This window comes from Spinacia oleracea, chromosome 5 (genome assembly GCF_020520425.1).
Source record: "Spinacia oleracea cultivar Varoflay chromosome 5, BTI_SOV_V1, whole genome shotgun sequence".
NCBI lineage: Eukaryota > Viridiplantae > Streptophyta > Magnoliopsida > Caryophyllales > Amaranthaceae > Spinacia > Spinacia oleracea.
In genome coordinates this window covers 33,826,840-33,898,928 of record NC_079491.1, presented here as the reverse complement: position 1 = coordinate 33,898,928, position 72,089 = coordinate 33,826,840, and the positions used below count along the sequence as shown (strand labels likewise).

Below are 72,089 nucleotides of genomic sequence, written 5' to 3'. Positions count from 1 at the left end.
AAGCATATTGGAGAATGGCTTTGATGTCTCTGTTTAATGTTTTAAAGTTTTAGAGTTTAAATCTTTGTAAAACATTATTGGTTAATCATTCACAATAAATGAAAAGAATTCATTTTTCCATTTAATTTGTGGTTTATTAAATGATGAGTCCCTTCAATTTGACGATATATTCAAGATAGACTGTCAGGACCAGTCCTGTGACTAAGAAATGTCTATCAAGTGAACTTGAATGTCAAAGGTTGAAAATGGTCCCTAATCGGAGTTTTCTATAAAATTGGACGCATAGAAAACGTTAGACGATTAGAATGCAAGATGACTAGTAGTTCTGTTTCTTGAACTATGTGGACATGGCAATGTCATAATCATTTGCATAGATACTTCCTTTGGGAAGACTAGTATCGGACGAGACCTATGAAACTTTACTGTAAGAGATGAAAGTCTGTCATAAGTAAATTTCATTAAATTATTAGACACTAAATCCTCAATACCTGAGTGATTTGAAGATTACTTGTTTGAGAACTGGTTGCTTTGACGTTGACCAACCGTCGCACCGTAAAAGGAGGCTATAAAGGCAACGCTCAGGTAATCACCTATCAAACGAAGTCTAATCTCAAGATCGCAAGATTGGGATTGTCCTCCCATAAATCGGGATGAGATGCTTAAAAGTTGTACAAGGCCACTCGGAGAGCTAGAAACTGTGAAATGCATGGCCGTGCTCGGATGAATCATAGGCTATGATTATCTGTTTATTTGATCAGTTGAACTCTGAAACCGAGGAACACCTCTGGACATAATAAGGATGACAACTCTTACCTTATGTTCAAGAGCAAGCATCGAGCGACAAAGGAATTAGGAAATGCACACTTGTCCCTAAGGACAAGTGGGAGACTGAAGGAAATAATGCCCTTGGTCCAAGTATGCATTCTATGTTAAGTCTAATAAATGCGGTTCAGTATTAATTAACAAGTTAATAATTCAGTGAGATCAAGTGAGCTGAATGCCTAGCTAGAGGCCGCTTTAGTTCAAGTGGAATTAATGATATTAATCCACAACTTACTCTTGACTGAACCCGTAGGGTCACACAAATAGTACGTAAACGGATCAAGTATTTAATAGCATTAAATACTCCATCTATGAATATTCGGAACCGACGGATCTTGGTTTCAGTGGGAGCTAAGATCGTCACAGGCAAGGAATGAATACTCCGGAAACGATGATATTGCCGGAAACGGAAATATGGATCGTATCGGAAATATAAATATTATCCAAGTCGTAGATGTTGCCGGAAACGGAAACATGGTACGTGTCGGAAAATATTATCGGAAATGGAAATATTGCCAGAATCGGAAATATTGCCGGAAACGGAAATATTGTCAGAATCGGAAATATTACCGGAATCGGAAAATAATTCCGGAAACGGAAATATTAAATATTTGTTCGAAACGGAAATTAATTCCGGAATCGGAAATATTAAATATTGTTCGTATCGGAAATGAATTCCGGAATCGGAAAATTTAATCGGAAGCGCATCGTACGAATAAGCATCGGACGAGGCCTGCCGGACGAGGCCCAGCACGAAGCCAGGCCATCGCCCAGCAAGCCAAGCGCGCCGCACAAACAGCCACGCCAGGCCCAGCGCAAGGCCAGGCCCAGCAGGCTGCGCGCAGCGCGCACAGCACGCGCAGCGCACAGCGCGCACAGCGCGCACAGCACGCGCAGCGCGCAGCGCGCGCGGGCGCTGAGTGGGCTGCTGCTCGCGCGCACGCATGGGGCCCATCGTGGCTGCCGTGCGTGTGTGTGCAAGTGTTTGTGTTCGTGCACGTTTCCTAAAACATGCAGAGTTCGGTTAATGATTAAATTCCTAATTCTATTTGATAAATTAATTAAATTAGAGTTCTTATAGGATTCTAGGTTTAATTAATTTGTATCTGAATAGGATTTCGATTCCCTTTCCATACCGCTATAAATATGAGGCTAGGGCTCACAATTTATAACACAAGTTTCAAAGTATTCAAAGTGAGTTTTTGAGAGAAAAATTCAGTCACACATTTGCCTATAAAGTGCCGAAAATAATAGTACCTTAAGGGCGATTCTAGTTGGTCAATCTTAAGGCGGATCCGGACGTGCTGTGGACTATCTACGGAGGGACGACACTTGGAGTCCTAAAGACTTGTTCTTGTTCGGTTCGGGCGCAGCTAGGGAAGGCAGGCAACAAAGAGTATGCATCTAATCTATGCTAAATGATTATGTGTAAATAATATGTTTTCCTGGGTTTATGGTTTTTCCGCATGATTTATGAATTGTCATATGTATCATAACCTAACAACAAGAACTCTTCCTGTTTCTGCCATCGAAGCTCATCCGGATAGAACCTTTCTTTCAGCTTAGTAGCAAACTCAGACCAACCAAACTCACCTTCAGCCAAGCAACTTTCCCTAACAGTACTCCACCAGTTGTCCGCTTCCATTTTCAGGTAATAGGAACCGATGGAAACCATCTCATGAGTGGGGCAGTTAGTTGCAGTGAACAACTTTTCCATCTCCCGGAGCCAACTTTCTAGTACTACGGGATCAGCAGTTCCCTCATAGGTAGGAGGTCTATGACGGTCAAAACGGTCAAAGACCGAGTTTCCTTGATTAAGAGGAGGTGCAGCCGTTCGGTTCGCCAGTGCAATGATGGAATTCTCAACAGCCTCGCGTCTGCGACGAGCGGCCATCTTCTTATGACTTATCCTATGATGCATTCTACAAAAATGAAACGGTCAAATAGGTTAGCTCATAGAAAGCAAGACTCAAACACATAAGAAAGAAGAATTATACCCCAAGGTTTTCTTCCTACCCAAGTAACTCTCACTGACTATTGCCTTGAAGTTTATGGTTCTAAAAATTCACAGATAACAGAAACTAAAGGTTTCACAGAAATTGTAGCAACTATGAGAGTTTTTGGAACGTTTGGCTCTGATACCAACTGTAACACCCGTCTAAAAACTAAAGAAGAGACGTTAGCGGAAATAACGTCGAGACGGTAAATGTTACTCTAAAGGTCACTATGGACTTAAATAGAAGGAAAAGAGAAATAAAGTAAATAATAATCTGATGACAAAACCCAAATCAAGTATCAAACCACTAAGGAGGCAAAACAACCTCAAACCAATAACTCCCAAAATACAAGGTTTAAAGTTTTAGAAGAAATAAACTATTAAAACAACAGTCTAAGCTCTCTGCTCTCAGCCCGGACCCCTACATGACCTATTCTTCACCTCCAAATAACATTTAGGGTTCCACAGTCAGTGGGAAGTAACTAGCAGTTCTCCCAGAACTATAGAATCACATAACTAAACATAGAGATAAAGCATAGATGACCACATGAGAAAACAATCTATAAGCATGATAAAACATAATACCATAAACATGATAAACATGATTTCAAGCAAAACAAGATCACAGCATGAGATGACAACACACAAAGGAAACTGTAAGCTTACTTAGTCATATCATACTTTCACAAAGGCTAAGTAAAATATTAAGAAAACTCCTAAACTCCAACTTAAGAAAGGCTTTTCCAGAAATACTAATTTCAAAATAATAAAGTTAACTTTCGAAAAGAAATAGATCGTGAGGAAGCATATAGAATATGAACGCCGGTGAATCCGCAGCCCACCTCCAAAGGTTTGTCAGGGCGAACCTCCAGACGATCCGTAGCCGCCTGTGTCTGAGAATGGCCAAATTCCCGGTCTTCCTACTTGAATCCGCAACCCAAGTAGTTCCGGACGACAACAATTAACCTAGGTAATTACTACTCGAATCCGCAGCCCAAGTAGTTGGCATGTTACAACCATCGAATCCGCAGCCCAATGATTGTCTTACACTCACAAATCAAAACATTGGAAAATACTTTATAAAAATCATAAAAAATGTATTTAGGGATCATCAACCCCAAAACTACTACAGAATCATATCAGGATCACTAACCCTTGATTCAAACTACCTCAAAATCTTACTTCAGAGATTTAACTTCAAAATTCCATGAAAAGGTTTACAAAACCTACTTTTGTATCTAGGTGTCATTCTTATTGTCTGGGTTCGGGTACGAGGCGATTATAACAAATGTTACTATACATTTCGTACACAACCCTTGGCGAAGCGGTGCTAAAGACAGTGTTATTCTCCCTAGAGCACAACTACGTCGACAAATTATTAAACAACCTTACAACCCACCTTTAAAACTTCAATTCTCCTGCCACTCTTATTAATTCGAATTTGGTTACTGACAAAAATTATTTATAAAACTTATCCCTTAACAATTCCTCAAAACTAATATTTACGTAAATAATATTTAACATCTATCTTTTTCTAAATTAGTTATATAATATAATAATTACTCACAATTGCTTAATAACAATTTCTTAAACCTTAAAATATTACACAATAATTATCTAATTAAAAAAACGATTGGGCGACAAATAACTTCCACATAGACAGAATTTATGAAACTTTTATTCTACCACATACATAAGACATGGCTGCAATTTAAGGACCTTTAGGCTTAAAACTCGAATCAAACAAGCTTAAACGAACATGTAGAACATGGTACCAAAGAGAATAATTTAACATGCCTTAAAGCTTCCTAATTAACTCATACCATAAAAAAAAACTAACATGTTAACTATTCTACTCTGACATACAACATGCAACCTGGAAATTACCCAAACCACACGGCCATCATTAGTATAAAGGTCAAACTGTACTCTTACTATTCTATTTACATTCCAATTTACTAAATACATACTACCTTAACTATTAGTATGACAAAAAAAAAAGGAACAACAGTAATAAACATGTTTCCAACTCTCATTTTATCCAATACCAAACATAAAATGAATGACATGATGATATTAGGCAATATAGAATTATAAGAACATGAAAAGAATTCTCCCACCTTAAACATATTTTCAAATAAAAAGGCTAATTAACACGATATTATTATTAAACCTAAATCTGTTAATCTAAGCAAACATGATACTAGTATTAGTTAAACATAACAAAATATAAAACAAAAAAAAAATGAATAGATGATAAGAACATGAAGATAGTCGTCTCTAAAGCTACGTACACCATCATATTAGTATGAAATTTTGGACAACATACAATCTTATCATAGCCTTCTAACCATCCCTACATATCTAGCCTTAACCCTAAACTTAGCCATGAATTCTAAGCATGGGATAGTACTAGTTACCTTGATAACGGAAAAAGTTTTTAGAATAACGATTCACGCCTCGGGACCGTCACGCTCTTCCCCTCCTAGCACAACCAATGGACGAGTCAAGCCTTGAAAAGAGAACGATCGAACATACAACTCCCACTAGACCACTACGAAAGTGTACGTGTAAAATTATGGTGGATAACTAGGTAATAGCTCTCTGATGTTGCCTTGTACTTGTAAGAAATCGAAACAAATAAATGAGAGGAAGGAGGATGGGGTGCTCAAGCACACGGTACAAACAGTGCATTTGCAATCATTTTAGTTTTTAATTAAAGTATCATTAAGTGGGTCTTTAATATGGAAGTTACAAATTGGAAGGTCAAAAATGGAGGTTATAAAGAGAAGAATCCTAAGATGAAAGGGCTTTAATATGCACGGTTAAACAAAAGATTAAGATGGAAAATAGAAGGTTTGATATTCATATGATAATTTTTGTCAAATCAATAAATTGGAAGGAAAAAAAATAAAAAAAATTGATCCAAAACAATTATAAAAATCAATAATAAATAAGTACCAAATAAAGTGTAACTAGATTGATTTAAATAAGAAAATATTTAGAAGAGAAATTTCAACGATATAATATATTTTTTTTTTAAAAGGCACCAAAAATATGGGGTGTTACAATCACCCCTCCTTAAAACAGTTTCGTCCTCGAAACTGTAAAAGTATGGCACAACAACTAGACACATAAACAAGCAAGGGAAAACAAGAAATCAAAGAATAAGGACAACTAATCACTACAACTTAAATACCTGAGTCAAACAACTCTGGATACTTGAGTCTCATCGACTCCTCGGTCTCCCAAGTAGCCTCTTCGTACTTTTGGCTTCTCCAAAGTACCTTGACTAACGGGATCACCTTCCTTCGAAGAGTTCGATTCTGCCGATCAAGAATTTCCACTGGCCGTTCCTCAAAAGTTAAGTTCGGTTCGACGGCAATCGACTCGACTGGAATCACATGTGAAGGATCGCTACGATACCTTCGCAATTGCGACACAGGGAAAACATTATGAACCTTCGACAAACTTGGTGGCATTGCTAAACGGTAAGCCACTTCACCAACCCTTTCTAGAATCTCATAGGGTCCCACATATTTCGGACTCAGCTTGCCCTTCTGTCCAAAACGCATCACTCCTTTCATCGGAGATACTTTCAATAGAACTTTGTCACCAACCTCATAAGAAATTGCCTTGCGACGCAGGTCCGCATAAGATTTTTGTCTATCTTGAGCAGCCTTCATTTTAGCACAGATCACTCTTACCTGCTCAGCAGTATACCGGATCAGATCCGGACCTAAAACTAGTGAATCGCTGATGTCGCTCCAACAAGTCGGACTACGACACTTCCTTCCATACAAGGCTTCATACGGAGCCATCTGAATACTTGCATGATAACTATTGTTGTAGGAGAATTCCACCAGACTCAACGATCTCACCCAAGATTGCTGAAACTCAAGGGCACAAGCGCGAAGCATATCTTCCAAAGTCTGAATAGTTCTCTCCGTTTGACCATCTGTAGCAGCATGAAAAGCAGTGCTCAACTTCAACTTTGTACCTAAGGCCTCTTGCAAAGCACCCCAAAAGTGCGATAAGAATCGTGGATCATGATCCGACACAATATCTCTCGGGACACCATGAAGACGGATAATCTCACTTGCATAGGCCTCCGCTAGCTTCTCCATTGACCAAGTGTTTCTCATTGGAATGAAATGAGCTACCTTAGTCAACCTATCAACAATGACCCAAACATCATTCTTTCCTCCAGAAGCTTCAGGAAGACCCATTACAAAGTCCATAGAGATAGAATCAAACTTCTAAGCGAGAATCGGCAAAGGTTCCAATAAACCCCCGGGCCTCTGATGTTCGATCTTTACCTTTTGACAAACTAGGCAACGAGCTACAAACTCAACTACTTCCTTCTTCATACCCGGCCACCAGAAACTTACCTTTAGATCTTTGTACAGCTTCCCACCACCTGGATGAACAGAATATGGAGTGTTATGAGCCTCTTCCAGAATCTTCCTTTTGAGATCGGCATCATTCGGAACACACCATCGACCCATGAATTTCAAACTACCATCTACACAAACCTCGAAACTCTCAGCTCGACCCTGAGCCTTAGCTTCACGTATCTTTTCTAACACTGAATCATTTCTCTGCTTAGCCCTCAATTCTTGGAACAATTCAGGCTCGACACTCATGGAACCCAAGAATGACGAAACAAACCCTTGAGGCACAACTTCGATATTCAGCCTCCGAAACTCTTCACACAACTCCTTAGGCACAACCACAACGGTGTTCAGATAATGTTTGTTCTTACGACTTAAAGCATCCGCCACCTTGTTGGCCTTTCCTTCACGGTAGTCTAGTGTCAATTCATAATCTTTGATTAGCTCTAACCACCTTCTTTGCCTCATGTTAAGGTCCCGTTGAGTAAAGATGTACTTCAAACTCTTATGATCAGTATACACCTTACACGAAACTCCATACAAGTAATGTCGCCACATTTTTAGTGCAAACACAACAGCAGCTAGCTCGAGATCATGAGTTGGATAATTCCTTTCGTGAACCTTTAATTGTCTCGGAGCATAGGCGACAACTTTACCTTCTTGCATTAGAACACAACCCAACCCATTCTTTGAAGCATCACTATACACCTCAAACTCCACCCCTTCAGTAGGTAAGGTAAGAACAGGTGCAGATGTCAAACTCTTCTTCAGCTCTTGGAACGCATTCTCACAATCATCGGTCCACAAGAACTTGCAGTCTTTTCTCATTAGCTTAGACAACGGTTGAGCAATTCTTAAAAAGTCCTGAACAAACCTTCGGTAGTAACCAGCAAGACCTAGAAAACTTCGAACCTTTGACACATTCTTCGGACTTTCCCACTCTACAACAGCCTTAATCTTAGAAGGGTCCACCTTAACCCCATCTTTGCTGATGACATGGCCGAGGAAAGCAACCTCTTTCAACCAGAACTCGCATTTTGACAGCTTGGCAAACCACTTCTGTTTCCGAAGCACATCCAGAATTTGCCTTAAATGCCTATCATGATCTTTCTCGTCTTTAGAGTAAACAAGTATATCGTCTATGAAGACAACAACACACGTATCAAGATACTCATGAAACGATCGATTCATTTGATCCATAAAGATCGCAGGGGCATTTATGAGACCAAAAGGCATCACTTCAAACTCATAATGACCATACCTCGTACGGAAAGCAGTTTTCGGTATATCTTCCTTTTTCACAGGAGTCTGATGGTAACCAGACCTCAAATCGATCTTTGAGAAAATTCCTGCACCTTTCAACTGGTCGAACAAGTCTTCAATTCTAGGCAAGGGATACTTGTTCTTGATAGTCACCTTGTTCAACTCACGGTAGTCGATGCACAACCTCATACTACCATCTTTCTTCTTGACGAACAAGACCGGAGCACCCCATGGAGAGACACTCGGCCTAATAAAACCCTTGTCAATCAACTCTTGTAACTGAGTTTTTAACTGTTGTAATTCAGGAGGCACCATTCTATATGGAGCCTTTGATATCGGAGCAGTACCAGGAACAAGATCGATACCGAACTCGGCATCTCTTTCTGGAGGGATACCTGGAAATTCTTCAGGAAATACATCTGGATATTCTCGAACAACAGGAATACTCTCGAGATGTTCTTCCAGAGATAGATCTTTCACCACACAAAGGAAGACCTCTTCACCCTTTTGACGCATCTTTCTCATTTTCAGAGCAGACACAACTTTCACGGACCTCTTCACCACAATACCAGAATAAGAGATCTGGTTCCCTTTAGGACCACGAAGAGTCACCTTTTGATCGCGGCAATGGATGGTCGCATGATACTTCGACAACCAGTCCACCCCGAGAATTACATCGAACTCTGACATCGGGAACTCTTTCAAATCAGCAAGCAACTCAGTCCCCAAAATGTTAACATGCACACCTTTGAACTCATTATGACACGCAATATTCTCTCCAGAAGGGAGAGATATCATAGACATTACAGGAGATCTACAGTCATATTAGCCTTTTAACAAAAATACTAGAAACAAATGAAACAGTAGCTCCAGTATCAAAAAGAACATAAGCAGGTACAAAATTTACAAAGAAAGTACCCGTGATTACGTCTGGATGAATGTTTGCCTCAGCTTGAGTCATAACATATATTCGGTTCTTAAACGGGGCAGAAGAACCAGCAGGTGTTGCAACAGGCGGAGTAGTAGCATTCGGATTCTTGGGACACTTGAAGGACTTATGTCCCACTTCCTTGCAATAGTAACAAACGATAGCGAAGCCATCACAGTTCTTGCCAGCATGGAAATCCTTCCCACATCCACGACAATTAGAGTCAAGTTTCGGCTTGAAACTCGCACCTGAGCCAAAACTAGAACCCTGCTGATTGTTGCTTCGGTTACCTGAATCATACCTTGGCTTCTTAGCTGGAACTTGAGGAAAGGTAGCAGTCGGCTTCTTCACACAGATTTAGTAGCTTCTTCTTCTAGGATGGAAGCATGGATGCTGAGTGCAATCTCATAAGCACCCTGGAAAGTCTTAGCACCAGAACTAAGCACATGGGTCCTAACTTTCGGATCCATCTTTTTGATATACCGTTTCACCCTCTCAGCCTCTGTAGGGACTACAGCAGTGGCAAAACGCGACAGAGCAGTGAACTTATTAGTATATTCTTGGATCGAGAGTGACCCTTGAGACAACGACAAGAACTCTTCCTGTTTCTGCCATCGAAGCTCATAAGGATAGAACCTTTCTTTCAGCTTAGTAGCAAACTCAGACCAACCAAACTCACCTTCAGCCAAGCAACTTTCCCTAACAGTACTCCACCAGTTGTCCGCTTCCATTTTCAGGTAATAGGAACCGATGGAAACCATCTCATGAGTGGGGCAGTTAGTTGCAGTGAACAACTTTTCCATCTCCCGGAGCCAACTTTCTAGTACTACGGGATCAACAGTTCCCTCATAGGTAGGAGGTCTATGACGGTAAAAACGGTCAAAGACCGAGTTTCCTTGATTAGGAGGAGGTGCAGCCGTTCGGTTCGCCAGTGCAATGATGGCATTCTCAACAGCTTCGCGTCTGCGACGAGCGGCCATCTTCTTATGACTTATCCTATGATGCATTCTACAAAAATGAAACGGTCAAATAGGTTAGCTCATAGAAAGCAAGACTCAAACACATAAGAAAGAAGAATTATACCCCAAGGTTTTCTTCCTACCCAAGTAACTCTCACTGACTATTGCCTTGAAGTTTATGGTTCTAAAAATTCACAGATAACAGAAACTAAAGGTTTCACAGAAATTGTAGCAACTATGAGAGTTTTTGGAACGTTTGGCTCTGATACCAACTGTAACACCCGTCTAAAAACTAAAGAAGAGACGTTAGCGGAAATAACGTCGAGACGGTAAATGTTACTCTAAAGGTCACTATGGACTTAAATAGAAGGAAAAGAGAAATAAAGTAAATAATAATCTGATGACAAAACCCAAATCAAGTATCAAACCACTAAGGAGGCAAAACAACCTCAAACCAATAACTCCCAAAATACAAGGTTTAAAGTTTTAGAAGAAATAAACTATTAAAACAACAGTCTAAGCTCTCTGCTCTCTGCCCGGACCCCTACATGACCTATTCTTCACCTCCAAATAACATTTAGGGTTCCACAGTCAGTGGGGAGTAACTAGCAGTTCTCCCAGAACTATAGAATCACATAACTAAGCATAGAGATAAAGCATTGATGACCACATGAGCAAACAATCTATAAGCATGATAAAACATAATACCATAAACATGATTTCAAGCAAAACAAGATCACAGCATGAGATGACAACACACAAAGGAAACTGTAAGCTTACTTAGTCATGTCATACTTTCACAAAGGCTAAGTAAAATATTAAGAAAACTCCTAAACTCCAACTTAAGAAAGGCTTTTCCAGAAATACTAATTTCAAAATAATAAAATTAACTTTCGAAAAGAAATAGATCGTGAGGAAGCATATAGAATATGAACGCCGGTGAATCCGCAGCCCACCTCCAAAGGTTTGTCAGGGCGAACCTCCAGACGATCCGCAGCCGCCTGTGTCTGAGAATGGCCAAATTCCCGGTCTTCCTACTTGAATCCGCAGCCCAAGTAGTTCCGGACGACATCAATTAATCTAGGTAATTACTACTCGAATCCGCAGCCCAAGTAGTTGGCATGTTACAACCATCGAATCCGCAGCCCAATGATTGTCTTACACTCACAAATCAAAACGTTGGAAAATACTTTATAAAAATCATAAAAAATGTATTTAGGGATCATCAACCCTAAAACTACTACAGAATCATATCAGGATCACTAACCCTTGATTCAAACTACCTCAAAATCTTACTTCAGAGATTTAACTTCAAAATTCCTTGAAAAGGTTTACAAAACCTACTTTTGTATCTAGGTGTCATTCTTATTGTCTGGGTTCGGGTACGAGGCGATTATAACAAATGTTACTATACATTTCGTACACAACCCTTGGCGAAGCGGTGCTAAAGACAGTGTTATTCTCCCTAGAGCACAACTACGTCGACAAATTATTAAACAACCTTACAACCCACCTTTAAAACTTCGATTCTCCTGCCACTCTTATTAATTCGAATTTGGTTACTGATAAAAATTATTTATAAAACTTATCCCTTAACAATTCCTCAAAACTAATATTTACGTAAATAATATTTAACATCTATCTTTTTCTAAATTAGTTATATAATATAATAATTACTCACAATTGCTTAATAACAATTTCTTAAACCTCAAAATATTACACAATAATTATCTAATTAAAAAAAAACGATTGGGCGACAAATAACTTCCACATAGACAGAATTTATGAAACTTTTATTCTACCACATACATAAGACATGGCTGCAATTTAAGGACCTTTAAGCTTAAAACTCGAATCAAACAAGCTTAAAAGAACATGTAGAACATGGTACCAAAGAGAATAATTTAACATGCCTTAAAGCTTCCTAATTAACTCATACCATAAAAAAAAACTAACATGTTAACTATTCTACTCTGACATACAACATGCAAACTGGAAATTACCCAAACCACACGGCCATCATGAGTATATAGGTCAAACTTTACTCTTACTATTCTATTTACATTCCAATTTACTAAATACATACTACCTTAACTATTAGTATGACAAAAAAAAAAGGAACAATAGTAATAAACATGTTTCCAACTCTCATTTTATCCAATACCAAACATAAAATGAATGACATGATGATATTAGGCAATATAGAATTATAAGAACATGAAAAGAATTCTCCCACCTTAAACATATTTTCAAATAAAAAGGCTAATTAACACGATATTATTATTAAACCTAAATCTGGTAATCTAAGCAAACATGATACTAGTATTAGTTAAGCATAACAAAATATATATAAAATAAAAGAATAGATGATAAGAACATGAAGATAGTCGTCTCTAAAGCTACGTACACCATCATATTAGTATGAAATTTTGGACAACATACAATCTTATCATAGCCTTCTAACCATCCCTACATATCTAGCCTTAACCCTAAACTTAGCCATGAATTCTAAGTATGGGATAGTACTAGTTACCTTGATAACGGAAAAAGTTTTTAGAATAACGAGTCACGCCTCGGGACCGTCACGCTCTTCTCCTCCTAGCACAACCAATGGACGAGTCAAGCCTTGAAAAGAGAACGACCGAACATACAACTCTCACTAGACCACTACGAAAGTGTAGGTGTAAAATTATGGTGGATAACTAGGTAATAGCTCTTTGATGTTGCCTTATACTTGTAAGAAACCGAAACAAATAAATGAGAGGAAGGAGGGTGGGGTGCTCAAGCACACGGTACAAAGAGTGCATTTGCAATCATTTTTACCCACTCAAAAGTTTTTAATTAAAGTATCATTAAGTGGGTCTTTAATATGGAAGTTACAAATTGGAAGGTCAAAAATGGAGGTTATAAAGAGAAGAATCCTAAGATGAAAGGGCTTCAATATGCACGGTTAAACAAAAGATTAAGATGGAAAATAGAAGGTTTGATATTCATATGATAATTTTTGTCAAATCAATAAATTGGAAGGAAAAAAAAAAAAAAACTTGATCCAAAACAATTATAAAAATCAATAATAAATAAGTACCAAATAAAGTGTAACTAGATTGATTTAAATAAGAAAATATTTAGAAGAGAAATTTCAACGATATAATTTTTTTTTTTAAAAGGCACCAAAAATATGGGGTGTTACAACGGATCTTGGTTTCAGTGGGAGCTGAGATCGTCAAAGGCAAGAAATGAATACTCCGGAAACGATGATATTGCCAGAAACGGAAATATGGATCGTATCGGAAATATAAATATTATCCAAGTCGTAGATGTTGCCGGAAACGGAAACATGGTACGTATCGGAAAATATTATCGAAAATGGAAATATTGTCGGAATCGGAAATATTACCGGAAACGGAAATATTGTCAGGATCGGAAAATAATTCCGGAAACGGAAATATTAAATATTTGTTCGAAACGAAACTTAATTCCGGAGTCGAAAATATTAAATATTGTTCGTATCGAAAATGAATTCCGGAATCGGGAATTTAATCGGAAGCACGTCGTACGAATTAGCATCGGACGAGACTTGCTAGACGAAGGCCCAGCACGAAGCCATGTTTACGCCCAGCAAGCCGAGCGCCTAAACACACGCTACCAAACCGCGCCAGGCCCAGCAAGGCATGGTGTGCGCGCGCGGGGGCTGATGCTCGTGGGCTGCGAGCAGCGCTAGCTCGTGTGGGCCGCAAGGCTTGCGCGGGTTTGTGCGATGCTCGTGCTCGTGCAACGTTTGTGTTTCAATACAAATCCTAAAGCTAATGGAATTTGTTCTATGATTAAATCCTAATCCTAATAAAGATAGAATTTGTTTAATAGAGTTTTAATAAGATTCTAATTAAATAAACTAGTATCCTAATAGGATTCCAAGTCCTTTTCCATAACTCTATAAATAGGTGCCTAGGGTCACATATTTACATCGAGAATTGAAGTATTCAAAGTTAAGATTTTCAAGCAAAAATCAGCCACAAACACTTGCCCTATTAGCCGAAATTTATAGTACCTTAAGGGCGATTCTAGTTGGTCAAGCTTAAGGCGGATCCGGACGTGCTGTGGATTATCTACGGAGGGACGACACTTGGAGTCCTAAAGACTTGTTCTTGTTCGGTTCGGGCGCAGCTAGGGAGGGCACGCTACAAAGTGTATGCATCTGAATTATGCTAAATGATTATGTGTAAATAATATGTTTACTGGCTTTATGGTTTTTCCGCATGATTTATGTTTATTCATATGTATCATAACCTAACAGAAAAAAAGAAGTTAATGCACGAATTTCAAAATATTAATGCAAAAAATATTAAAAGATAGAAACATTATATAAGGACATGTGGTGTACAAAAAGTTTCGGTTATTAAACTAGTGTCATTGGCCCGGGAGATGCCCCGGATATTACATGATTTTTAAATTATTTATAAAACAATTTCACTGACATATACTATAAATTTCATTGTACGAGCACTACATATTTAGTATATTTTTTAACAACTTAAACTGGTTAACAAATTTTTTGAGTAATTTACTTGATTTGTATAAACTTTGATTTTTTGTACTTCACTTATACGTAGTACCTTATAAGAAAATTCTTAAATTACAAATTGTACATTGAGTTACGAACCTTTTAGGGGGAGAACATATTGAAACAACTAAAAAATGCAATGTTTTTTTCCCTATTTCTATTACATATTTTAACAATTCCATGTATGATTTTTCCTATTTCTATTACATATTTTAACAATTTCATATATATGTTTAGGCTCACGTGAGAAGGGCTTCTTACGTGAGAAGCGTGAGAAGCATCCTACACCGTTAGATTTTAGATCTGATAGCTACAAATACACGCGCCTCAACAGGGTAAATATAAATACATTTTTTTTTAAATAGCTCAATGAACATGTCGTGTTATTACCTATAGTTATCTCCAAAAAGGCATTTTTCTCTTTCCTCTCTCTCTCTTTCACTCTCTCTCCTCTAAAACCAGAAAACTAAATAAAGGGTAATACAGACCCACCAATCCACCATAGTTGTTGTTGGGTCATTCTTGTGAGTTTTAGTGGATTTTGGGACGAAATGGAAACTGAATTTGCAGTTCTGAATCAATTTAAGGTGCAACGTCGCTTAAGATTTCCAATAAATTTGCCCAATTGATTATATGGATTTTCCAGTTTCATGTTCTAAAGGAGAAGAATTTATGTATCCCGAAATTAATTTCGATGTACTTATATTGTACTCCTGATGTATCTCCCCCTTCCAGCTAAAAACAAGGACTTTTCTCTCTCCTCCCAAATTTTTTTCTATTCTTTCGATCTGAAATCTCTCAGCTTTCTTTTCTTTTGAGATCCTCATTAATTTGAATATTATACAATCAAGTGAATCATCATACTTACATAACCCAATAAAAGTTGAAAGAGGAAAGATGGGTTCAATGATAATTTTGTCGTAATAATCTGCAGCAAATATACCTCGTTGATGTCGGAAGTTAAAGCTTGAGAAATCTATCGTAAATACAACTAAAACTTGATGTATCTATGGCTTTTGTTTAATAGAAATTGCACAATTAGTTTGTGGATTACACAGTGGAATGCGCAAGTGATTTTGGATGTATTCGTAGGGTAACATCAATGTATCTAAAGTTTAGAGTTGATGTATCTGTAACTTGAAGTTGATGTATCTCAATATCTGATGTATCTCCAATTGGTATTGATGTATCTTCAATGCATTTTCAGATGTATCTCGACGGTATTTGGAGTAAATTTGTGTTTTTCATAGTAAAGATGAGGATGATGATGATGATGATGGAGGAGAGAGATGGTTGAGGGTTGGAAGGACGTTGGAGAAGGGAGGTGTCCCCTGGTTTTGAAATGCAGAGGAAGGAAGAAAGAAGTTGGGATAAAAGAGACAAATTTTTTGAAGGGTGACTCACGTGGGAAACTTGCCTCGTGGCCCCTGTTATTTGTCTTTGCAAGAGTAAGCATTAATCTAATCGCGGGTAATAACTCAAGCCGTACGATGGGTTTAATCCAAGGGCTGCTATAACTTCTCACGGTTCTCACGTTAACTATGCTTCTCACCGGATCTCAACCCTATATATATATATATATATATATATATATATATATATATATATATATATATATATATATATATATATATATATATATATATATATATATATATATATATATATATACACACACTTATAGTTCGTATATGATTTGAGTATATAAAAAAAAAAAATTAAACATATTTTTGTTATCATAAAGGGTTACTCAAACACTGAGCATTAAAGTGTTAACATTGATAGCACATATTCTTTATTGATTGATTTAAAGTCATAAGTTGATGAATTGGAGTGACAAGTAAAACTTTACATCGATGAAAGCAATATTATGAGTTCGAACACCGATACCAACGTCTTTTTGTGAGGTAACAATATGTATATTGTGTGTGCATGACATGGCACCATGTCATTCTCCAAGTAATGTGGACATGTGGAGAGATAATACGCATTGCCTTGGAGATTTAATAATATATAATAATATATATAGATATAGATACTACAGAGAAGTACATAGATTTTTTTTATTGATAAGAAGAATTATAAAACTTAAGAAACCCTCCGCTCGAGGGTGATCCCTAAGTTATCGTCATTTACAAAAGAACTAGTGTGTAGCCCTGGCGATGCCCCGCTTTCTACTTTGAATAATATAATTTGTTTTTAGCATGAATAATTGTTCCTTTGAACTATTTTGTTCAAAAGAAATGCAATAAAATATACTTTTGTTTAAACTATTTATAACAAATGCAAGAAAATAAATAACATGCATTTTAGGATACGTAAATCGTTTATAAGAAATGCAAGAAAATAAATAAATAAATAAATAAATAAGATACGTAGTATATTTTAGGAATATGTTTTTGGCGGGAAAACATTACACCAGAAAATGACATGTGTCATTTCTGGTGTCTGTTTTAGTATATAGTAATAAATTTGTTTATAAGGGGCATTTAGTGGGCCCATGAACTGACATTTAGTTCCTTTATGTCTATTTAACAGTTGACCCTATTTTAGCAAGGATCCATTTTAGCGTCACATTATAACAAATAAGCTCAGTAGTTGATGGTCTATCAAAGAAGTGTAAATAGTGTAATATCAACTCCTACTGGACTGATGCATTGTACACCTTAATACAAGACTTTTTGAGAATCTTTACCCACTACTAACACTACAACGCGTTACCTTCGTCTTCCCATCCAAGACTATTGCGGGATAACAATATATCGTCATTGGGAACACCCGATAAACTCGGGCTATTTTGCGAAGTTCCAAGCATGTCTGTGGATTTTTGTTTGAGCTTTCTTATCACCTGGTCCAATGAATGATAACACTTTTACGAACATGAACAAAAGAATACTACTTAAATTACAGTGAGAGAACACGAATAAGATGGTCCGATATACCTGTAACTTTCCAACCCATTCTATCCCAACAGTTGACAGTCCTTTAACGACCTCATCATCCGATTCCGATGACTCCTCACTAACCTAATATTTGTTCAACAATTAGAAATACACATATAAATCCAAGTCTCTGCATTACATTTTAAACTCTGCAAATTACAAAAACATAGAATACTAACCAAATTTGTGGACCACACATACCATACTCTAAATACATAAAGACATATATTCATTCAATTCATAATATTGGGGCTCCATATATTATATAATTATTCATATATTGGGGTTGACATATATTAAATAAATATATTGGGGCTGTGTCATACATTATATAAATAAATAAAGTAGGCAAGTGTCATATGTTAGACAAATATATAAAATAAGTAATGATATAGGGTTGTCATATAATAAATACATATATAAGCTTAAAACATTAATCTTATTTAGGTAAATATAATATACGAACCTTCTTTTTTGCCTTTGACTTTTGCGGCCAAGAATATTCTCAGTTTCTCACCCACGGCCTTGTTTCTTATGGTCACGGGCTTCCCCCTTTTCTTCTTACTCCTGCTAATAGGATTCTTAATCTTTCTCTGTGCAGTACAACTTTGGTTTGAGGCCTCGTCGAAAGACCGGGATTCTAAGGGAAAAAATTGTTGTTTTTCTTTGGCTAACCAAACCCTTTCCCTTACGGCTATTTTAAGACATTGCAATTCTTTGACTACAAACTGGAGAGTCTCATCGTTGATAGTTGCTTCCTCGCAAATAGGCTCAAATAAGTTCATCATCTTATCAAGCCTTTTTAGCACTTGTGTCTTTGTAGGATCATATGAAGCAACGATGACATGCATGTGCTTCCTGTACACATCTTTCCGCCATCTACGAATGATGTATTTCTCAGGAACATCAACTACAAAGTTTTGATCCAGTATGCGAATACAATGCCGGCATAGAATACCCTTCGTTTCAAGCATCTTACATATACATGTGACTTCCATTTACTACATAGAACTTCCGTTGATTTGTCAATTTCTCTTCACTCTCACATTTTTTAATGATCCAAACTCTGTCCTCCAACACATATTCAAACTCCGTCTTTCTTTAGTCTCCTTCACAACACAATATAAAAGCCTCTCACATTGTGTTTGCACTTCTCTAAACTTGTTACGTTGTCTGTGTAGTGCTTTTGGAATTCCCTCTCAATGTTGAACCCAATTACCAATTTGCGAATATATTTCGCACTACTAGCATCAGCATCTTTCTCATCACTGCATCTTTTATTCATAGTTGCACAATATTTTTTAGGAAACTCAAACAACTTTGTGTTTCACTCCAAAAATCCATCACAAAATGAATTAATTGACTCGACACGCTGCGTGGTCTTCATGCCAGCCTAGAAAATATGATTCATAAACGTAGGTACCCACATTTCTCTATCCTTGTACAAGTCGTCGAGCCAAACATGGCAGGCATGGTTTGCAACATCAAAATCAACATTCATGCTACACCACTTGTTCTCAAACTCTCATAAACAACTTGTTTAATCACCTTTTTCAACTCCTTATACCGAAACTAAACAACATTTGATAGTTTTTTTTTTTTTTTTATAATCGGGGACATATTGAGTAGATATTTCTTTAAGGCTAAATCACGTTTTAATACTTATATATAAACAGAGGTAACTGAAATATTCTAAAATATTATTATTGTTACACTAAAACTTGAATAAAAAAATAATAATTTATCGTACTATCTTGAATAAAAATCACTGTCTGATTTTTAAAACACGCAATCTACCATATAATTATCAACAAAGTGTACGTATGCAATATTCATTTTCCTTCATACAGTCTAATCTTACAAATTAATCGTCTTACATTTGAAGTGACTTAAATAAAAATATAATTCACATTACTATCTTTAATACATCAAACCTAGTCTAGTATTTACGGAATAGAATCTGGACATTAATATTGGTTTTCCGTCATGCAACTTCATTATAGAGATATTAGTTTTATCAGTAATCATTTACTTACATTAAGTACCATTACTCAATATATATTCGTTATAAAAATAATTGTTGAATCTCCAATTTTATAACTCCAATGTAGATACCACTATTATGTGACAAACACCAAGACATGCAATGGAAAAATAATCTAACTAAAGTAGAAAAAGTAATATTGACAGCAGTTACTAAACATACTTGGGATGATTACCGAGTTTGGTAGGAATTTTTTTCATTATGTGCCATAGGCACCAACGATGTCGAGCCTCCGACATCTCATCTTTCAAGGGTCATATCATAGCCGCTGCTTGGTCTGTTAAAATGGCATACGGACATCTCCCACCCATGCATGTGCGCAATTGCCTAAACAACCACCTGAAACTATCAACATCTTCATGGGACAACAACGCACAACCCAACAAAAGTGACTGTCCGTGATGATTTATCCCCACAAAATTGCAAAAGGGGAGCTCATACTCGTTAATGAGGTACGTAGCATCAAAACATACGACCTCGCCAAAATCGTAAAAGGCCACACGACTCCTAGCATCAACCCACGTAATGTCCTTCAGAGCACCTTCCTCATCAAGTATGTGGGTATGGAAGAATTTGTCGTTACCCTTTTGCATTCCTTCAAACTAGTTCATCATCACATTAGCATCCCCACCTTCCATTTTCAGTCTCCTTCGTTCTTAAACTATGTGTACAATGTCTTTTTCCAGTAAGGACAACGTTTTCAAGCCCACCAAATCGTTCCGCAAGATTAGCCCTCACTTGTGACACCGGTGCCCCGGATTCGTAGCTTGTGCTTAAACCTTCCTTAAAGTAGTCACTTACATTAGCCATTCGAAACTCTTTCACGCCCCTCCACTTGCTAGGTGTTGGATGGTGGTTCATGTGTTCTAACACAACTTTCCTAACTTCCTTCACTATCCCCGTTAATACGAGTGTACAACATTGCAGGACAATGACACTTCTTTGACTTCCTTTTCATTTTACACGGTGGCTCAGGTACTGAGCTACCACCCAATTGCATACTCTTAGCTCTTTTCTTTTCCTCCCTTTTCTCTCTCATGTCAGGGTCACCATAACACTCACACCTCCATGTCGTACCCCTCTTTTGCTTCACTTTATTTAATGCACCTTGCAGCCTATATACACCAAATCCCTGCTATTTAGCATATCTCTTGTAATACTCCTCAACCTCCAAATATAAGACCTACGGTTGGGGGGCAACTACTTCCTCGTTTGTGGCAGTACATGAGGTACCTCCTTCCTCGTTCGTGGTATCACCATTTAGGACATGTTCAAGAGTGAAAACAAACTCCATTTCCTCTGAAATAGTCCTACTATTCTTAATCCTCCGCACAGGGGTTACATTAGAAGATTGGATTGAAGTACCCCCTTTCACCAATGCAGAACTACGGGGAGTGATACCAAATAAGTTGTCGTCTACGCTGCTAAAATTTGTAGTGCGGCTTGGGGTAACAAATGATATATCATAAAAAAACAACACCGGACTCAACTGTAGATTGGAGTTCTACAATATCAATTAATCCATTTCCACAACTATCCCCATGATTTACTCTAACACCACAAGGGATTTGGTGTAGGGTTACACGTGCATCTTGTCCTTCACCAAATCCGAGGGAACATTCTCGAGGTTCAACATTAACACCACCACCCCTGTATATATATGGCCTACATTTTATAATCAATTAATTATTAATACAGTCAACTACCACAAAGACTATTGTCTTTATTGCATCATAACAATCTCATTATAACAACTTTGTATTCAAACACTGAAATACTTTGTCCAAACCCACCCATTCGAAGAATGTACCCCATAAGAAAATTTCAACTACCAACCTTCTACATTGAGAAATTAATGTTCCCATTTATTTAAAAATTCCCGTTTATTTATTCAACTAGGTCAAAAATTCCCATTTATTTAAAACATACCAACTTTCTAAATTGAGAAATTAATGTTCCCGACAATAAACTATTAATTACACTACCATTTGTTTGAAGTCCATGAATCTCGAAAAAATTAAATAATTTAACAAATTTATTTACTGTTCATCATCTTCCCAATTACACGCGGGTTTCCACAACCACGAACCCAAAAAACCCCAATTCCATACAAGGAGACAAACACATAGCAACACCCATTGTAATCCAACACAATAATTCTTCAGCAATTTTTTGAATCGGAAAAACTAAAAATGTAACACCCCGACAATTCTCCTTTTTCTAAAACAACCCTTTTTATAAATATAGCTATAGAGAATTATCAAGGTATTATCACCCGTGTGAAAACCTAACGGCTTATTCAGAATTTTGCAGCGGGAAACACAAAACTAACTTTTAGGTTTATAAATAAACGATTACAAATTAAATCCAAAAACCAATCAAAAAACTTTAGGAAATATAAATAATACGACAAGTTTAAAGTCCAAATTAACAAACCCAAGTTACTTAGCAAAACAAAATAAATACAAGCTCTCTAATCCCGATCCCAATGATGCATCATCTTCAAACCTATAGATGGCAACACTTATTGATCCTTAAAGACTGCTCACCAAAAATGGGTCATCGCAGGATCAATAAGGCATAGCCATGATCAACACACACAAACAAAGCACGTAATCAGCAAAGCTGAGTACTACATACCAACACAATAATAATCCTAATATGATACTATTAAACGAACAACCCTAACATGATACTAATAAAACATACGCAAGGATAACCAAAACATAATGACTTGAAGACTATACTTGACTGAACTAGACCTTTGTATCATTAACCTTATTTTAATTGAAATAGTCAATGGACTGAGTTGTCTACTAGAAACTTCTTCACTAAGGAAGACGAGGTACGGGCGCGACTCCGTAAACCCCAATGACCTGCGATATCGAGGGACTTTTGAATAAAATAGAACCGGTGATCAATCCGGCCCAGAGAAAGCCATAGGCGACCCATGACCCCAACTCCTGATTGTCCGTCACTTTAGACGTGCACAGTCCAAAACTATTGCTGCTCAGTTTCACTTTACATGATTTACAAATTAATACTCTGTTATGACTCAACAATCACATAAGTCATACAATCAACAATTATTCTCCACTGTTTTTATCTTGGAATTAAGTAAGTGATCACAGAGATGTCAATCAAGACTTATTCCAATTAATCCAACCTTTCCTTTAATACTGATCAACCCCTCTATATGGGTATAAGGTTTCAACTTACTAAACAAGGTCCTCGGCCCTCATAAAGTAGTGAAAAACTAAAAGGGAACAACGATCAATCGATCTGAACTAATGTATATAAAATAATCTAGTGTTCCCAACCAACATGCTTGCATCAATCATCTATACTAACATGTTATCATTCTCATAACGAAATATATGTTCAACATGTTCATCCAATAATATTAAACATGTAAATCCCAACATAACCAAGTTCATCGACAAATTCAACATGGTTTCAATAATAACACACATCACCAAGCACACAGGTATGTACGTACCTTGTGTAAACAAACTGATAGGCCACTTTAACGAATTCAAAAATCGCCTATAGAGAAATCTCCGCCTAAAATAATCAAGAAACGTACCCAAATCAATTCCTAATAATTTACAGCAACACTAACGTACTCTAAAAACATCCTAAACATACTTAGAACATTCCCCAATATCCAAACTTAACTAATTGACTACCTATCATAAATGATTCTTCACTAATAGTCACAATTTATCACAAACTCCAATATAACATGTCCTTTGCAATTTCCAGCAACATAAACTAATTTAAACTACTCCAAAACGTAATTAACATGTTTGAAATCATAAAAACAATAACTTTAATAACTTATCATCATCCCAGGCCCGGTGGTGGCCCTGTGCATTCTGGTCAACAGCACAGGGTCACCCAAAAATAAAGGGCCCATTTCCGTAAAGCCCATCCTAATATTAAAAAAAAAAAGAGAAATTGAGAATGCTCCTCAGTTTCTGCCTCCTGGGAATCACCGAATCACCAACTTCCAACTTTGGTTTTCCTACTTTCCTTCTTCAAGAATCACACCATAACTCCATTCAATTACTCATGATTCATCTCCCCTAAATTACTTTTCTTTCCTATTCCAATTTTCATTTTTCAAATTCCCAATTCCCAAAATCTTATTTTCAAATTTCAACTGATTTTTCACATCAGATATTCCATTTGACACAAAGATTATTGTTTTGATTTTGATTTTTGTTATCAATGTAACTCATTTTTTCGCAAAATTACCATCTACTTTCATATCAAATGGCTAGATTTTTATCCTTTAAATACTTAAAAAATCAAATTGGGGATTTAGGGTTTTGTTGAAGATGAAGAACAAGAATCACAGAGGGTAAAGGTATTTTCGAATTATCAAATCAATTATTGTTTTCTTCTTAATTTCGTTATTTTACAATTGAATTTTGTTTTTTACAATTTCGTTATTTTAATTTCGTTATTTATCAAATCAATTGTTGTTTTCTTCTGAATTACAATTGTTATTTTATTCTTAATTTCGTAATTTTATGGGTTTGATGGGACTGTTAATTACAAAATTTATGCTTGTACATTACAAAATGTTTTTCAACTTTTGCCGTGAATTTGAACTGACGAGATGAATTTGAATTGTTCCTGTATTAATCGAGACTAAGAGATGAATTTGAATTTTATTATTGGAGATTGTTTATGAGAGAAAGCAATTATTATTTATAAAGTTAAGAATATGTAACAATAAAGTGAGAAAAGATACCTTCTTAGTTCTTTTTTGATGAAAATGAACTAGTTCATTAGAATTGGGAAACAAATAAGGACCTGCAATACCTTCTTAGTTCTTATATTCATATTTATACAAATTGAAGTTTGTAGAACAGTAGAAATATTACGAAGTATATCTTTTTCCTCTGGTACTACTGCAAACGGCAAATAAATATCATTAATGTTACTTTTTGGGCTTTTTTTTTCTGGAATGGAGATTGTAAACAATTGATGGCATTACTCACTTGTATTTATTTTCTTAAACATCATAATATTAGATTTCTACAGGATTATTGTTACGCTGGATTATTTCAAAACAATTGATTAGGAGGAGCCGAGAAGGCAGTGATTTTTACTTTGGAAAATATTGTTCAACGGGATAAAATTGTAATGCTCGTAAAGTAATATTTTGATTCTCGCACCTTTTTTTAATATTAGGGGCCCCATTTTTAAGATTTGGACAAGATAGAACAGGGCCTCCGAAATGTTAAGACGACCCTGCATCATCCTACCATGATTTCAAAACTATTAAAACCTTAAAATTCACGCTTTAATAATTAAAAATAATTATTTCAATGCAATTACATAATCTGAAAATTAAATTTATTATTTAAACATAATGTATAATCTGAAAATATAATTTAATCATAATAAATTATAATTTACATTCAATAAACATGAATTAAATCACTAAACTAATTAAAACCCTAACTTATATATTAATCAACCAAAACTGAAAATAATTAATTTATAACATTAACACCAAATCTGAAAATTATAATTTAACTATAAAGATTAATAATTTAATTCAAGAAACATAAATTCAAATTAATAAACTTAATTAAAACATTTAAATAACTTAGGGTTTAAGAAGTAACCAAAAGGAGAGGAGGAGTTGCTGGCCGGCGAAGCACAGGCGCAACAGCGGTGTAACGACGTCGGGATGGGCACGGCGGCGCACCGACGGTGGTGTTTGGCTGCCGCAACGACATGAACAGGTGAGAACTGAAAGAGGAGAGCGAAAAAGAACAAGGAAACGAAACCGAAAGACGAGAGGACTACCGTATCAAGGGTCGCGGTCAGGCGACGGCAAGGTGGCTGCTGGCGGCGGCAGCGAAGCTCGCGGTGGTTACTGGTTCGAACAGACACAACGAGTAAGGGGGTTTGCAAGAAACAAAACCGAAAAAAATATAAAAGGAGGAACGAAGGAGAAGGAGATCGAAGAAGAAGGAGAGCAAGGTTTACCGGCCGCGACTGGGCAACCGCAAGGCCGACGGTGAGGAGAGCAGGAGGAGGACGGCATCGAGAGGGAGGAGGGAGTTCTTGAGGGTTTGAAATCCACGTGAGTTTGCAAGGGAGAGGTTTTGAGTTTTACGTGAAATAGAAAAGGGGAGGTATGGGTTTTTATTTTGGGCTTTTCCCATGTAGGCTAGGATTAGGATTTGGGTTTTAGTGTTTGAGTCAAAATCGAATAGGATTGTTTTTCCGAAATCAACGAGTTTTCCTAATTCAAATACTTTTCAACATAAAATTCTAAAATTATTTTTGATTGCACAAACCGTTAAAATAAATAAATGTACGTTAATTATATATTTATTACTAAAATTCATAAATTCTATTCAAATATAAATAATATACGTTAAAATATATTAATAAAATTTATAAATTTACGGGGGATTACAAAAAATCACACAAATATATTCACGACACAAAATTAATTACCTCGTCAAGCACATATTATGCAACATTACTCATTGTCTTCGATATTTTTTGCTGACATTTTCTCTCAAGTAGTTCAGAGTAAATATCGGTGCCCAACAATTGGAAGGAGGCATGCTTAATTAGGATTTTTCAACAGTTTCATGAGAGAGAGGATACAATGCGAGTCAATGAGAAAGGAAAATTGAATTCACAAAAATTTGATTTGAAATTTTGAATTTCAAAATGTCAGTGGCCAAACGGAAGTTAACGCCAAGTCACGGCAGTTATCTAGAAACCGTCAATAAACGAAACTTCAACATCCATATTCCTTTCTCCTTTACTTTTTATTTTATTCCAACATGATTTTCTTTTTATTTTTAAGCTGAATCTATTTTCTACCTAGCGTTTTTGCCAAATCAGATCAAATCCGATATTTGTCAGGTCAAATCAGTGTTGGTTGGAGTTTAAGTCGGGTCAAATGGATATCGGTCGGGTCAAACCAAATCGGATCAAATCAGATATTATTAACCGGGTCAAATCGGTGCTCTAAATCGGCTCTGTTTCATCATGTATCACGACTCTCTCTCCTTTGCATTCAATTCGATTCTTCTTAGCTGCCGTTTCACTAAATTTGATTTTGTTTTGCTGTAGTATTCCATCGAAATTGAAACTACAGGGTTCCAAATCCAAATTTTCTGGACCTTCGGCGCATTCTAACGGCGGCTCTTCACCTTCAGTATTAGGTCAATTTCACCTTGCGTAAAGTGTGTTACTGTAGTTTGAGTTTAGTGTATCTGTTTAAGGTTTGCTGATATTGCTCGCTTTTGCAGGAAAAAGCAAGCAACGCAGTGATTCGGAACCCGATGATTTGCAACTAAATGTTCTTGCTCCTACTTTCTCTGATTTGCAGGTATCGCCATTCATTCCTACTTCCTCTGAATACTGTTGGTGGAGTTGTAAGTTTGTAACTTGCATGTGAAACCATTCAAATTTAAAGCAAACTTAACTTCTGGTTCGCATTAGTTCTATTAAATCATTTTTTTTCTTATATTTAGAGAATTATTATTGATTTTAGTAGACACTTTACAGTATATCAATGTTAATTTATAGTGATGTAGTTCAATCATGGTTTTCAGGCTATTATAGTTCAAGACAATTAATTAAATTAATTTTGAGAAGGGGTTGTATTGATCATAATAATGGCATGTTTTTGTAATCTCGTAAGCTCCATGTACCAACTGATGGTCGTACCTGCTTCCTCAAGCTAATGCAGATTGTAGACAGAAAATTTCTTTTGTTACTTTTTTCTTTTAAAATTTGGTTTGATTGTTGAGGTAGGGGACAATAAAAGGGAAAATTTTCCCGCTTAGATGATTGATAGAGTTTTTGTTATTTTCCAGTATATGTTGTATTAATTTTCTTTCTTTAGTTTGACAGATGAGGTAGCCATGGAAGCAATTGAAGGTGATTATCTGCAGCCATTAGATGGAGTTGATGTTTCAGATGAAAATAGAGACAGTGACAAAAAACAGAGAACATCACATCTAGGGAAAAGTAGTCAACCTCTAAGGGGAAGGAGATCTTTCAAGAGAGTGGCGATGTTATTGACCATACCTTCTTATACCCTCAGAGTGGGTTCGATGAATGTATACCGTGAAAATCGCATCAGGTTGCAGTACCTCCTCCGTAAGCTTGTGGTACAACAAAATTGGGTGGATACTAGATTGCTAGTGGAGTGCTAAGTACATATTAAAAGGGACTTGCAGAGAAACAACACCTCAGAACAACCGTATGAAGTATTGGGTATGCATTTACTCACTTTTGGTTTCCATTATCCTGTTCTCTTCGGTAGTCATATACTCGTATGGCTTGACTATCAATGCTATTTTGGACAATAAAGATATCCGAGACACTGAGAAATTTGATATTCAGCTCTTGTGACTTTTGTCACTTCTGAAAATTTTGATGTTTTGGCTTGAAATGTCTTTTTTTAATAAACAAATACCTGTATTGCTGCTGCTGCCTCAAGCATTTTAGATTGGGGCTCAAGATAGATCACATTTTTGAAAGAATCAATGAATGTGGTTGCTTTAGTGGCAGTTAGTCAGTTACTAGTGGTGGTATTGTTGGGTGATGTGTTTTGGATCAAGGCACTGAAATCTTTTATAATTTGACTTTTGAGTTTTGACAACCATGTAATTATTTTGAAAGGTAATGAACTACAAATTTAATCTTAAGATATAGAAAATGATACAAATCTAATGGAGAATCTATTCAATGGGGTGGACACAAATAACACAATGTACGATCAATGTTTTAAATGGGCTGGAAGTGTGTGAAAGATGATTGTTAACCTAAAAGGTAGTTTAGAATAATTGGACAGACTAAGATGAGCACTGATTTCTTTACTACTAAGTTTTTTAAACAAAATTTCCACACTCATATTAAGGATAGAGCTGCTACAGGCAGTGGACTAGTGGGAGTGAAAAAAATAAAGGGAGTAGTGAAAAAACAGTCCTGAAATACCCTCTATCTGTACTTAAGAAATGTGGGAAATTGCCTCTCTAATGAAAATGTATTGTACCATGACTTTAAGTCTTTAACCATATAATGTGACAAGTAGGTTCGGGAAAGTTTCGGTTTTTGCAGGATGAAATGGAACAATATAAGTAAGAACAAACAATCATATCCTAGAACTACTCATTAATTTCATAACAAACATCTCTTTTTCTCTTCTAGTTCCTCTTGCCCTTCCACCTTTCCTTCCTACCATTCCTGTTTGTTGGGGGGTCGTTCTGGTCTTTCTGTACTGTTATTACTGTAATAAACTGGAATTTGGGAAGAAAATTAGAGGAAGGAAAGATGAACTTTAATGAATAATTAATAAAGTATAGGAACAAAAGGATGTCCAATCTTTTGTGGCTTGATTCTCTCTCAACTATTAATAATGGTCGTACCCAGTGCACAAGACAAAACTCCTGCTATTTAGTGCAGGGTCTGCTCAAGGTCCAAATGTAAGCAATCTTACCCTTATTTTTCAATAAAGAGGATGTTTCCAAGAATCAAATCTAATGACCTAGCCGATAGCAAGTAGACACTTGTCCATTGCGACAAGGCACGGCCTTCGCTCTCTCAACTATTAATCTGAAGGCTAAATAAAAATTATAATTTTCTTCATAATTTCTCTCTATTTGAACTCCTTTATTCATAGGATATGATTCCCTCCTCATTATTTCCCTTCTTTTTTTCGCTCAAGAAATCTCTAACTGAAATATAACGACCATACCCCTTTTGCCAATCCTATATATCCAATGGACTATATCTTTAACTTGCTACCCCTAACCTCTATTAATCTCATTTGTTTGTACTTCATTTTTCCTTGTATTGATTTTAATCTTTTATTTTTATTTTTTGAAAAAATTAACAACTAAGGTCCCAACTATAGACAATCTTCTCTAAAAGGTCCAACCTTTCGAATAACTCAAGAAAGTCCCAACTATAATGCATTGTTTCTATAAACTGTCCTATGTGCCTTACAATCTACTAAAACGGTAAAAAGAATTGGAATTGTTTTTATCTCCCCTGTCCCCATTTTCCACCTTCAACTGTTAGGGCCGACAACACCACAACCAATACATATCTGACCTTTATCTGGTTATTAGTTTTGTAATTATGACGAGTGATGATAATGAATCATGATCAGATGCAATAATAGTACTTTTCACATAATAGGATTTTGAGGATTCTAAGCTGAAAGCATGATATGAGTATGAAATTAATTGTGCAATTGGAATGTAAGTTAGTGGTTGCTGCTATACCGACGCCTCCTTATTCCAATGTTTGCCAATAGTGCCCTCATTAACCTTCATCAATGGAGAAATCTGGACGAAGGAAGCGACAACGACACTGTAGGCCCCCTCTTCGATGGCGTTGGCGGTGCAACAAGATTCGTAGGAAGGCATCAATCTGTATTGCTTGGTGAGGACGGATGAAGATGATTGATTAAGGCATCTGTGATTTGCTATGTGGGGGCCAAATGTTGGCGCCTTGTTGAGGGTTAATCGAGAAAGAAGGAAAGGACTAGGTGGGGAAAAATGAAAAGAAAAAGGAAAATATAAGGATCAATAGAAACTTGCCACGTTGCGCTTTTACCTGTAGTAGTAGGTTCCTTGCCGGTAAGGGCCAGACATATAAAATTGGGCAAGTAGTTTGGATTGGCCTGAGTTATTTGAAAGGTTGGACCTTCTAGGGAAGGTTGTGACCATAGTTGGGACCTTTGTTGTTGAATTTTTCCTTAATTTTTTTGTTATATAAACTGTTTGTATTTTTTGATCTATGCTCCATATATGTTGTTGTATTGCTTTCATTTTATTTCAAAATATTTGCATTCTTCTTTTACTTTTCTTTTCATTACTTCTCTTAAAAATATTCATCCTCTGTGTTTCATACGACCACCGTTCAGCTAGTCTAAATCAACTACAGGGAGGTCTATATAGATTTGAATCTTCTTAGATGCCTTGTCATTGGCAGGATCTATATAGTACTACGTATTGTTTATCGTTTTAACCATAACTTCTGTTGCAAAGGGTGTTTTTCCTTGTGTTTAATACAAATGCAACTTCTTTGACAAGCATTCTATATCTTTGTTATGTCAGGTAGCAACGGAGCTTCTTCGACATATGAAATGTGATCCAGATCTCTACTCATCAAGGATTTAGCACTTGTACGATACATGGAAGGAAAAGATAAAGTCTTCCAAGAAGCGGGCATTAAAGGTATAGCTTATGATAAATCATGTCATGTAAAGTGTGAAGAGTGCAATCAGACAACTTTAAAAAATCAGTTCACCTATTATAATTTCTCTTAGAGCATCACCAATTGTGAGCCTCTAAGTGAGGCTCAAAATTCTTTCATAAGCGTTTCTATTTATCCAATAGTTAGTCATAATATCTATTTTATTTTTTTGGACTTACTTTGAGTCCCAAATGTTCATTGGTGAGACTCCAAAAACCACATTTTTCATTTATTATTTCCCAACCTTTATAAAGTACCAAAAACAAAACTTCCCTTGTTTAGAAAAAAACCTTTTGAGAAAAGTTATAGAAAATAACAACTGTTATAATTTTTGATAATTCATGAAATGGGAGATTCAATTTTAGCAACACTCTCTCTCCTTTTGAGTCCCTACTTGAACACCATTGGAGATGCTCTTATAAAATATGTATACAAAGTGCTAGTGGGTGAAGAACGAAGTAAGAATGGAAGAGGTCCTAACCTTGTAACACTTTCTGTTTTTCCTTTTCCTGGTGAAAAAAGTATCATAAATATAGTTGATGGATGCTAAACTAGGTGATGAATGTCCGAAAATTTATTGTTTAGACAATCAAATTGCGATATTATCAAAATTTTGGAAATTACAGCTCGTTAGAGCTCAAAATATAGGAGCTATTTATCTTTTTTCAAATTTGTGTTGGCAAGCGCACTTAAGGGTTAAGTTTTAAATTGTGTCAGGTTTATGTTAATTGGAAGTTTAAAATTTCCAGGTCCTAACAATAAGTGATTAGTTCCCTACTAGGTGTGAAGCTGATGTGTGTTACTTAGATCTGGAGGTACGTTTGGTACCAGTCTGTTGGAATTTTGTGAATACTATGGTCTATTAGAGAGAAACATATGACAAGTTTTACCAGGTCGAAAGAGAAATAAGTTCTGTTTACAAATTAGGTGACTGATCATTCCTCTAAATTTTGTGGGTTATAGGTTAAGGATCTGTTTGGATTGTGCTCTGTAGGTGTAGTATGGGTGGTGATTAATATGCTATTATAAATGGATTGCGAAAGAACTCAGAAGTGGCTCTTGCAAAGTTCGATTACATTAAGCAGAGGGTTTTGATGTCTATTTATGATTTATGATTAAGATTTGTCTGATTTCCCTCTTTTGGATGTTGAGTTCACTTGTATATTTGGAGGTTGGAAGGGAGCATAATGTGGCTTTAGAGATGCTAACATTTTCAATAGTAATAACTTGGTGGATACAGGAGTTTCCATAATTGGTTCACATGGTGAGAGAATTGCTTCTGGTCATTATCTTATGATTTCGAAGTATTCTTTTAGTTTTATGCTGCGCTGTTCTTTTTGGGATAAAAAAATTCATAGATCTCGCATCCGGGCTTCAAGGTGGCAAAGGCTTCAGAGCAATGAATGACATTTCAATGGAAGAGAGTGGAGTGGGTTTATCTTTATAAGGAAGGTTGGAATTATCAAGGATATAAAGGTCTGGAGGAAAGGGGAAATTGGCTATACTAGAATTAAATGTAAGAATTGAATACCACTCTTGGTATTCCTAAGTTAAGCTTGAAAGTGTAAGTGGTAACTGAGATGGTAGAGTTAGGCTAGTTGAGGACCAAGAGGGATGTTAGCCTATTTAAAATGGGGTTGTTAGTTTCTTATTTTTGACGTTGGCCTGAATCCTGTCCAGTTAGAAAGCATTTGTAGGAGATTGTATGGGTGGGACTAGTTCAAGCACTCGAAAACATAAACATTTTTTCCTGGTTGTTTAATATTCCTATTTATAGTATGTAGCTTGAATTGAAGTCGGAGAAAATCAGTGAACTTCTTAATCAAAGATTGAGGGTGTGGTGTATATTTGATTATCATAAAATATACAAATGAAGAACAAGAAGAAAATTGGGGAAGAATGCTAGTCAATTATAATTCGATGCTGTTAAATCATCAATTAGGGGGTACACTCCCAGCTTGAGTGGCTGGAAACTAACAAAAGCTAAGCAAAGAAAAGTAAAGGAAAAACTCACCAATTTTCATCACGCTTTCTTTCTCAGTAAACTCCTTTATCTATAGACTAGCTAATACTCCTCTTCTTGTTGCTCACTTGCTCAAGCAACCTCTAACTCTTAAAGGGCTCTGACTTAATTATAACACTAATTATGGATTGCCTAAAGTATCCTTCCCCTTGACTAGTTTATTACATAGTGCGGAGGGGATATTTCTGAGATAGCTTGGTATGAGAGACTGAGACATCAAAGTGTTGTGGGATTTTTTTTGTTGAAGTTTTGTAGTTAGGGACTTCTTGATGGGGGTGGGTATATATCATTGGGAAACAACATATACCCAAAATTGGAAAAGAGACCACACGGGGGAGGACTCGGGGGAGTATCTTGTTGGGAAATAAAGTTGGGGGAAATTAAGATATTGAAAATAGGGGAAGTGTTGAGAATCGTAGGAGCACGACATAATTATGAAGAATACTAGGACGAAAAAGAATTATGAAGTATTAGGTAAAATAACCTAGAATCTCAATGTGTATAACTATTACGATATTAGGTAAAAAAAACCTAGAATCTAAATGTGTATAACTATTACGAAGTATTAGGTAAAAAAACCTAGAATCTCAATGTGTATAACTATTAATTCTGTTCTAGATTGAATTTTTTGCTTTCTATGAATGTAAGTGTTCTATCCAAACTTTAAAACTGATTATCATGATGCCGTAAAAACCTTACTTTTATGTCTTGTAAAGCAAGCAAACAATTATGAACTCTTTTAGTTCTGACAGAAAACAAATACCGATCTATAATATCATTATGTTCTATATGTTGCACTATGTTCTGTGCTTATGTCCAGAAGTAGTGATGAATAATCACGGTAAATTGCAACTTTCTACTGCTATTCATTTTTATACGACGTATCATTTTTTCTTTATTCCGAGAATAAATGTTGCCAAAAATAAATGTAATAATTTATCTGAAAGGGAAGTAGCATTTTTTGCAATACTTATTTTTGGGCGTAAATGACTGCAAAGACTCTGACCCTTAATTGAACTCCGTTGAGCTTTGAATTATCCAGTTGGAGTAGACCGACTAGTATAACTCCATCACCATTTCACCCTTGATTTACAAACTGATGATCAATTGAAGATGTGAAGGCTAAATACTACTACTTTTCATTTTGAATTAAAACTTACAAGTACCGGTTATCAAGAACAGGTATCATAAGAGGTGGTCCGTTTACTCCTTCATGTTTGTTCAACTTGCTTTTTAGTGGTCATACTTTGGAAACTTTGATCATTAAAATGTTAAAATTATGCGGAGTAATGATTTATATCATAGGAAGTACTTCCTCCGTTTTTTTGACTTGCACCATTTTGGTTGCGCAGAAACATCAAGAAACGAAGTAAATATCAAGAATGCCATGTGATAACAGACAAATTAGATAGAAAAGGTTAGGAATTAATAGTGAATACTCCCTCCGTCCCAAATTAGTCGTTACACTTACCTTTGCACAAAGTTTTAGGTGATAAGTGTTCGTTTGGTTATCAATTGTTATTTTATTGAAAAAGTAGATGTGATAGGAGTTACTGACATAGTTTTAAAAAGCGCGCTTTTTTGCGCTTAAAGCCTCGGAAGCTCGAAAGCTCACATCAGAACGCTCCTGCAAGCTGAAGCCTAGCGACATACAGGAAGCGCGCGCTTCCTAGCTCTTTGGTGCTTCTGCGATTCCTAGCGCTTTTGCGCTTATTGTAGTTTGGGCACATCAGACCCTTCTTTTATATAAAAAATCAAGCCACGTGATTCTAATCTTCTTTTTTAAAGTACCCCCTCCGTCCCAATTTAGTCGTTACACTTACCTTTGCACAAAGTTTTAAGTGATAAGTGGTTGTTTGGTTATCAATTGTTATTTTATTGAAAAAATATCTATGCTTAAAATTTATTGCCGAAATTCAAATGGCATGATTAATGATACTTCTACTTGTTCATAATCTGTGTTTCTTATATCATTGCTCAACGGTGGTGTTCTGTACTTACACTACCTCCGTTTCACAATAAATGCGATGTTTTTATTTTCACGTTCAATACCCATCTTTGACCATTACTAAATATTTATTACGGATTTTTCATGAAATACCCCCGAGTTTTTAAGAAATTCACCAAATGGCCCTCGACTTTCAGAAATTCGTAAAATACTCCTATTTCAATACTTAATGTACCAAATACCTCTATGACGTCATTAACCCAATTAACCCACCCATTAAACCATTTTTCTCAATTAATCTACTAAACTCTTACTTAACCGATTTTTTTCTTTTTCTTTTTTCTCTCCCCCATTTCTTTTTCCAGTTTCTTCCATGGCTGTCTTGGTGGTTGATGGGGGAAGGGGGTAGGAGAGAGAAAACATGGGTTCAACAAGAAAGAAGAAGAGAAAGAAGGTGGTTAGGGTCGCCGGCGACTGTTCTTTGGTACCGGTATGCATAATAATACTCTTTACTTCGTATGAATGAGGGAATGATGATTTCAATTGTTCAAATTTAGTTGAACAATTTGGTCTATGGCAGCGATCGGTTGCGATTAAGCTTTGTTTGTGTTGTTAATTTAAGTTTTTATTTGATGCTGTTAATTAATGAGAGATGGGGAGCTAACCTTTATTCGATTGATAAGGTGGTTTTGATGAAGAGAGCTATTCATGAAGCTCAACTGCTCAAGTTACTTACAAATTGGGGATTTTCAAATCGAATAAAGATCTGATCTAATTTGTTTATTCAACCCTCACCAAAACCAAATTAGATAAAGATCTTTATTCGATTGAGATGTTGTCTGACTTCAAATCATCATCTTCAAATCCCTCAAACAAACTAGGGAATTTCCTTCCCAAGTGCTTTCAACCCGAGGAGAGAGAGAAAAACAGGAAAGGGGGAGAGGACAGAGATGGAGCAGCGACGTCAGGTGAAGGAAAGAAACTGTTTTTCTAAACAGGTGAAGAGGACGGGGTGGTGGAGGGCGGTGTTGGCAGGGGGCTCGCAGGGGTGGCGGTGGTAACTGGTAAGGGAGGGAGGGGAAGGAGTTAACGGAAGAAGGAAGGGGAGAGAAAAGAAAAAGAAATGGGTGGGTTAGTGGGTTAATTGATGGGTTAATAAGGTTTGTTAATGGGTGGGTTGATTAGGGATGTTAATTAGGGATTAAGTGGGTTAATTAGACGTTAATTAGTTGATTATAGGGTTGATGACGTCATTTAAGGATATTTGGTGTATTAAGTTTGAAATAGGGGTATTTGGTACATTAAGTATTGAAACAGGGGTATTTTATGAATTTCTGAAATTCGAGGGGCATTTGGTGAATTTCTTAAAAACTCGGGGTATTTCATGAAAAATCCGTATTTACTAGTAAACATTTATATTATGAAAATTTACAATAAAAACGAGGGATTTTTTCAATGGTATCCCTGAGTTTCTTAAATTTCTTAAGCGTGGCACTAATTATGATTTTTTGTTAAAAAATCTATCCATGGTTAATCTCTTCACTCCCCTCTTCATCCTCCCACCTCTCCTTTCCGAAATTCAACTTTTCCACCATTAACAAACCTTCACTTCTTTAATTTCTCCTCTGTACTGGAAACCCCACGCATCTCCTCCATTAACTAACCTTCAAAATAAAAATGAAAACTAAAAAATCAATCATAATTTCAGACAAAAAAAACCCCCTAATCGTTGACTTCTCACCAGCAAGTGAAGGTTTCAACAGAGGAAAGAGAAAGACGTGGGGGTCCCACCACGGTGCTGTACCCCTTCCCCTACCACCAGGGTGCCTGTGCGGTGGGCCGGCTGTGGCGGTACTGGCTTTGGGTCCAGCCGCTGAGGGTAGAGAGAATGCGAGAGGGGACAGATGAGAGGGAGAGTGTTGTGTGGGTGGATGGCGGCTGTAGCAGGGCTGTAGGGCGATGATGTCTTGGTAGTCGAGTGCAGGTGGGTGGCGGCTGCAGACGATTCAATGTGGTAGCGGTGGCGTTTTACAGTGGCCACTGGGTACGAAGAGGAGAGAGAAAGTGAGGGTTTGTTGACAGTGGATTAGTTGGATTTTGAGAAGGAGAGGTGGGTGATGAAGAGGAGAGTGAAGAGATTAGCCATGGTTAATAAAAGTTAGATTTAACAGATCTTTTTAACCAAAAATAATCATTAGTGTCACGTTTAATAAACTTATGAAACTCAGTCCTAACATTGAGAATAGAAATAACTTTAAGTTCCATAGAGAAAAAGGCAATAACACGGGTCTATCATTGAGAAAATCCCTAAAAACTCTTCTATCAATATTTAAATTTAAATATTTATTTTTAGTATATTAGTAAAAAATAGTGAATAGCACAAAAAGTAAAAAAGTGCATCTATTGTGAAACAGAAGAAGTATTAAATTGCATAACTAAAATCTGATGCAAGGGATTGGTGATAAGGAGTATTTCTTTTTGTAAAGTCGAAGTTTTATTATTTAATTTAAATAAGCAATGTTTACAAACTGCATACAAGCAAGAGCCTAACCTGATCAGCAGACCAGAGGCAACACCAAACACAACATAAAGGCAACAGCCACGAACATGGCACTAGACCACTAAGTTTCTTATGCTGCAGGAGTACTGGATTATTCATGGTCGCTCATTGAACTTTTATCAAACTTGGAACAACTTGAAGATTTTAGTCGAGCTATACTTAGTCCGTTCTTGGCTTCAAGAACTGCACTCTTATAACCGGTTCATTTTGAGATTTCTTTGCACTCTTCGCAGGCTTTAATTAATTTCTAAATGTATTTTCATCATACAGTTATTTGATAAGTAAGACTGTAAGAGAGTATGAAATACGAATTATGTTGAAAAAATTGTGTCATAATTTACATGTCCAAGATTGAAAATTTCTACTAGTTGAATTGCATGGAGAGCAGAAGACCCACCTGGAGGAAAAAACATAATAATTGTATGTAAATATTTTATGCATACTATATAGTAGATCCATGAACATAAACGTGTTGGACAGAATGGACACTATGATGTTTGAGCTCGAGGTTATTTTTTATTTGAGTTAAAAAGGTTAATTCGTTTTCTTTTGAATTCTTAACGACCGAAATTTGTTTAGTTTTGACCAAACTTGCTGGTTGTTCTCAAGTAAATTAGTTCATATTTAGTCACTTGGAGGAGAACATGATATTTATATGTAAAAAATGTTTTAGGCTTAATTATACATCTCTCCCCCTACTTGGTTTCTTGTTGATATTATGATCATAGAGTATTACCTACTCCCTCAGCCCCATTTTACTTCCAACACTTCAACCGGCACTGGGTTTTAGGCAATTTAACCGATTTCGTATTTTATTGTGATGGGTATTGGGGTATATTTTATCATTGTTAGTGGATTGTGGGCCATTATCTTTTGAAAGGGTGTGAGTGTGGTCCCATTTTACCCTCACTGATTCGGGCCAGTATATTGTCGAATACTCTAAACAGTTTGGATTCAGCTCCAGGTTCTTTTATTGGTATTGGAGTAGATGAATATTTCATCGATCATATGTGTTTGAGTATGGAGATAGGTTTGCTAGGATATTTCATCTTTGTGAGAAAGGATAGTATGCGAGAAGTGCAATTCTTGACACCAGCTTTCTTGTGAGTTGGACAGAGGTGCTGTTATTGGTCAGCTTACATTCCTCTGAATCTTCCAAATTAGTTTTGAGTGTTTCTACTAATAGGAGATTCATTCGATAATGGATTAAGGGGAAACAACTCATTTGACTAGTTGGGGATTTTGTTAAGAGTCCAACAGTTCTAATGGGCTTACTAAAGTTTCAACTTATTGATGTATTATGTTCTGTTGTATTGTGGCCTTGTGGGAACGGCTGATTCGGCTTGATTTGCTTCGTTTTCCAGCTTAATGTTTACAATCCCTAGCCTAACAATTAAAATCATGTTTTCTTTCCCTTTGTGTTTCCTTTTTGAGGTATACAATTGTATTAGTAGTGCTCGGATTTCAAATGCCAATCTAGGCAGGTAAACCAGATTTTAGTAATTGGACAGATGATGATTGATTACAAGCTGCTCATATTCTGATTGATTAGGAAATTACTATTTGGTTTTTATATGTGCTTTTCGTCTTTTTCGTCTTTTTCGTCTCTGTTTACTCTCACTGACCCTTATCTTCTTACGCCCGTTTAACACAAGTCCAGATGAAAGTTACTAAACTGGAAAATTCTAGTGACGCTTGGATAATTGAATGAAACTTAGATTTCTGTTGCAGCTGTTTTTGTATAATTTGAAATGTTTGACATTGTTTCATCTTTTAATTTTTTCAGGAGAATATGCTCCTGAACGTCTAGTGGAGATGATTGCTCTTCATTTGGAAGCGACATATGGAGATCACACTTCATGGAGGGAATTTGCATTGTGTTTGTTTGAACTTTCACATTGTGAAGAAGACAGAATGTCAATGTGTGTGGATGAGGAGCAAGTTGAGAGTGGGAATTTGCATACTATTCAGTTCTGTACGACACCTGCCTCAATGTTGCAAGGCGTGTCTGGGAAGGCTTGGAAATTCCGATGTAAATGGTGGTTGAACCGTCATTTCAGCAAGCATATACTGGCATCGGAAATGGAAGAAGGTATAGCCTATAATTGCCTAATATTTATGTTATTGACTAATATTTTGTAGAAGCAGAGTGATTACGTGGAAGGTGGAACTTTCTTAACCACCAATAGGAAGGGTTTTATCATTGTGCGGAATGGATAGTGAGAAACCGTCTTAATGAAATAATTTCGCCTATGCCTTTGATACTGTCTTTTGTTAATTGATTTATTCATACGCCCTCTGTTCCTTAATATTCGTACCGTTTTGACTTTTTGCACTATTCACATAATTCACTTTGACCCTATTTTATTTCTAGTATATGAAGATAAATGTTAGTGTATAATATATTGTTGGCTTCATCTTAATATATATTTTCAAAATATTAACATTTTATAAGTTTTTATAATATGTAGTTAAAGATATTGGTGGTCAAAGTTGTGCATTGGCATGCGTGTCCAGTCAAAATGGTGCGAGTATAAGGGACAGAGGGAGTAGTAAAGTTGGCAATTTCGTTGTATTTGTGTATTCGATGTTTTAGGCATGTTGGTTTCTGAGCAATGATCTTAAACTTGTGATTTCCCAGATGAGTTGCAGGTCATGACGTACAAGGCAGCTTGTGCATCCCATTTATACGGGTAAGAGATGGAATATGTTGGGAGGGTTCATACATACTTGAATGAGCAGAAACTGAAGCCTGATAAGACACTGTTGCCATTTTTATATAAGCACATGAAGAATTCTGTAGGTTTTTTCTCTAATTTTGTTAGGAAATGAATATAACTTGGCAGTTGCTAGGATAAAATGTTTCAACTTCCTCCAAGCTGTAAGATGAATATAACTTGGCAGTAGTTTGTTTGATTTGTTATTCTGTTGGAGTGTGTTCCCCTCTTGTGGTGGAACTGCTTAGTTTTGTTGGTGATAGGGTGTACTGCTTACCTTTGGTAATAATATAAGTTCTTATTATTTTCCAAAAAAAAATCATCTGATTTGAACTAAACTTATTTTTTCTAATCTGATATGATTTGAACTTATTTTTTCTTATCTGATCTGATTAAATTTGAAATAAGTAATAAGTTACTGAAATAAGGTGAATTAAACATGGCCTTAATAAAGAGGGAAGTGATAAATCCAAGGAAATTTTTACTTCTTCCAAGGATCCACAATTTTTCAAAGATGATTTCCTTGGAAGAAGTGAATTATTCCTTGGATTTATCATTTCCCTAATAAAGATTATAAAAATCGTTGGATAAATACAAGTGGATCTAATTAAATATGGTTGTGGGTCTGGCATGTCCGAGGCTCCACCCGCCTCGGCACGAAAAAAATCTCGGCTTGACATGGGTATGAAAAAAGCACGGCCCGACACGAGCACGAAGGTTTGGGCCGTGGGTCGCACATCTTTTTTATTGGAAAAAGCACTCGGCCCGATACGACAAAAATGCTAAATTTAGTAAAATTTGACTTTGACACTACGACCAACAGCTCGCGGGCATGTACTTTATTTTGAAATTTTTCAACCCAACCCGGCCCAATGCAGAGTGGCCTTTGTACAGGTCGGACCCGTTCAGGAGCCCGACCCAACCCACATCCATATTTAGATCTAATAGTTATTGATTTTCCCTAGCCACCTTAAGTTTGGCAGGTAGCTACGGTACTCAAACTCCTAATTGGAGCAACATGTCAATAATGTCATCTACCATGTTCCAAAGTTACGTCAATCATTATTGTTTCAAATTAACGCGCGCACGCAATAATATCACTATCTATAAATTAAATTAAAAAATGAATTGAATATAATATCATGCTTGATACTTCGTATTATATTACACCAATTCATAAACATGCATAATGTACGAAGTATGTTAGAAATTCAATAACAATAATTTTTTCTCCACTTCTTTAAAGCATCTACTTATATTTTATACTCAAGAACGTCAAGTAAATAGAACATGCAAATTCAACTTTATATTTTAATGATTAATTGCATTTGCTAGAATAACTATCTAATTAATTATAGTCAATGTGTTACAACCTTTATTCTCTTTTCGATCTTCATTTTTGTTGTTGTTGTACAGTCAACCTGTTACAGCATACGTTAAAAGTTTGTAAGACCAATTAATCACTTTGAGTGAACAAAGAATAACGAATTAATATAAAATACTCGTAATAGTTGTGACATTCGTTTTGTTAAACTATAGCATATCATATTATCATCCCGTTCATGATATGGGTCTATCACATTGTAGTTAGTTGTGCTTGTAACATAGCATTGAAATGCCATTCATTCACCATGTCATTTATCTACACACGACAATATACCAGCTTAATATAAAAGACATGTGTGTTCTAAGCCACCAGTTTCTTTGCATTCTATAAATTAATGTACATAATGCGAGAGTGAAATTTCGTACATCATAATCTTATAAGAAATTACAGCCTTACAAAAATTGCATTTTCTAATCGAGACCACAATCAAATTTTATACTCATCCTAACTTGGATATTATGAAAGATTATGTACCTATTACAATAGTGGTACGTACACCAAGAAACAGTGAAGTTGATTACGCAGCACGTAGAATTCGGCAATTCGGCAATTCGGCAATCATCTCCCGCCCGCCCGCCAGTTAATCGTAAATAATTACATACATTAACTGACCTTAATTTAGTCAACTATGCTCAGCTGCTTTAATAATTACCTGCATTAATTAATGTGGATTATAATTAATTTTATGTGTTTAATTATCTTCCTGGCTTCGTTGCATGTCCACGTGTACGTACTTCTGCTTCATCAACTCACGTCAAATTCATTATTTTGTCTGTGCTCATTACCTACTACGTACTCCCTCCGTTTCTTACTGTTTGTTACGTTTGGACTTTTGCACGTTTATTAACGTATAATAAATATTCTTTTTTTTATTAAAAAAATAAACCTAAGTAAAATCTCAATCCACTAATCATTATAGCAACCAATAAGATTGTTTTATTTATCAAAATTACTAATAATGAAAAAGCACAAAGATTTCTAACTTAACATACTTGGTAAATTGCAAAGATATTTAATGAGTTGTTAAAATTAGACCAATTAAAATTAAAAGATGACACAAAAATTGATAGTGTAATAAATTTATAAAAAGAAAGATTCTCCCACGTAACGTAACAAACATATATTGTAAAACAGCCTAAAAGAAATACGTAACAAACAAAAAGAAATGAAGGAAATAGTATATATATCTCTAACTCAATTATATCATTTAAGCTATAACTCTTGAAGGTTTGATATATTATTTACCTAAAATATCTAATCTTATCTTTTACGTAGTAGGTATTCATTGATTTGGATGTCTTACATGACAAATTGTACGTTTGGGGTAAATTCTTAGAATGCATTAATAGATGTGTGTAACTTTCTTGGTTTGTAAGACTAATAATTAACGGAAATGATAAAGGTCGCAACATGCGACCTTTAAGCCGTGTCACAATGGTGACATGGCACGCCTATGTGTCATAAATGTATTTGGAAACTAAAATATTTAGATTTTATAACTTATTATACATGTTACAAAAAAGGTAGGAAAATCTTAATTATATTCCAATTTACCTATTGAATAATATAATTTACAAATGCATTGGAAATAAAATATTAGGAAAAGTATTTCGCCATTATTGGTTTTGTAAATTTTGTTCATCCACCTTCGTCTTTTCCATGCACCCAAATTATAATCAGGCAAATCAATTTCAAATTCAAGCTAAAATACATTAAGGACTGCAAAAATTCGCAGAAATTCATCAACTTTAATAGACCCACATGAAATTTATAGACATAATTTCACACAAAAATAAACACTAATTTTTAAATCCAATTTCAAAATCAAGCGAAAAACACAAGAAATACAGAAATACAAAGCACCCAGATGAAATTAAGAGTCATAAATTCACAAAAAAAAGCTATAGAAAGAGTGAATTTCAATTTTTAAAATTGTTCTTCAATGGACGTATTGCTAAAGTGCCGTTCTTCCTATCTAGATGAACTTGAGAACTACTGGCTCGTGTGGCTGGAGAGACGAACGGCATTTTTACTATGAAAAAACCCCTAAAACTAACCTAATCATTAAAATTAAAATAATATTTTAAAGTAATGTATAATTATGAATTTTTATTTACATATATTATTAGATTATCATTTAGTGTATTTTTTAAGTTAATTCGATTTCTTTTTTTAATTACACAAAATATATATTATTAGATTATAATTTTTATTTTTTTAATTTGTAATTTATACGATAAAAAGAAATATATATTTATTATAAATATAATAAATATTTGTTTCCTGATTTGTATCGACTACCTTATTTATATATTTTCATAGTAAAAATATTCAATTGATAGTAAAAAAAATTGATGACACGTTGCCTATGTGGTGCATACATGTACCAATGAAACGCCGACACGTAAGATTGCGACAACATTTTGTTGTCGCAACTTGCGACCTATATCATCGTCCAATAATTAAAGCACAAAAACGATTAAAAACAACAATGCGATAAATAATCAAATAACTAGAGAATTAATTTTATACCGTCCAATGATACAACAAACAGTTGGATAATTTCTACCGTCTACATTAATTAGTGGCGCTGGGTAAAATCGGTAGGTAATGGTGCGTTTTCTTGTAGTGTAGTACATTGAGAAATCTTAAATGAAAGGGTGATGATAAAGGTCGCAAGTTGCGACAATATTTAATTGTCACAATCTTACGTGTCGGAGTTTAATTGGTACACATAAGCGCCACATGGGTTATGCATCATCAAAATATTTTTACTATCAATGCAATATTTTTACTATGAAAATATGTAAATAAGGTATTCGATATAAAGAAACAAACAAATTAGTATATTAAGATTTTCCTACCTTTTTCGAAACATGTATAATAGGTTATATACTTATATAAGTTAAACATTTTAGTTTCCAATTTAAATCATGACAGAAAAGAATGACATGTCATCATTGTGATACGTCTTAAAGGTTTCACGTTGCGACCTTTATCATTTTCGCAAATGAAATCACTTAACTTCTTCTTAATAAGTTGATATTTAATTTTGACAATTACTTTCAATTCGTTGAAATTTCAGTAGTAATTGGCAGTGTACGTACTTGGACTTTCGTAGTTTTCAACTATATAAGGGGAAGAGAAACAATTCTGGTCTATCTATCTATCTATATGTTATACTAAAAGAGAGAAAATTAATGTGGTGATGACAAATGTCACTCTATGATTCGCCTCTCTTTTAATTAAAAAAAATTAAAATATTCCAATTTGGTAAGGAATTAAATTTTAATCATGTGCATCCTAAAATAACATTGCAATTTGTTATTGGAAATTATATTATACTATTTGGGTTGGGACTACTATAGTAAATATAAGATAAGATAATTTTATTGCGTAAATATTTTGTTTAACCATCATCACGATTAAACAAGAACCATGCATTTTCAATAAAAGAAATCACAGTTCCTAATGCTATTTTTCACTTGAATAAGACATACCAAAATGTACTATACCACTAGAATATTTAAATAATAATATTGGTGAAATTAAAATATGACTATTATAAAATTATACTTATAATACAAACTATTTCATATTCTTTTTAAAAAAAATTAAAATAGTGTATCTGATCTAAAATATATTATTAATATATAAATATGGGTATGTGCATCCTCAAAATACCAAAGAAAATATGACCAAAATTCTACAATTAATCGATGGGTTATGGCTTATAGTCATGCATTAAATTTGTTGTTAGTTATATAAAAATAATCTTTACCATAATATAAAGAATAAGAATGAATATTTATCTCACTTCGTTCCATCTTAGCTACGTGGATAGCGGAGAAAGGAAAAAGATATACTCAATATGGTGATACTGAATGATTGATCGAGTTTGAGGTTCCAAATTCTACGAATGAAAAATTGATTACTTCATAAATATATTTGTATATATTAAGTATCAAGCGACTAAGTGCAAATATGAAGTACTTTTTAACTTTTGTTTTAGTATATAAACTAGTGTAATACCCGTGCGATGCACGGTTCACAATATAAATATCAAACTTTCATGAATTCTAAACTATATTTGTAGACAATCAACCAAAATAGAGCCTTTAGATAGTCTTCTAATCTATACCGAGTATTTAAAAAAGCAAAACCGTAGATGAATATATGACACGTGACATCTTCTCTTTTCCTCCATCAATTTGTTTTTTTTTCAATTGTTCCTTCAACTTTTTGCTATATTTTACAACACATGATAACGTCTGTTCCACTTCATCTTCCACATTCAAAATCAATTACCATTTAATTCATATATTCATTCAACATCTTTCACTCCACCCCCTCTTGGGCTCCTTAACACTCAATATTAAATCACTATTTAATATAATTTATATGTATTTTTCAACCTTCAATTTTTACCTCTGATTAAATTATGTATTCCCACTAAAATCACAAGCCCTATACAAAGTTAGGACTTTATAAGACATTTAAACAACTACAAATTGTCCGTTCTTTAAAATTAATGATGGATTTAATTCGTTATTGCCCCATTCCATATCTTATTTTACTGAAAGAATAAAAAAACAAAAAAAGGGTACGTAGATAAAATTATTTCCATTCCCTTTCATCATCCGTGTCAAACGTAAAGTTATTCTCGTATACCCTTTATTTCGATAGTCATACCCACCTAGTTGAAATTCTTATATTATACTCTACCCGTTCCATAATGATATTCCAATTTCTAGTTTTCATGGTTTTTAATGCACAATTTGAATTATTTAAATCCCTAATTATTCATTAGCATAAAAAAAATTACTACGCCCCTGTATGTATCCCGTAGTACGCATGCATATCCATTTGGAACAAACATACACTCTAGTATATTTATTTTGGTTATAACTTTACGTTAAGAAAAATTTAAAAAAATATACTTTTTGAGCAACTAAATAAACATACATTCTAGTATGGAGCATATGTATTTCATAAATTAATTTATTAATAAATTTTTGTTAAGTATCTTGTTCGTTACTGTATAAAGAAGTCAAATGTGTATATTATTCTGGTACTCTACATGTATTCTATCAATAAATATATTCCATAATATCTTTGTGATAAACAATAGAAGTCAGTAGTATATTTAAAATAAATAGTTTCTTTAATTTAGTAAATAGAGATTATTTTATACGGTACATTTAATAATATAGATTGTGTATTTAGTAAGTAGTACAAATGATATACATTTAGAAATTAAAAATATAAAGTAAAAAAAATGTCACGTGTTAGCACCACATTGAGGTACTCTCTCTTTTAATATAGTATATAGATAGATAATTGGATAGATAGATAGATATATAGATAGATAGATAGATAGAAATTGAATTTATATATACGAATATATTAAATGGAGGTATTGAGTATGTCAAGGCTCCATATCTTATTTTATTGAAAGAATAAAAAAACAAAAAAAGGGTACGTAGATAAAATTATTTCCATTCCCTTTCATCATCCGTGTCAAACGTAAAGTTATTCCCGTATACCCTTTATTTCGATAGTCATACCCACCTAGTTGAAATTCTTATATTATACTCTACCCGTTCCATAATGATATTCCAATTTATAGTTTTAATGGTTTTTAATGCACAATTTGAATTATTTAAATCCCTAATTATTCATTAGCATAAAAAAAATTACTACGCCCCTGTATGTATCCCGTAGTACGCATGCATATCCATTTAGAACAAACATACACTCTAGTATATTTATTTTGGTTATAACTTTACGTTAAGAAAAATTAAAAAAAATATACTTTTTGAGCAACTAAATAAACATACATTCTAGTATGGAGCATATGTATTTCATAAATTAATTTATTAATAAACTTTTGTTAAGTATCTTGTTCGTTACTGTATAAAGAAGTCAAATGAGTATATTATTCTGGTACTCTACATGTATTCTATCAATAAATATATTCCATAATATCTTTGTGATAAACAATAGAAGTCAATAGTATATTTAAAATAAATAGTTTCTTTAATTTAGTAAATAGAGATTATTTTATACGGTACATTCAATAATATAGATTGTGTATTTAGTAAGTAGTACAAATGATATACATTTAGAAATTAAAAATATAAAGTAAAAAAAATGTCACGTGTTAGCACCACATTGAGGTACTCTCTCTTTTAATATAGTATATAGATAGATAATTGGATAGATAGATAGATAGATAGATAGATAGATAGATAGATAGAAATTGAATTTATATATACGAATATATTAAATGGAGGTATTGAGTATGTCAAGGCTACATAAGATTTCTTACGGACATGCTTTGCCTAACAGTTAGCGTCCTGCCAAAAAGTATAGTACAAAATATACATGGATAGATAGAATAGACATAGATATATAGATTTATAGGATATTCATTTTACATATATAGGGGTTCTCCATATAAGTTAGGGCTTGTTTGGTATCACTATCACTTTTCAGTTTTTGATTTTCTGGTTATAAAAGTCACGTGGTTTAGATTCAATCATGAATTAAAAAATAGTCATAGTTATAGTAATCATATTTATTTTGAAAACTGACAACAAAAAACTGGAAACTACTTTTACTGGTTTTCATATTTTGGTTTTTAGTTTTGTAAAAACAGAAACTAAAAACTAAAAACAATATCGAACGGGGCCTTAGAAAAAATATTGATGAATCTATTATTCTTATAGATTTTTCCATGTCAGTTTTTGTTACCGTAGAATAAGCATACGTAGGGCTATTTTTGGGAGAATTTTATCACATCTAGTAATTAAAATATGTGATGTTTAATTATTTTTATATTAAATTTAATTATTTATATTAAAAGAGAGGCAAATCATAGAGTGACATTTGTCACCACCATATTAACGTCATTTATTTTATTATAGTATAGACATATATAAACAGTTTGTTAGATAGATAAGTGTAGAAAAATTAATCGACGACAATAAATATTTTTCCGTTCACATACATAGCTAAAGTTATCAATTTTTTATGTTTATCATCAAGGAAAATCATATGAATGGAAATCATTAACATTAGCTATGTGACTTAATAATTTCCGTTTGTATAATCATTTCCAATCACATAGCTAATGTTATCATTTTTTTAGTTTATCAACATGAGTTCACCGAGCTGGTGTAGATGAAATTTTTGGTAATTTATATTTTTTCGTAATATTATAAGGATGTTTATTATCCACGGAATCAAAAAAATTTGGTAATTTATATTTTTTCGTAATATTTTTAGGATGTTTATTATCCACATAATCTTTAAGATTTATAATGACAATCAATAATATTTTATTTGTGCATGTTTTCCTTAAATAAAGCAAAGTAATTTTGACCAATAATTTTAATTTATTTTTTAATTAAAAGAGAGGCGAATCAATGAGTGACATTTGTCATCACCACATTGATTTCCTCTCTTTTAGTATATTATATAGATTACCAAAATTCTAAATCCTACAATCTTAAAATATTGAGACAAACTTTGTGATTTTTTTTGTATTAGATTAGAAAACTATATCCCCTCAAATGTGGGTACCATCAACACATTAATTGAGAACTAATATGACATGCCATATGCTTGCACATATTAAAAAAATTATATCACTGAGAATACTATATATAAAATGAATATTATTACACAATTATAAAAATATAAAAATTTTCATAATTACCACCTTATAAAGTCCACTTTTTCAAATTTACCACCTTAAAATTTTAATTTAAAATTACTAACTTATGAAATCACAAACCTTCAAGTTACCATCTGTTAATGGATTTTGGTAATTTTTTCGTTAACAGGAACAGGATTTTGGCAATTTTTTCGTTAACAAGTGGTAACTTTGAAGTCTTGTGATTTTATAAGGTAGTAATTTTAAAACCAAAAGTGAAAATTTTGGAGAAAAAACATAAATAAACATTCAAAATTACCACTTGTTAACGGGAAAATTGATAGAAATCGGTTAACAGGTGGTAACTTTGAAGGTTTGTGATTTTATAAGGTGATAATTTTAAATTAAATTTTTTAAGGTGGTATGTTTGAAAAAGTGGACTTTATAAGGTGGTAATTTTGAAAAAATCCTAAAAATAATTACAATAAGGTAAATAAGTGGTGGGCCATGACACATTATATGGGTATTAAGTGAGTATGAGTATCCAATTAAATGATGAATGAGAACGATAGAGAATGATGTAGAATAATTTATATGTTTTTATTTTAAACGTGTAATAAAAATCAAAAGCTTATAATATGAAAAAGACATTATAAGGGTAAGAGATGAATGTATACATACATCTAGGAAAATTTATAATTTGAATTTTTAAATTTATATTATTTTTCCATTTAAAAGTTGATGAATAAGATTAAAAATTGAATGAGACAAATGGGTCGAGGGGGTGGGGGAATAAGTATTCATTTATTATGGCATATGATTTATCAATTATCTTGAAGAAAAAGAGGTATCTTTAATTATATTCACAAGGACCAATAGATTTATTTATCTCAATTTATTTCGAAGAAAAAGAAGTATGTTTATATATCATTTACATGGATGAATGTTTATATTAACTAATAAACAGAGATGGTAGGGTATAAGGATAACATATCTCTACATGGATGATGGTTAAACTTTGAAGAGTACAAGCCATCAGATTCGAACTCAAGATCTGAGAGTTGTATAAGCCTTAAGTTTAGGCAAGTCCGCTAACCATTGAGCTACAACAATTCATTATTGCTCTAAATAGATATTAATTACTAATATATAATTTTACAGTTTTATTTCAAGAAAATAGGGAGTCTTTTTGGTCCCCTCAAGGACCATATAGGTCCGCCCCGGCCTATCTTAAACCGTTATTTAATTCTAATATAAGGACACCAAAAGGAATTAATCAAATAGGCTAATTAAACCAACAATATTACACCTCATTATGGATCCAAGAAATCGACGAGTAGTTATAACTTCCTATGGTCATGAACAAGTTTGGATATGGGATGAAGTATATCACCAAGAACCAAGTACAATTTGCACCTATATATGAACCACTACTCAACTATGTTTATGCCATGTAAAATTAAATTCTGTAATCTCTATTATATAAAGTAACTCCTTAGGTTATTTAACAAATAATTTTTTGGTGTCCCCTATACAATAGACTATAATACCCTTATTAAGTTCATAAATTAATTATTTAATTAAAACATGAATTGTAATAATTCTAAAAACTTATTATTTAATGTCATATTGCAAAAAAGGAAATTTCAATGAATGTGACGTTCAAAAGTCAACACCAATTTAATTGAATTTCTCTAGCAAGCATGAAAGAAAGTAAAGCAGGTAAAAAAGAGGAATTTATCCCTTCAATCTCGCATTTTTTTACTACAAAATTAAACTTAGTCTTACTCATAATCACGCCCTAAATATATATGGTTATACAAGCACCTTGCTGCAAAAACGCAAAAAATAAACAAGTAAAAAAAAAATAATACTCCCTGCATTTTTATATATTAGTCCCCTTTTGACTTTTTCATCTGTTTCAACTCAATATTTAAATGTAAATATCTCCAAATACGTAATTTAAAGAAATATAAAATTTTGATATTGTTAAACTAAACATTGAGACGAACAAAACAAGATCCCACATGAATATATTTTGAAATACGTATTGGAAAGAAATTAGAAGATTCTCTTCAATTCTAAATAGTGACAAGATTTCAAAAGAGACTAATAATCAAGAATGGAGGGAGTACATTTTTAAGTCTATTTTAGTTAATTTGTTATTACATTAATTCTTAAATAGATTTTGTTACATATAAATTAATATGTTTAATTTTTCTTTAGATGTAAATAAATTTTTTTATATGTTTTAGAAATTATGCATACTTTTAAGCATGAGTATCGTGTATATAGGACTGTATTTTAATTAACAAATTAGAGAAGAAGATTATTGAAGTATTATTTTAGTTCATTATGATGAAATTTTAGTTTAGTAACTTAGCACTTAGGAGTCTATGTAAGATATTGATAATACCCTTACCAAAATTATTAAATTTTTTAATAAAATTTCGGAACATTACTTGCGTATATATCAAATCACATTTAATTTTGAAAATATCGGCTCCCATCGCGTGCATAATGTACTAGTTAATACATAGTATTATTAAAACTCCAAGGAAAAATATGCCATATGTGTCGTCCTTTTTACAACATAGCGTGTCACCATATAAGGAACTAGTCTTATATGCACAAGATGCGTTCGGCAGTATACATATTATAAAATTAAATATTGTGTTACTACAATATAATTAGGTTCTTGCAATATACTTGCCAAACCACATACACTCCTCCGCCCAATCCATTTGCAACACATAACTAACACTATATGAATGTTCTGGATTAAACTATTCAATTGTGTTAGGTAGCACCCACAAAAAAAACCTTTGTTTCCGAAGGTTGAGAATAATTTTTGCATTACCTGATTACATCATCTAGCTTAGGTTGCATTAACGTAAACAGTTGCCCTTTTAAATTTAAAAACAATGTAAGCTCATTAAAACCAGACGAGTATTTAGTTAACCAGTTGAAGTACTTTTTCATTTTAGTATTGTTACTGTCAAATTACCACTTTGATTGAATATGGTAAGTCGAAAAAATAACCTATAAACCAATCAAATATATTAATTTCTCCTTGAATTAAAAAAATCAGATATTAGTTTCGACCTTTGATCTTCCATTTCGACCTTCGATCGAAATGTGGTAGTATTACTTTTATCCTTCTTTTTCTAACTTCTATCTTGCATTATTTATTCGTTTTCGTCCAAAACAAAACTCTAAAACTACACGTACATGTTATTTACCCACATTATTAATCGACCTTATTAATATATTTTCTGGTTGTTCCTAGTGTATATTCAATACGGCGTATAATTTACTGTTTTTTAGTACTTTGTATTGAATATTAACTAGTTTGTGGCCCGGGCGTTGCTCTGGATTTTACTTTTAGTGGGTTTTTTTTTTTTTTTTTAAATATATGTGCGTAGGTGGTGCCATTATCGAATTTTCATGCATGATTAGTGGCCGGTCAACAAACTTCCTTCCCATATCCGAAAATCAAAACAAAGTCGAGTTCTCTTCGATCTTCATGATTAGTTGATTATTATACTCTTGTCAATATTTCCCTCTTCTGCACTCATAATTACACTCCATCACCCTAAGCTTTTTTGTTTTTTAAGCTTAAGTTGAGAAGAGAAGAATTATACATTTATAAGTTAAGTAATTAATTCCCTTTTGTTTTTGTTTTTCCGTTATTTTCTTTAATTCATTATTATTCATTTTAAAAAGGTCATATTTTATTATTTATTGAAAGATGTAACATCATTGTGGCTAGCTAAGATGGTAATAATTGTAACTTTTAATTCAAGAGGTCTAGTGTTCAATCCTTATTACATGCTTTTTGGTTGTCAATGACATGCCATGATACTTTGTAGTGGTGATGTGTCGCAATAAGGAGAGCTATACGCGACACATATACGTTCTCTTATAAACGCCTTTTAATATATTAGTATAGATTTTTTTACCTAGTAAACCGTATGTATTTTTCCTGCATCTCTAGTTATACATGTATTATTTTCTACTAATAATCTTGAAAGTGAATACTACATCTTTAGTGTATAATTTGATGTATTTTAAGTACTACGTATTTATTCCTAATCTTGAAAAGTGAATACTACATGTATTAATTAATTGCATATTTAACTGAAAAGTTATTGGGAAAATTGGTAAAAAGTAATCCAACATTTGCACATTCATCTAAATATAGTACCGCATTTTATTTATTCTGGAATAATCCAAGCTTTGGATGTATCTTCCCAAAATAGATCATAAGGTCCTATAAATATTATTCAATTCTCTTACTTTAATTTATTCATTTTTTTCTTACATCCGACCATATTTTTACACATTAATCTATCCATATATTTTTATATTCAACCACCTTTCTACCCACTCTTCATCTTTTGTCTTAACTTTTATGCAAATAGTAAATATAAAGATAATTTTATAATGGAGGTAGCATATAAGATCGGTGCATTTCTCCGCCTATCACCAATTGACAAATATTTATGGAATGAAAACTTATTAGGGTTTTATGTGGTCTGGCTATACTCGATATGGGCTCAACTTGGCCCAATGGAATTTATCATATATAAAAAAGGAAAAAAAAAAACCCTTATAAATTATAGTTTTATGGTTTATATATAGAGTCTTAAGGTAGAACCCCCATATTTGAAATGAACATTAAATTGTCTAAGGAAATCAGAAGTTTGTGTAGGGTTTTTGTATTCTGAATGGTTTTTCTGATGTTTGAGGTAAAAGATACCAAATAATTAGGCAAGACAAAAGCATCTTGAGATACTTTAAAATTTTTGTGATGAATATTTAGGTCAAAATATTTAAAGTATTCTTCTTTCTTACTCTTATTTCTTAGTAAAAAAATATGATATTTCAATTTTTATAGTCTTTGTATAGGAGGGAATTTCAATTTCTTACAATTGTTTCGTACGTACTTAATTTTTTTTTTAAAATTGTTTTGAAAGGAAAAATAGTAAAAAGGTAAACGACTCAATTCTAAGTATTCTTCAATGAAACTACTGAACTTCTTCTTAATGAATATGATATTTAATTTTGACAATTTCTCTTTGATTCAGTAATTGTAATTTTGACAACCTACTTGGACTTTCGTTTAAATAACGAATACAAAATCCTGGTCCACTGAATACTGCATTATACAAAATTATATAAGTTGACAATTTAAATGGGATACTAGAAAACTTAACGATTGGCCAAGAAAATATTTACTTTGTAACAAAATCAAACTCTGCAAATTTGATGGTTATTGGTTTCCATGCATACGTTTTTTTGTTATTAATCAAGCATATATATAGTTGAGTTGAATTTGACGAACCAAACATTTTTCTAATCAAATACCGAGTACTTTATTAAAATTGTTAATAGCGCACAATTTTTAGATTTGATAGGTTGCAACTTGCAAGTCTTTCAATTTAACCTTAGTGGATTAAATATACTCTCTCTGTTCCTAAATAATTTTTCCATTTTATTTAGCGTATATGTCAATGCATATTTTACATCGTTAATATATCTAGTTACGTGTTATTAAAAAATATAAAATTTTCATATTGTTAAAGTACTCATTGAGACGAATCAAACAAGACCCCATATGACTTTGTTTTTTCTTATATATTGAACTTCATTCATAAGATTCTCTTCCACTGTGAATAGTGTCAAGATTATAAATGGGAAAAAACATTTAGATTCAGAGAGAGTATATAGTCAGGGATTAAGAAAATTCAACTCATTTCAAGAACGCTCAAACAAAATCTATCATATAATTGATGTAATATTTAACAAGAGTAATGTTTTTTTTTTGTTTTTTTTCCCGATCTAGCCTATTTTATATTCTCCAATTAAACAAAATACACCATTCAATACACCTCACTAACAATGTTCTAGGAGTGACAACCCTTATCCAGTGGAGTGAATGGACTAAGCCCTTAAATGCATGCTATTATGTGGGATCATTTTGGATATATTACATGCAAAGCACCACAACTTCAATTCTACAGACCGATCAGTTGGTCCGGTGCATTTAATTCAAAATTTGTTTTTAAACATAAAAATTAAAAGAATTCTACTACTCTTAAGTTTCCACGATCACCAAAAAGGTAGTATCCACAGGATCTTTAACCCCACAAAAATGGCGTGGGCAATGGCCCCCTTCCTTTGTGGAGAAAAACTAGTCCAAATTTCCTAGTGATTAATCAGAAGTTCACCAAACTTAATTTCTTCATATTTTTCCCACCTACCCTAATCCATTTGGATAGACAAACTATAATGCTTTTATCTTCTTATTGTTTTTATTTTTCTTACTACTTAGTACTTGTTTACCTAAGATCATGCTTGGTTCTTCCTTTTTTAACATATTCTATTCTTACTTCAAACTAAATTAATTCATTTAAGTTTACACAAGTTAAGTTTAATTAAACAAAATAAAACTAAGTTTTTGGTCTAAGAAATTCAGATAACTTTATTTAAGTTACAATCAAATCTAATAAGTTTACCCTTTTTAAGTCTAATAAGATCCAATAATTTCCAATCAGTTTAATAAAGTTTAATAATTTTAGATAAGTTTAATATAGATGATTTCATATAAGTTTAAGAACTTTCAAATGAAAAGAACGCACCTTTAATTTGTTTTTTTCCCAGATAATTTCAATAAAATAACTTCTTTCAAACAACTCACAAAACAACAAGTCAATAGATAAAATACGTAGAGACAAAATATTAAGAGTAAAGAGCCATTCATCTTCCTCTTTAGTAAAGACGACACAAAAAATAAAATTGTCTTAGTTTGACTAAAACTTAAGGGTGGGCGGATTGCACACAGTCATACTTCAACAACCATTCTCTTTCTCTTGCACTTACCCCATCATTTCGTAGTAATATGGTCCACCTTTCATCTCGTACCGTTGGATAGAGTTAATCTAACTCACTAATTAACGGTGTAGATGTCTCCCAACCAACCCCCACTCTTCCTAAAAAAAAAAAAAAAAAAAAAAAATTTCATATAATTGTTGGACTATTTTAGGCCTTGTTGTATAATCGGCCCACCACTCTCCTTACCTACCACACCCAACACCTTCCCCATCTCCTCTGAATTCCATTATATATAGCCCAAACATCCTTTCTCTCTCCTAAAAACAAATCAATTCAATTCAATTAATTTTTACTTACATTTACATTTACATACCCATCACACCAAATAAACTGCTCTTTTTAATTTCATTTCATCTTCCTCTCTTAACTTAATTCTTCATTACATCGAATTTAATTGATTACACAAAATCGAAATGGAGAACCACCAGCAATCCCAGAACGGATCATCATCACCCAACATGGACCTGTGTATCGGTGGAGGGCCGAAATACCAAGACCCATTGTACTGGGGAAGGGCTGCCGAGGCTGTATCCGGTAGCCATCTTGATGAGGTGAAGAGGATGGTTGAGGATTATCGTAAGCCGGCTGTCCGCCTTGGTGGTGAGACACTTACTGTTGCTCAGGTGGCTGCCGTGGCGGCTGCCACCGATTCCAAGAGCGCATTGGTTGAACTCGCTGAGTCGTCTCGTGCCGGTGTCAAGGCTAGCAGTGATTGGGTGATGGATAGTATGAGCAAAGGTACTGATAGTTATGGTGTTACTACTGGCTTTGGTGCTACTTCTCATCGGAGAACTAAGCAAGGTGGTGCCCTTCAAAAGGAGCTTATTAGGTAACCAAACCCACTCATTAATCTCTTCCTATTTTATTTGGATCATTTTCTTTTCTTTTTCATGTTGGTCACCAATATTATCATTCTCGCTTTTTAACACTAGATTTCATTTCATACAATATTTTTACATTTACGTATCCATGATCAGTTTCGTACTTTAGATAAAAAGTTTGTGGGACCTATGGATCATGCAAAAATGGTGAAAATCTTTAATTTTTAGTTTTATTCTTCCTTACAAAAAAAATTATAACTTCTGACAGAGTATAAATTAGATTAAAAATTAGAGTGAAAATAAAAATGTGAATGGGACAAGGAGTTTTGTAGTTTTATTGCAGAACAACACAGTTTCCAAAAAGATGAAAAAAATAATTTCCAATAATTAATTTTCTGATCCTGTACAACCGACTACTCCTTAGTAATTATTTTTGGTGACTCGTCATTTTCATGAGTTAGGAGTAGATAAACCAGACAAATGATCGCGTAAATAATTATACAAAATCATTTACGACAATAAGAAGGTAATTTAAATGTGTTGACGTTTTTGTAATAGAATTGAATAGGATTTATTCACCTAATGATAATGAACCAGAAGTAAATTAAACCCCGAGCAGAACATGAACCTCAATTATAGGAGGAAGACGTGGGTAGCACACAAAAATCAAAATGTCACAAGAATGCATGTGTAAGTTACGATGTCCAACTCACGATTACATGATTTGGAATCAAATTATAAGATTAAGATAACAGATTTGTCTGATTAGTTGATGAAAATTCCTGACCAAATTAAACTGTTAGAAATCCATGTGCAAATTATTGTAGCGTTGACCACGAAATTACAAAATTAGTCATAACAAAGAGGTGATCAAACGGTGGGATGCCAGTTAGACGGGAGTTATATTTATCAATTATGGGACTATGGGAGGGTGGCACCCATTAATGGATATCCGAGGATTTAATATTATCTACATCATTCTTTTTTGTTATTTCTTCTTGACAAGTCAAATTTTAACAAATAGTTTGTTTTAAAATATATAAAACACATAAATGAATACTCGTTATAGGAACATATATATTTTTTTATCAAGTAATATATTTAAAGAAAATTTCTTCAATAATAAAAAGAATCAAAATCATATAAATTTTAAATGACATTTCATATTAAAACTTTTAAGAGTTGATAAACGGAGTAGTTGTTTATAGTATTTTAACAAAAGTAGGAATTGTTAAACTTAATTGACAAAAGTCCAACTTTTATGAAACACTTGTTCTTCCAAAAATATGCCAAACTTTAACACCAAACTGCTACATGGAAATCTAATAGGAGTAGATAAACATGTATCTTTTGCTCCTTAGTCCTTACACATGTTCCTTTTCATAAATCTTTGTGCTTGATTAGTTCACCAATACTTTTTGTTCCTTTTCCTAAACTTTTTGTTCCTTTTCCTAAACTTTTTGTTTTTTAATCGGGAAAAATATAAAACCAACTTTCATTTAAATTATCAACCATAGATTAGAGGTGGGTTGTTTTGACTGTTAGATGATGATTGCCCAATTCCAAATTGGTACGCCTCCGCGTTATATCATTCATTATCATGGAATGATGTAACATTAAAATACATTAGAATGATTACAGTATTACACAAACGACGGGGGCACGTTGTTATCGTTCAATGACTTTTCCACCCTTGGTTCGGAAAATCTGTACCGACAGTACGTATATGTAATATGTGGGTCGGTTGATCAAATTTGCACAAATCAAAAGATGTTATATTTTATAATCATAATAAGTGTGGGCAAATACATTTTGTAAGGTACAAAGTATTTAATTAGTTTTGTGATGATGGTAACAGATTTTTGAACGCTGGAGTATTTGGCAATGGAACAGAAACAAGCCACACACTGCCACATACAGCAACAAGGGCAGCTATGCTAGTGAGAATCAACACCCTTCTTCAAGGGTATTCTGGGATCCGATTTGAAATCTTAGAGGCTATTACCAGCCTCCTTAACAACAATGTTACCCCTTGTCTTCCACTTCGTGGAACTATCACTGCCTCTGGGGATCTTGTTCCGCTCTCTTACATTGCTGGTCTGTTAACAGGCAGACCTAACTCTAAGGCTGTTGGCCCTAATGGAGAGGTTCTCAACGCCGAACAAGCTTTCAAAACTGCTCAAATCAGCTCTGATTTCTTTGAGCTTCAGCCCAAGGAGGGTCTTGCACTCGTCAATGGTACTGCTGTTGGTTCAGGGATGGCATCTATGGTCTTGTTTGAGGCCAATATCCTTGCTGTCCTTGCAGAGGTTATATCAGCTATTTTCGCTGAAGTCATGAATGGGAAACCTGAGTTCACTGATCACTTGACTCACAAGTTGAAACATCACCCTGGACAAATTGAGGCTGCAGCTATTATGGAACACATTTTAGATGGTAGCTCATACATGAAGGCTGCTAAGGCTCTACATGAACAAGACCCATTGCAGAAGCCTAAGCAAGATAGATATGCTCTCAGGACATCACCCCAATGGCTTGGCCCTCAGATTGAGGTCATTCGTTGGGCTACAAAGTCTATTGAGAGGGAGATTAACTCTGTTAATGACAACCCACTTATTGATGTATCCCGTAACAAGGCCATTCACGGTGGAAACTTCCAGGGAACACCTATCGGTGTTTCCATGGATAATGCTAGGTTGGCTATTGCAGCCATTGGAAAGTTGTTGTTTGCTCAGTTCTCTGAACTAGTCAATGATTTCTACAACAACGGCCTTCCATCGAACCTCACAGCAAGCAGAGACCCTAGTTTGGACTACGGTTTTAAGGGGGCTGAGATTGCAATGGCTTCTTACTGTTCAGAACTCCAATTTTTGGGTAATCCAGTCACTAACCATGTCCAAAGTGCAGAACAACACAACCAGGATGTCAACTCCCTGGGTCTTATCTCTGCTCGCAAGACTTCTGAGGCAGTAGATATCTTGAAGCTCATGTCATCCACATTCCTGGTGGCACTATGTCAGGCTATTGATTTAAGGCATTTGGAAGAGAATGTAAGGCATGCAGTGAAGAATACTGTAAGCCAAGTGTGCAGAAGGGTCCTTATAACTGGTGCCAATGGAGAGCTCCACCCTGGAAGGTTCTGTGAGAAGGAGCTCATCAGAGTTGTAGAGAGAGAATACGTGTTTGCTTATGCTGATGATCCTTGTAGCTGTACTTACCCCTTGATGCAGAAGCTTCGTCAAGTCCTTGTTGATCAGGCTTTGGCTAATGGTGAAAGTGAGAAGAATGTGAGCACTTCAATTTTCCAGAAGATTGGTGCCTTTGAGGAGGAACTCAACGCAAGGCTACCAAAGGAAGTAGAAGCAGCAAGGGCTGCCCATGAGACTGGTAATGCTGCTATTCCAAACAGGATTAAGGAATGCCGATCTTACCCATTGTACAAGTTTGTTAGGGAAGAGCTTCAGACAAACTTGTTGACTGGAGAAAGAGTCAAGTCCCCAGGAGAGGAATTCGACAAAGTTTTCACTGCAATGTGTGAAGGAAAGATCATTGATCCTCTTCTCGATTGCCTTAAGGGCTGGAACGGATCTCCTCTCCCTATCTGTTAATAAACTAAGCTTATAAGGTGTTTTACAAACAAGTTAATTATGTACTATTCGTTTTTATTTTGTTATAACCTAATGTTCAGAAATTTATTTTGTAATGGCGATGGTTGTTTAGAGGACACCACAACTTTTGTTTTACATTTTTTTTCCTCCTCTTGTAATGTCAATGTAATGATCATATGTTAATTACCTGTATTAAACTTGCAAAGTGAGTTACCGAGTTTCAGGAAATAAAATTGCAACTCTTGATTTTTTTCACTCTTGTTTTTGCAGACTTGCAATATTTCTATGCAGCTGATTTATTCCTATGTTTTCTTTAAGCATTCACTTGGTTTTTTTTTTGTTAAGACTATACTAATTAGTAATTACAGTGCAGGCAATAACATTTCAATGGGTTTATGTTGTGTCCATGGCATGGCATAGTAGGATTATTAGGAAATATCAAATATATATGTACTAGTATTAGGTAATTAGAATTGCTTCACAATTCTAATACTAGTATTAGTTTTTGTGTTAGCTTAGTCTGGTAGATTAGGCGTTATACTTGTCTGCCTTGTTTCCTAGTCCTAGTGGAATTACCACACAAATACTTGTCTGTTCTAAAATCTTGTTTCTGAGTGTATTCCTAATTGTTCCTGCGGTTACCGGTTGCGTGCTATAAGGCTCTTTATCTTGTTTTGCCTCCTGTGGTGGATTCATGGACGTTTCCAACTTTGCTCACACAATTTAGGAGACTTGACGAATATTTGTTGCTCTGTTAGTTACTTCTCAAAAGTGTTACAGTCATTTAACTCTCTACTTTTTTGTTAGTTTCACAGAGTTCCTCAAGAGGGGGGGGGGGGGGTGAATTGATATTTTACGGTTTTACAAAAATTAAACTACTAGGAACAGAAACAGTAAAATATGCAAGCGAGATTTAGCGTGGAAAACTCTCTAGGCCCAATAGAGAGGAAAAAAACCACGGCCCCTTTGGGGACTTAAACACATTCACTAATTAGGCAAAACAACTCAGTTTCTTTACAAGCCTAATCTACTCGGGCCACAATCTGTTAGTCTCCTCTGACTACAGATGACCAGGAACAACCCCTCGTTGTTCCTTCCCTTACAGAAACAATCCCTCAACTGCTTCTCCTCACAGATCTCTTGTGAGATCTTCTCTCTTGCTCAAGTAAGCCTGACTCAGGCTTAACATACAATATCTCAACACTTTAAACTGAAAACAAAGTAATATTAAACTTAATGCTAAATGCTAGATATAAGACCACGTAACAAATACTGCTCTATATGGGAACAGGACAGACTCTTTAAAGATTAAGACTTTAAGGGTAATACCTGAAAGCTTCCGGTTAATGTAAATAAGTCTGATAAAAAACTTTTGCAGAGAACTTAAGGTGTATATATAGGAAACCAAGAGTTTACCCTAGATTCTAATTCAAACCACTTTAGGACTCTTTTCAAAAGATATATTTTCGCAAATAACATCTTTAAAACGCGTTTAGATAAACTCAATCCTTACGGATTTGAGAGTTGTGAATTAACTTAAAACGTTTAAGAGTTTAACCTTAAGTAAAATAGTAAAATCAGTTTTGTAAATCGACACTTATCTTTTATAAAATAAAACTGATTTAGGACTCTATGAAATATTCTGTTCCCATACTAAGTTGTATTTGTATCAACTGATCTTATACCTTTCTGGACTCTAATTGACTTGCTGGGCTTCATACTCCTTGGCCCATGATTCAATCTTAATCCTTGTTTTGAACTGCTTCTCTTCATGGTTTCTCAGCTGGTAGCGTTGTATACTTGTTGTTGCTAAGTGTGCTGATCGTTTCATATAAACCTGTGACATTCCTTAAATAACCAGTTGTGAGTATAGCTTAAGTTTGTCATCGTCAAAACTCAGGAATCAACAATTTCCCCCTTTTTGATGATGACAACCTTACAACTTGATAAGAGTAAAATATGCAGATAATGACTAAGGAATGAAACAAGGTGCTGCTGACAATCATACCTCAAACCTCAATTAGGAACAGATGGAACACTTTCTGAGGTTTCGAACTTATGTATAGATACAACTATTTGAAACACAAGTTGTCCCCCATTATCTTCCCCCTTTGGAATTATCAAAAAGGGTAGTTGAAAAACGATTTCACAAGACAGAGAAGAAAGAAATAGAGAATTATGTTACCCCAACAGACCGAGAAGCAGTTTGCAGCTCAAGTCGATCAACGAGTTTGACCGCACCCCTGCAAGCAAAACAAGATAATAGCAACATAGAGCACAACACAAGCAATAAGTCTATATGTCAGTGTGGGTCAACTATCAGAACGTAGGAAAAGCGCACTAATGATCATTAGTCATAAACTTGGCGCATCCAAAACATCCAAAAAAAAATTGTTCAAGGACCAAAAGAAAGTAATTGTTTATCAGAGAGCAAAATATATGGGGTGGGGTAAGGTAGCATAAGAAGCAGGGTCAGGCTTGGGGTGATCCAGGATCAGCATTATCATCATTTGCCACCTCCTCTATGATCATGTCAGCAAGACGTTCTGTCATGTCGTTGAAGAACTCTGCCTGGTCCTGCTGCATCTTGTGAATAAGCTCCTGCAAAGAAGTAACAGCTGACAACAGAACCACATTGTCCAGCTGCAGTTGATCCACTTTAGCCATCAGGAGCTGCACTGAACCGTCTGGTGAGGGAGCAGCAGATTGGGTTTCACCATCTTTGTCTGAATCTGAATCCTCGACCCTGTAGACCGGAGGCACTCCTTTGGAAGAGCTGGCTAGACGGCTACTGCGACGGATAGGCTGATAAGATGATGTGGCTGGAATGTTCTTGGGAGAGGAGGTGGCTTTGGTTGGACTTGTCTCCTTTGGGCATAGGTCAACAGGAACACCCTCTGTCTGACCCTCTGTCTCCTGGCAAGGAAATGGTGCCTCCTCTTCCTCATCTGACAGCTCATCTCCCTCACCGAGCTCTTCTTCTACCCCCTCTAAATCATCCTCCTCCTGTTGGGCTGTGTCTCCAACCAACAGCTTCCCAACGCAGACAACCCCATCAACAACACTCAGACTTACACCATGTAGACATGCTTTGTTTAGAATGTGGGCTGGAGTATGTGGTTCAGATGTATATTTTGTGAGATCAACCCCCACTTTGCGCATGATAAAGGTCAAGAGGGAGCCGTATCCAATCATGTTGTTTTGAGAAATGCTGTGGGTTAGGTGAGCAATAAAGACCATGGGAAAGTTGATTTTGTTAGGTTATGATACATATGATATTACATAAATCATGCGGAAACAACCATTAACCCAGGAATACATATTATTTACACATAATCATATAGCATAATTTAGATGCATACTCTTTGTTGCGTGCCCTCCCTAGCTGCGCCCGAACCGAGCAAGAACAAGTCTTTAGGACTCCAAGTGTCGTCCCTCCGTAGATAGTCCACAGCACGTCCGGATCCGCCTTAAGATTGACCAACTAGAATCGCCCTTAAGGTACTAGAATTTTCGGCACTTTTGAGCAAGATGTGTGACTGAATTTTTCTCTCAAAAACTCACTTTGAATACTTTTAAAACTCGTTATAAATTGTGAACCCATGCCACATATTTATAGGGGTATGGAAAGAGAATTGGAATCCTATTAGGATACGAATTAATTAAACTTAGAATCCTACAAGAACTCTAATTAATTAATTTATCAAATAGAATTAGGAATTTAATCATTAACCGAACTCTGCATGTTTTAGGAATCGTGCATGAACACAAACTCACACACACACACACGGCAGCCACGATGGGCCGCCCATGCGCGTACGTGCGAGCAGCAGCCCACGCAGCGAGGCCCACGCAGCCGCGGCCTTGGCGCGCGCTGGGCCTGCCTTGCGGTAGGCCTGGGCGCTGCCTTGGCTGGGCTTGTGGCGCGCGTTTGGCTTGCTGGGCGATGGCCTGGCTTCGAGCTGGGCCCTCGTCCGGCAGGCCTCGTCCGATGCTTATTCGTACGATACGCTTCCGATTAAATTTCCGATTCCGGAATTCATTTCCGATACGAACAATATTTAACATTTCCGATTCCGGAATTAATTTCCGTTTCGAACAAATATTTAATATTTCCGTTTCCGGAATTATTTTCCGATTCCGATAATATTTCCGATTCTGACAATATTTCTGTTTCCGGCAATATTTCTGATTCTGGCAATATTTCCATTTCCGACAATATTTTCCGATACGTACCATGTTTCCGTTTCCGGCAACATCTACGACTTGGATAATATTTATATTTCCGATACGATCCATATTTCCGTTTCCGGCAATATCATCGTTTCTGGAGTATTCATTTCTTGCCTGTGACGATCTCAGCTCCCACTGAAACCAAGATCCGTCGATCCCGAATATCCATAGATAGAGTATCTAATGCCATTAGATACTTGATCCGTTTACGTACTATTTGTGTGACCCTACGTGTTCAGTCAAGAGTAAGCTGTGGATTAATATCATTAATTCCACTTGAACTGAAGCGGCCTCTAGCTAGGCATTCAGCTCACTTGATCTCACTGAATTATTAACTTGTTAATTAATACTGAACCGCATTTATTAGACTTATCATAGAATGCATACTTGGACCAAGGGCATTATTTCCTTCAGTCTCCCACTTGTCCTTAGGGACAAGTGTGCATTTCCTAATTCCTTTGTCGCTCGATGCTTGCTCTTGAACATAAGGTAAGAGTTGTCATCCTTATTATGTCCAGAGGTGTTCCTCAGTTTCAGAGTTCAACTGATCAAATAAACAGATAATCATAGCCTATGATTCATCCGAGCACGGCCATGCATTTCACAGTTTCTAGCTCTCCGAGTGGCCTTGTACAACTTTTAAGCATCTCATCCCGATTTATGGGAGGACAATCCCAATCTTGCGATCTTGAGATTAGACTTCGTTTGATAGGTGATTACCTGAGCGTTGCCTTTATAGCCTCCTTTTACGGTGCGACGGTTGGTCAACGTCAAAGCAACCAGTTCTCAAACAAGTAATCTCAAATCACTCAGGTGTTGAGGATTTAGTGTCTAATAATTTAATGAAATTTACTTATGACAGATTTTCATCTCTTACAGTAAAGTTTCATAGGTCTTGTCCGATACTAATCTTCCCAAAGTAAGTATCTATGCAAATGATTATGACATTGCCATGTCCACATAGTTCAAGAAACAGAACTACTAGTCATCTTGCATTCTAATCGTCTAACGTTTTCTATGCGTCCAATTTTATAGAAAACTCCGATTAGGGACCATTTTCAACCTTTGACATTCAAGTTCACTTGATAGACATTTCTTAGTCACAGGACTGGTCCTGACAGTCTATCTTGAATATATCGTCAAATTGAAGGGACTCATCATTTAATAAACCACAAATTAAATGGAAAAATGAATTCTTTTCATTTATTGTGAATGATTAACCAATAATGTTTTACAAAGATTTAAACTCTAAAACTTTAAAACATTAAATAGAGACATCAAAGCCATTCTCCAATATGCTTGATTCCCATAGCTGTAGTGTGCGAGTTGTGCTTCGCTTGCGGCAGAGGTTTCGTTAATGGATCTGATATGTTGTCATCAGTTCCAATCTTGCTTATCTCGACTTCTTTTCTTTCAACGAACTCTCGTAGAAGGTGAAATCTACGAAGTACATGCTTGACTCTCTGGTGGTGTCTAGGCTCTTTTGCCTGTGCAATAGCTCCGTTATTGTCACAATACAGGGCTATTGGTCCTTTAATGGAGGGGACTACACCAAGTTCACCTATGAACTTCCTTAGCCATATAGCTTCCTTTGCTGCTTCATGTGCAGCAATGTACTCCGCTTCAGTTGTAGAATCCGCAATGGTGCTTTGCTTAGCACTTTTCCAGCTTACTGCTCCTCCGTTGAGGCAGAAGACAAACCCAGACTGTGATCTGAAATCATCTTTGTCGGTTTGGAAACTTGCGTCCGTATAGCCTTTAACAATTAATTCATCATCTCCACCATAGACCAGGAAGTCATCTTTGTGCCTTTTTAGGTACTTCAGAATGTTCTTGTCAGCAGTCCAATGCGCCTCTCCTGGGTCTGACTGGTATCTGCTCGTAGCACTGAGTGCGTACGCAACATCCGGGCGTGTACATATCATATCATACCTTATTGAACCAATCAATGATGCATATGGAATCCCACTCATTCGTCTACGCTCATCAAGTGTTTTTGGGCACTGAGTCTTGCTTAGAGTCATTCCATGAGACATGGGTAGGTAGCCTCGCTTGGAGTCCGCCATCTTGAACCTATCAAGCACCTTATTGATATAAGTGCTTTGACTAAGTCCAATCATCCTTTTAGATCTATCTCTGTAAATCTTGATGCCCAATATGTACTGTGCTTCTCCTAGATCCTTCATCGAAAAACATTTCCCAAGCCAAATCTTGACAGAGTTCAACATAGGAATGTCATTTCCGATAAGTAATATGTCGTCGACATATAATACTAGGAAAGCAATTTTGCTCCCACTGACCTTCTTGTATACACAAGATTCGTCTGCGTTCTTGATGAAACCAAAGTCACTGACTGCTTCATCAAAACGTATATTCCAGCTCCTGGATGCCTGCTTCAATCCGTAGATTGACTTCTTTAGCTTGCATACCTTTTTAGCATTCTTTGGATCCTCAAAACCTTCAGGCTGTGTCATAAACACAGTTTCTGTTAAAACGCCGTTTAAGAAAGCAGTTTTGACATCCATCTGCCATATTTCGTAATCGTAATATGCAGCGATTGCTAACATTATCCGAATAGACTTTAGCATTGCAACTGGTGAAAAAGTTTCATCGTAATCCACACCGTGGACTTGCCTGTAACCTTTTGCAACCAATCTAGCTTTAAAAACTTCAAGTTTCCCATCCTTGTCCTTTTTCAGTTTGAAAACCCATTTGCTTCCAATGGCTTGATAGCCATCTGGCAAATCGACCAAATCCCATACTTGGTTTTCAGACATGGAGTCCAATTCAGATTGCATGGCTTCTTGCCATTGCTTGGAGCTAGGGCTCGTCATAGCTTGTTTGTAAGTCGCAGGCTCATCACTTTCAAGTAATAGAACGTCATAGCTCTCGTTCGTCAAAATACCTAAGTACCTTTCCGGTTGAGATCTATATCTTTGCGATCTACGCGGGGTAACATTTCTAGATTGACCATGATTCTCACCAGATTCTTCTAAAGATCTCTGAGTTTCATCCTGAATGTCATCTTGAGCATTCTCTAGAGTTTGTTGTTCGACTCGAATTTCTTCGAGGTCTACTTTTCTCCCACTTGTCATTTTGGAAATGTGATCTTTCTCCAAAAAGACACCATCTCGAGCAACAAACACTTTGTTCTCAGATGTATTGTAGAAGTAATACCCCTTTGTTTCCTTTGGATAGCCCACAAGGATACATTTGTCAGATTTTGGATGAAGTTTGTCTGAAATCAATCGTTTGACGTATACTTCACATCCCCAAATCTTAAGAAAAGACACATTTGGAGGCTTTCCAAACCATAATTCGTATGGAGTCTTTTTGACAGCTTTAGACGGAGCTCTATTTATAGTGAGTGCAGCTGTATTTAGTGCATGTCCCCAAAATTCTAATGGAAGTTCGACCTGACCCATCATTGACCTGACCATGTCTAGCAAGGTTCTGTTCCTCCGTTCCGACACACCATTCCATTGTGGTGTTCCAGGAGGAGTCAATTCTGATAGAATTCCACATTCTTTCAGATGGTCATCAAATTCATAGCTCAGATATTCACCGCCTCTATCAGACCGCAGTGCCTTAATCTTCTTGCCTAATTGATTCTCTACTTCACTCTGAAATTCCTTGAATTTGTCAAAGGATTCAGACTTATGCTTCATTAGGTAGACATAACCATACCTACTGAAGTCATCAGTGAAAGTGATAAAGTAGCTGAAACCACCTCTAGCATTTGTACTCATTGGTCCACATACATCTGTATGGATTAAACCCAATAGTTCATTTGCTCTTTCTCCAACTTTAGAGAAAGGTTGCTTTGTCATTTTGCCAAGTAAACATGATTCGCATTTACCATAATCCTCTAAGTCAAATGGTTCTAGAATTCCTTCCTTTTGAAGTCTTTCTAAGCGTTTCAAGTTTATATGGCCTAATCGACAATGCCACAGATAGGTGAGATCTGAATCATCCTTTTTGGCCTTTTTTGTATTTATGTTATATACTTGTTTGTCGTGATCTAATAAATAAAGTCCATTGACTAATCTAGCAGATCCATAAAACATCTCTTTAAAATAAAACGAACAACTATTGTCTTTTATTAAAAAGGAAAATCCCTTAGCATCTAAGCAAGAAACTGAAATGATGTTTTTAGTAAGACTTGGAACATGGAAACATTCTTCCAGTTCCAAAACTAGCCCGGAGGGCAACGACAAATAGTAAGTTCCTACAGCTAATGCAGCAATCTGTGCTCCATTTCCCACTCGTAGGTCGACTTCACCCTTGCTTAACTTTCTACTTCTTCTTAGTCCCTGTGGATTGGAACATAAGTGTGAGCCACAACCTGTATCTAATACCCAAGAAGTTGAATTAGCAAGTATACAGTCTATAACGAAAATACCTGAAGATGGAACGACTGTTCCGTTCTTCTGATCTTCCTTTAGCTTTGGACACTCTCTTTTGTAATGGCCTATTCCATCACAATAAAGACAGCTTGATGTGGACTTGTCCTGCTTTGATTTAGCATTGCCCTTGGACTTTCCACCTTTCTTGAACGGTCTCTTTCTAGCCTTGAGTAAATCTTTGGCTTCACAGTCCAGTATTATTTCAGCCTTTCTGACAAGGTGAACAAATTCTGCAACTGTTTCTTCTCTTGGTTCACTTAGGTATAGTTGCTTGAAGCGACCATACCCACTGTGTAGTGAATTGAGCAAGACAGAGACTGCCATCCTTTCGCTTATTGGTGTTCCTAGTAGACTTAGGCGATCAAAGTATGAACACATAAGATCCACATGGAACCTCAGTGGGACGCCTACCCTCTGTTTAGTGCGAAGGAGCTGAACATGTGTTTCTTGGACCTCCATCCTATAACACCTGTTGGGAGAACTAACCTTTAGACCAGACATTGATTCAATCAACTCATGGACGTTCAGGTCCCTGTCCTCCGTACTTCCACGACAGATATCCCTCAGATTCTTGATGAGCGTAAAAGGTTCATAGGCTACAAACCTTTTAGCCCAATCATCAGGGATATTGTTCAGCATGAGACTCATAACCTTTTTGAGATCCGCATCCCAGGCGTAAAATCTCTCAGGGGTCATGTCTCTGGCATAGTAGCTTGGCATGGGATGTGACAGTACATACTCAAGTCCATTGAGTTTGACTATTTCAACTAGCTTAGCTTCCCATTCAAGAAAATTTGTCAGGTTCAGCTTGACCATAAGCTCAGAACCCATGATGATTTTTTGATTGTTGTTTGCCATATTAAAACTACAATTGAAAAGAATAAACAAATAAATAACCATTCACAGTTTCTCTTAATAAACTTAAATTCTAGCTTACATGCATAATTCAATGTTTATTAAGAATTTTATTCAAGTTATGTGTTCCGGCAGGTGTGAATAAAATGATTCCAAGATCCTAAAATCATTGAAGAACTAAGCACAGTTTGTCGACTTAATCCTAGAACATCTTAGGTAAGCAAAAGCCTTTTGCTAATAGTCTAGAAACTATTCTTGGTTGATAGGTACGTCTAAGAACTTATTAGGTAAACCTATCGATTTTGCCACGACATAAAAGGACTCCTTACTTATATCGTTGAGTTTCACCAAAACTAACATGTACTCACAATTGTTTGTGTACCTTGCCCCTTTAGGACCAATAAGTAACACCTCGCTGAGCGAAAACTATTACTAGATTGATGTAAAGGATATCCAAGCAAGTGTATATTTTGGCATGGCACCTTTTAACTCAATTTTTTAAGTTTGGAACTTAAGGCTCTTACTATGTTGGTTAGATTTTAAGTGAACTAAAATCCTTAATCATGCAACATAATCAAGCTTTTGATCTCATGCATTTTAAGACATATTTAAAAGCAATAAATAACTTAAAACATGCATAAGATTAAATGTGATCTAGTATGGCCCGACTTCATCTTGAAGCTTTGACTTCAAAGTCCGTCTTGAAAATATCCGTGGGAGGCACCATTTTCTTCAAATAGGATAAGCTATAACTAATTACAACTATTTGATGGTTCGCAGACCATATTTGAATTGAAAAATAACTTTGGTACTTTAGACCAATTACATTCAAATTAATGGTACGCAGACCATATTTTCTATCCTATTTGGGCCATACTAGTCACTTCATAACCTGCAAAACAGTACATATACAATATATACCATTCACCCATTCATTATCATGAATGGCCCACATAGCTGGTTAGTAAAACACATTATGCATCACGTAAACATTTGCAGCAATTAATCAAGGGCACCAATAATCTACCAATTATTCAGTCCTTATTAATTCTAATCAAGTTGTTTTAACCTTAAGGATTTGTAGACCTAATCAAGAGTTTATGACTAAAAAGCGCTCCCACTTAAACCAATAAATTCATATGCTTTACTAATTTTAAACATAAAAATGTATTTCTAGTCTAACCGGAAACATACAAATTTAATTAAAATTTAAAGCTCATATAAATTTATAATTGAATCCAAAAAGTTTAATTTAATTTCAGTCGTTATTTAAATTAATTCATGATTTTAATTTTAGTAAAATAATTAGAATAAATAAAATTTATTATAATTACAATATTCAAAATTAAAATCCAAGAAAATAATTTAAATTATTAATTTTAAAATTAATTAAAATTACGTGAACTGAAAATTTTCAAATTAAACGTTCAAAACGATCTAATCGTAACGCAAACACCCTACGCATTGCACGCCCATGGGCCGCACGCACACAGCCATTGCTGGCCATGTGCGCGCAGCCCATGCGCTCGTCGCATAGCTGCTGCATCTCCCATCGCAAGCCATCGCACGCTGTGGTGCTTGCTGCGCGCGCGCCAGCGCTCGTCGCACGCGAGCCATCGCTCGCAGTGCGCGCTCGCCAGCGCTCGCTGCGCGCGCTCCATAGCTCGCTGTGCGCGCGAGCCATCGCTCGCTGGGCGCGCGACATCGCTCGCTGGGCGCGCGACATCGCTCGCTGGGCGCGCGACATCGCTCGCTGTGCACGCGAGCAACGCTGGGCGCAGCGCTCGTGGCACGCGAGCTTGC

General features: G+C 35.2%; 3 protein-coding genes across 5 annotated transcripts; 2 read left to right on the top strand and 1 right to left on the bottom strand.

Annotated features, from left to right (window-relative positions):
• Positions 1 to 9,295: 9,295 nt before the first annotated feature.
• On the bottom strand, positions 9,296 to 10,383 carry LOC110796041 (uncharacterized). The gene is made up of 2 exons (XM_022001069.1): positions 9,757 to 10,383; positions 9,296 to 9,670 (listed from the first exon to the last, which is right to left on the bottom strand). Exons 1-2 carry the CDS (start codon positions 10,381 to 10,383, stop codon positions 9,296 to 9,298), a joined length of 1,002 nt encoding a protein of 333 aa, XP_021856761.1.
• Positions 10,384 to 26,935: 16,552 nt separating this feature from the next.
• Positions 26,936 to 40,730, top strand: LOC110796051 (uncharacterized). Of its 3 annotated transcripts, none has more exons than XM_022001082.2 (6): positions 26,936 to 27,120; positions 27,208 to 27,287; positions 27,807 to 28,180; positions 31,033 to 31,152; positions 39,489 to 39,794; positions 40,344 to 40,730. In XM_022001082.2, exons 4-6 carry the CDS (start codon positions 31,110 to 31,112, stop codon positions 40,397 to 40,399), a joined length of 405 nt encoding a protein of 134 aa, XP_021856774.1. In that variant the 5' UTR covers positions 26,936 to 27,120; positions 27,208 to 27,287; positions 27,807 to 28,180; positions 31,033 to 31,109; the 3' UTR covers positions 40,400 to 40,730. The 3 variants fall into 3 exon arrangements, with proteins under 3 accessions (XP_021856774.1, XP_021856775.1, XP_021856776.1); XM_022001083.2 differs by having other exon boundaries at positions 26,940 to 27,120; positions 31,037 to 31,152; XM_022001084.2 differs by having other exon boundaries at positions 26,941 to 27,120; positions 27,815 to 28,180.
• A 15,829-nt stretch (positions 40,731 to 56,559) lies between these two features.
• LOC110796050 (phenylalanine ammonia-lyase) lies at positions 56,560 to 61,047 on the top strand. Its single transcript, XM_022001081.2, has 2 exons — positions 56,560 to 57,192; positions 59,043 to 61,047. Exons 1-2 carry the CDS (start codon positions 56,777 to 56,779, stop codon positions 60,790 to 60,792), a joined length of 2,166 nt encoding a protein of 721 aa, XP_021856773.1. The 5' UTR covers positions 56,560 to 56,776; the 3' UTR covers positions 60,793 to 61,047.
• Positions 61,048 to 72,089: the final 11,042 nt, after the last annotated feature.

Coding starts and splice junctions, on each gene's coding strand:
- LOC110796041 (XM_022001069.1), bottom strand. CDS start 10,383: ATGGCCGCTCGTCGCAGACGCGAAGCTGTTGAGAATGCCATCATTGCA. Junction 9,671..9,756: donor AAGAAGAAGCTACTAAATCT/GTGTGAAGAAGC, acceptor AACAATCAGCAG/GGTTCTAGTTTTGGCTCAGG.
- LOC110796051 (XM_022001082.2), top strand. CDS start 31,110: ATGGAAGGAAAAGATAAAGTCTTCCAAGAAGCGGGCATTAAAG. Junction 31,153..39,488: donor CCAAGAAGCGGGCATTAAAG/GTATAGCTTATG, acceptor TAATTTTTTCAG/GAGAATATGCTCCTGAACGT. Junction 39,795..40,343: donor GGCATCGGAAATGGAAGAAG/GTATAGCCTATA, acceptor GTGATTTCCCAG/ATGAGTTGCAGGTCATGACG.
- LOC110796050 (XM_022001081.2), top strand. CDS start 56,777: ATGGAGAACCACCAGCAATCCCAGAACGGATCATCATCACCCAACATG. Junction 57,193..59,042: donor CTTCAAAAGGAGCTTATTAG/GTAACCAAACCC, acceptor TGATGGTAACAG/ATTTTTGAACGCTGGAGTAT.